This window comes from Acipenser ruthenus, chromosome 18 (assembly GCF_902713425.1).
Source record: "Acipenser ruthenus chromosome 18, fAciRut3.2 maternal haplotype, whole genome shotgun sequence".
In the NCBI taxonomy this organism is placed as follows: Eukaryota; Metazoa; Chordata; class Actinopteri; order Acipenseriformes; family Acipenseridae; genus Acipenser; species Acipenser ruthenus.
Genome location: NC_081206.1, coordinates 3182595 through 3254683, shown reverse-complemented (window position 1 = coordinate 3254683; position 72089 = coordinate 3182595). Strand labels below are relative to the sequence as shown.

The 72089-nt window shown below is 38.6% G+C and overlaps 2 long non-coding RNA genes across 2 annotated transcripts in view; one reads left to right on the top strand and one right to left on the bottom strand.

The window, feature by feature from the left end:
* The window catches only part of LOC131698580 (uncharacterized), a 3325-nt gene extending 471 nt beyond the window's left edge, over positions 1 to 2854 (bottom strand). Inside the window, exons 1-3 of the long non-coding RNA XR_009307638.1 lie at positions 2690 to 2854; positions 2212 to 2343; positions 1 to 1623 (exon numbers count right to left, since the gene is read on the bottom strand). The exon at positions 1 to 1623 is cut by the window's left edge and continues 471 nt beyond it. This is a non-coding gene — a long non-coding RNA (uncharacterized LOC131698580). The remainder of the gene's footprint in view (positions 1624 to 2211; positions 2344 to 2689) is intronic.
* Positions 2855 to 39928: 37074 nt separating this feature from the next.
* On the top strand, positions 39929 to 55459 carry LOC117418173 (uncharacterized). Its single transcript, XR_004660906.2, has 2 exons — positions 39929 to 40336; positions 54833 to 55459. It is a non-coding gene; the product is annotated as an uncharacterized LOC117418173 (long non-coding RNA).
* The last annotated feature ends 16630 nt before the right edge of the window (positions 55460 to 72089 follow it).

Here is a 72089-nt window from a genome sequence, read left to right as displayed (position 1 = left end):
CACGCATTTCAACACAGTTTAGCTATTCATTGTTCAGTCAAACATTAAATGCGTGGGCTGTGGGGTCCTAACATTAAATCTGGTCAATGTGATCCCACAAAAATATGACCTTATACAGAACAAGCATTCTAATAGACGAATTTGCTCCAATAGCACAGCGAAAAGTGCTAACTGAAGGGGTGTCTTAAAATAGATGCAGTGTTCTGAAAACTGCAGTGTGATAAGCAGCCCAGGGATGGAAGCAAACTGCAGACACAAGGCTTCTGACAGCCCATATATCAAATCTCGATTTCAAACATAAGAGTCCCACAGACACACCCTAAACAATGAAGCCCTCTCTGATTCACACAGAAGCACTTGAGGGCTGTCAGCCTGCTTCACATGCATAGCCACAGCCTTCCATTAACCCCCTCATCTCTGGAACCCTCTTTTTAAGTGCATGGGGTATGGTAAGTTTGATGCACAGGGATGGAAATAAGACTCCCGTTGCACAGCAGTTTGATCCATTCCTGGTTGTACTGTGAGTTTAATAAAACGCACCTAAGCTTGTTATCTATAGTTATCAAGCTCGTAGTAAAGCCTGCAACGGGTGAAACTGCAATGCAATTGGAGTCTTATTTCCATCCCTGATGCAGGATTCAGAAAACTGTTGTTAGACACCAATCACATGCTGTATGTCAATTTCACTCTAATGGTCTGGCTGCAACCTACTTTATAGCTGAACTCCCCTCCCTGAATGCAACAGGCCATTGTGATATTTGACTATCCCTGCAAAACAGATACACGAATTGCAGGAGCCAATTTCTACATGGGGAACATGCAAATACTTGCTTTAATGAGGAGATGTGCATATTGGTGGGGGAAATATCCTTAATTAAAGCACTTAAAAAGCAAGTCCAAACTGTATTGAGAGGGTTATTTCCCACCGGAACGCCAAGCCAAAGGAATGTAGTGATTTAATATGATGTGTCTTTGGCAGGTAGCTCCATAGAAAGGGTGCTGTCTGTAGTTAATTAAATCTCAGAAGAATAATACACACCCTAACGCCATTAATAACACAGAGGAACAATGTGAATTCTATTCATCAGGAACAATGTCATTCTAAAAAAAAAATGAAAAAACTGTGCTTGGTTGTCAAATACAAAAGTAAGTGTATATATGGCCATTTGACTTTGTTATTTTTATATCATTCATTAAAATAACCTCCTCAGTCGCTGTGTCAGTATTAAATAGATGTTGGGATTGCCATTGATGATCAAACACAGTTGAGTTTTTGAGGCTGAGTATTAGAATTGATGTATTTATTCCACCATGAGCTTTACTCCCTGAGACCGAGGCCTCGTTTACAAGGGGGTCCTGGAAAACAATAAAAAGAGTGTTACAATCAGCCACATTGCAGCCATAGTCATCCCAGGATTACCCCTAAAAAAGAAGAGGAGGATGTGCAGTGGGAACCCTATTTTTTTTTTTTTTTAAATCCCGTCACTCCCGTTCCTGTCACTTATCCTTCAGGGTGTAATGTGATGTTGGGGCAGCAGGGAGCGCTCTTTGCTCTGAATTCCACTCTGCTGCTGGAAATGCCGTCTTTTCGATGACTTGGTAAACTGAGGGCCTCGTGGTTCTCTTTAGAAGAGGAGGAAGTAAAATAGAAATATACATTTTGGTGGGAAAAACAGCTTTTTTTGTTGTTCTCTAGAGATCTTACACAGGCAATGTGCGTTTCAGCTTTTAAATCATTCACTGGTCACTTGTCAAATTATTTCGTAGTTTCCGTACTCTAAAAACAATTGTGTGGCTTATAGTTTATCTCTGATTTGAGGTACCAATAAGCAATAAACAATTACGTTATCAGCTTTAACTGCAGCAGAAACATTAGTACTTGTTGTCCTGAAATCGATTTCCACTGCTGAAAAAAGGTGCAAGTGTGATGCATCTAAAATTAGAGGTATGGGGCAGTGAGCAATTAAGAGCACGTATTTCTAATTGCTAAAAAGAAAGAACAATTATTATGGCTGAATTGATGCTCATGTGACAGTAGAACTTATTGGACTGCTTTGTGATTCGCCCTTTGCTAACAGTGCAAGGTGTAGCATGCAGTGAACTCGCTGAACCTTAGTTTACATTCCTATCAGTTGCACTTAGGAAAAATGTGACCATTTTTTCATTTTTTTTTTCAAATCAATTAAGACCATGCTTATTTAAATACATTACCCAGCAAAAGAGATCACCGTAGAGCTCAGATACATCTTCAGCTGTATCAACAGACAGAAAACGCAAGCACCATTGATTCGCCTCAGGGAATCATTCCAAAAGATCAGAAAGTGCTTGTGTGCAAAGCATTTCCTGTGGGAGGAGCGTGGCAGTATAATCAATCCATGGATGCATTGTAAAATCAATGCGCTGTATAATTAGGGCAGTCCAAGGGTAAAAAATCTAACCATGCATTTCAGCGCAGTTGCAGACTAAGGTGTTTTCTGCTTTTTTCAGTTGTCGGTTGATGCATTGTAAAAGCCTAATGAAATTACATCATATTGCAACCAAAAATGATACTATTATCATAAATCCGCATTCCCAAAAGAAAAAAAAAGCTACAGTGATAGTTTTAATTCAAAGCACATTGGCATTTATATGATAAAGAACAGCCCAGTTTTTGTATCAAATATTTTTACAAGGTTTGACGATCACTTACCATTACTATCTCCTAACACAATTAAGTCAGTTATACGTGTGTGTATAAAACAACTTAATAAGCTCAACATCATTTCCAGTGCTCAGTAGAAACGCTCGGTAAAAGGCAGAGTGCTGTGCCCACGGTGCAGTTTATAAGCAGTGAACTGCTCCACACCTCACCGTATTCTACTACTGCTTTTAATTAGAATCACTTCATCTTGTATTTGACTTTACTCTTATAGGTATCCATAGTCACGTGTTTTTGTAATGGCTCTTATTAAAATCATTCTCATTCATTCATCATACTTACTATGTGCTCATACTGGACTTTTTATATATGTAAAGTTGACTGCTCTTAGTTGAACCCGCTCTTACATGTAATTATTTACTGTATCCTCTATTATTTGCTCTGATTTGAATTTGATGGCTTGCTACTGATTTCATGGTACTTTGCAACTGCTCTTATCTGTAATGTGATATTCTGAAATGTGATACTTTACAATGTGATATTTTATAATGTGATACTTTGCACTGTGATATTTTGTAACAATTGTAAGTCGTCCTGGATAAGGGTGTCTGCTAAGAAATAATAATAATAATAATAATAATAATAATAATAAGGTTGTTCAGGGAACAGTATAGAAAATAAAATTATCGAAAATAAAATTAAATTGTGAAATTCTTAGGAAGTGACAGACGCTAACCCTGCCATATGTTTCTATGAGCTTTATCACTCCTGATGAGCTGGATTTGTGTCTGCTGTTCCTGTACCTGCCAGATGCTAATATTCTCAGACACCTGGTAATGTGCAGTGACAGCTACATAATAAGGGTCCCCACTGTGAGTCAAGAAGGACAAGTGATCACGCTTAAAAATAGTTCAGCGTTATAGAAACCATTCATATACACGGTGAGGACATTCATATACGCAGGGCAAATACATGGTGAGGAGCAGTTTAAACCTCTTGTATATCCTTAGTGGGTGCATGAGCCTTTAACTGTGAGGTGTCCAGATTCAGTGTCACTATACAGTATATATAATGAGCCTTTTTATCAGCCTCATGATAATGAAATATGCCCAATCTGTTGGGTGTGCCAGAAGGCAAAGCATGAGTCCTGAAACATACCCACGACTGCTGTTTAGCTGGATGACCATTGGTGTGTTAGGGGGCGTGTCCTGCAATATTTGGAGGGTTCGTTGAATCGCGCCATAAAACAAGTAAATAATGCGGGTCATACAGCAGCAGTATTCATTTCAACCAAGGTTGGATTTAGTGGCTCAGTAGATGGTACACAAGGTCATAGACTCAGGTTAGGAGGTCATAGACTCAGCATTCTTACGATTGGGTGTTTTATAGTTATGACTGAAGCACTCTACAGCAGCTGGTATGAGATGAATCGATTCATACGTTGTTCACAGCTAAATGTTACAATTATAACTCAGCTATTAACATTATTAATATTTTTGTTATTTGTTTTCAGAAATATATATTAAAAAACATTTTTAAAGGCAGCTTCTAAAGCACCTAGAAGAATAATTAAAAACTGCATGGAAAACCCAATACTAGCTTCCACAATGCATTCTGTTTTTTTCCATTGTCTTTGATGCTTTGTAGCAGATATCAATATTTTACTGCACAATGCCTTAACTCTCACACTGCACCTCTGTTATTAGAAGCTCCAGAGCAGCTTAGCAATTGCAGGCCACCAGCAGCAGAGGGCATCCTTGAGCAACGGCAGCATCTCTTCAGTTTGTCATTAACTTCTGAGCTCCCAGAAGAGCACTTGCAGCCAATTGTACTGGCATTAAAGTCCAAAGGGAGTTGTGATGTTTCATTAAACAGCAGAAATTAGTTGTGTCAGCATTCTGACAGCTTCGGGTAAGTCTGCTGTAATTGGAGAATGTGTTCAATTGCGGAAAGCTACCTATTCTGCAGCATTATTGATATTAGCAGCCACAGATTCATACAACTGTATCATTCCCTAATGCGAAACACTGGCTTTTGTTGAGAGGTCTGCCGAGTGACCCAGCTGTGAAGTGGAAATAGTGGATGTTGTGGGAGTTTAGTTCCTAATCGAGACCAGCAATGCGTAGGAATGGAAGACGTCCCTCTTTTTTGTTAATAGACGCAGCCAATGAGAATAAGACCCTAGTTCTCCAGAGCATTATTTTATTCTCTGTGAAGGTTCCTCACTTTGTTCACCCCAGAATGATGGAGGAGTTGGGAAAAAGCAACATCACAAATCTGGTGCCACTCATCTTAGACACATGGCAGTTAAGAGTCTGCACAATATGCTGACACAAGCCAAATCTTGCCAACATTAATAATGGCCTCCTTGTTCTGGCTTCCGATGAAGCAGAGAATTGATTGGAAAGTGTCGCTCCTGACACCGAAGTCTCTGAAGGGATTTGTAGCCTGGCTATGTTTGCGACATGGTGTTCTCATCCAATCCTCGGTACTGGCTCTGAGATTGTGAGATGCTCAAGATTAGAGGTGGTGGCAGGGTTTGCCTGTGTTTGATTCACTCAGCCTCTTCTAGATAAAAAACGTACAGGTTTGACCTGCCTTACCCGCAACCGATTGATCTCTGAGGTGCGGGTTCAGCTGTATGCGGCTGATATTGTACAATATTGAGTTCATCACAAATATAGCAGCTTTATTAAAAGAAGAAAATCAAGTTGTCCCCTATGATGGTACTCACAAACAGAGTCAATGTGTGGTGCAGCGATTGCTGTGTGGGGAGGGGAGTACTTCGGATTTCATTACTCACATCTCTGGCACCAAGGTGCAAGAGGTTGCATGCTTTAGACGAGTGGTTCTCACGCTGAACGAATGGGTGGCGCTGTATACTTTTTTCTATAGCCAATAGAAGGTAGTATAAAAAGCTGCAGTAGGAGGAATTATACTGCAAGCTCAGACTATGACAACAGCATTGAAACGTGCTGAAGCAGTTACTGTTACCAATGCAGTTTAAAGTTGATGAAGGGATTACTGAATGAGTTGCAGAGCTGTACAAAATTAACCTGGTGGCCACATTTCAGGCTGTGCATATATAATAAGAATAATGCAGAAATTAAATTATTCATTTATGAGAAACTGTTTAGCACGGCACCAGGAAAGAGAAAGAGAAAGAGAGTTTAGTATTGTTCTATAATGATTAAGGTTGATATCTATTGGAATGTACAATTTAATTATATTAGCTGGAAAGCTAGCAAACTAAAATTACCTTTATCTTTTGAATTACAGCAGCAAATAAGAAGTTAGGATCAGCTGACTTAACAGATCTTACTCAAGGTATCATTGGATTAGTCCAGGATTAGTGCTTGTCTCTAAAAAAACAGCTGAATGTGTCTTTAGTTTTAAACACTTACTGTATTAAAATTCATTCAGATATTGATACTTGTGTAACAAATATTAATTAAAATGGCACCAATGCTTGGTTTGGGATTTGACAATTGACCTGTCTGACAAGATTGCAAATGATTGCATGTCCTTGCCTATGGCTTCTCCCTGGAGGTCATGTCAGTGACAGGGTGGCAGTGGAATAATGATACGATACACGTCTGTCCTGGGTTTTTGTTTCTCCAGTTCGTAGTCATTGAGGTCAGGAAGGGCAGTGTGCTGGAATGACCACGATGCTTGCCTACGCAAGTCACTGCATCGTGTCCCTTGACTTTGTAAAGAGCTTTGAGGAGCTTCATGCATGAAACACGCCATCTACATGTAAACATGACCGTTATTATTCTCTATTTTAAAATGAAGTGGTCTTCAATTCTGATCACAAACGCAATGGCATATCTCTATAACAATTCGTAGGTTTAAAAGTTCAATGCATCTTGTATGGGTTTTCTACAGGCAATGCTAAAAGAAAAAGCTAATGGGCTTTTTCCAAATCGAAGACAGCTCAGCTCACTCATGGCAAGGCAACTGAAGCTCATGACTACTAAGAAGAAATCCCAGCCTGGGTCCTTTATGGATAGCCCAACTTGTTATTGAATTAACAAGCTTCTCCACAAGGTGACTTTATTGACTATGTAGGGAATAAACCTTTGAAAAGGCACACAGTAGAAGGGAGGTTAAGGCCATTGTCAACGATGCTCATACAGTAAATAAAAAAACCCTGGCAGTGCTTGCTAGAGGGCTGGGAACACAAGACTGAATATTTACGAAGCTCCACCTCTAACCTGCTATTCCGCTGCTGAAAAGAGACATCAATGGCTAAAAGTGAAAGGCAAGAAGCACCAGGAGGAGGATTATTCTCATGTTTTCATGGAAGCAGCTGGAGGAAGTAAGTGACCTTAAAATCCCATGTAGGACAGTCATGCACACACAAGCACACACACGCACACACATCTATATACACATTGTTGGCTCATTATCAAGAGCCTTGCTGTTAGCAATGACAGGGTGAATATGTAAGGCTCATGTTCAGATGCAGCAACACTGAGAATATCTTCACAATAAATACTGCAATGCACCTGTGTGTGTGTGTGTGTGTGTGTGTGTGTGTGTGTGTGTGTGTGTGTGTGTGTGTGTGTGTGTGTGTGTTTTTACCACCTTCAGATTTGAAGCACTGCAGCAGCAACTTCAGAACTGAATGGGTGACAAAGGCGGTGAACAGTTCAAGGTTCAAGTGTGTTCCATGGTCTCATTTATTGCCACGTTGTACCGTTTTATATCAGGTCATGATGAATTATAGCACTTTAAATGCAAATGGCTTTAGAAAAAAAAAACCTTGGTATAGGTTCTGCTCAATTTGTGTAAGCAGGCTGGCTAACAGTACCACCAGTGATCACCAGCTCTTTGATCACTCAGGGATGAACATTGACTGACCATGCTGTCCCCAGGGAAGCTCCCAGTCACCATTGAGTCTTAAGACACAAGCTTAATGAATCGTCCAATCAAAAAAATTCACAAACATTGTATTTTCACACATACTGGCCCCTACAGTAAAGCCGTGCACACACCTTATTTCATATGTGAGAAACACGATTTGCCATGGGAGTGACATATTCAAAATAAATAGAGGACACTGAAGTATCGTTCGTGGTATGCGGTTTGCATTCCTCCCAGTAAAAGGTTTATATGAGGAAATCCTCCAATATTCGGTTTATACCACAAGTATATTTTTAAAATAAAAAGCAATAAAAGGTGTCATTTTTAAAATATTAACTCAATTAATTCAGGGATATTTTACCTGACAGATCTTTACTTTAATTTTCAACAGACTGCTTCGGTTCAAATTAATTTAGAACTCTGTTTATGGCCTCTTTGCAAACCATTTTTTTTAGATAGAACCTTAGAACTGGATTGGAATGTAAGCAAAGACACATTTGAAACTAGTCCCAGTAAGGATCTTATTCCACTTGCTATTATTATTATTATTATTATTATTATTATTATTATTATTATTATTATTATTATTATTATTATTATTATTATTCATCTAATTTAAGCATCATACAAATACTCAATGTAAATAAAATAATAACCCTCCCATGATGTACTGCTATTGGTCAGGTCAAATGATTGGCAGCGGAGAGAAACATGTTGGTCCTTCGCTCTTAAAGGTGCAGATATGATATAAGGGACTTATTAAGATAGGAAAACCCATGTGAGCATTATCTCTATTATAGATAAGGACATAACTTTAAATTATACAGAATGTATACAGAAATGATACAGAATCAGTAGTCTTTATTTTAACACATGTGATGTATAAATGTAAGTGAAATAGCAAGCCCACTTAATTCCTTTTGTATAAATGCAGCACACTTTAATCTAATTAAACCAAGCGCAACCCTTCCCGTATTCATTATTCCTTGCGGTATAGTGCTAATTTGTATTTAGTTGTCTAAAACCCAGGGGGAGTAGTGATAGATCTGCTTTGCATTGACTGGGGTTCAGCAAGGCAACATCTTCCACAGCATCACCACGCAGAGTCCTCATTACTTCAGATCCATGCAGGCACAGAAAGAGGAGACAATGTTAGCAGAGAAAAAGAACATCTGTGCACAGCAAGTAATCTAACTTTCAAAAAATGAAGCAAGAAACACTGTAATTAACACACCCATCACACTGTATACATCAAGTCCAGCTACTGACCGTGTTCTAGAACAGTTCCAGAAGAGTATGAGAACAAGCTTAAGCGAGAAACAAATGCACTTAAACATTTCACACATCCTCGATTTGCCTATTAAATTTAGGGTTTTTTTTGGGGGGGGGGGGGGGGGATGAGAGATAACACTACTAAAAAGAAGAAAAAAAAATCAAAAATTCATTGAAAAAAAAGCTATACCATTACCATGAAATACCATTTGTTAGAAAATACTAAATGCATTTCAGAGGAAAGATTTAATACACATTTACAATAGCATTTTAATGACACACAACTTGTGTAAAGCTTTATGGCATTAAATAAAGATAAGGTTTGTTTTGGTTTCGTGTTCTTATAATACTGCATTGCAAGAAACATGTTATTATGTTATTATAACATCCTTTCTAACACATGTATAGATGCATACGTGTCTGTTTTAAGGGATCCCAAAGTAATTCACATTATCACCAAACAGCAGCAGCAGAGTAAATGCTTAGTGGTGCTTTAGTGAAGCTGCCCCAAGTGCTTAAAGACATTTCATAGACATTTTATTTCATGGTTAAATTGCAGAAGAAAACCCTCTTCAAACAAAACTGCTTATTCTGTCAGAATACAATAAAAAAAAAAATCCATACTGCTGTATTTTCTAACCTTGTTATGTGCACAAAAGAGGTCAAATTACAATGGTTAGCTTCAAAGATTTAGGAGGATGCTCTGTGAAAGAGCTGTTGGGTAGCCAGTGCTTTAACCCTCTGGACCGATGGAAGCTGTGATAGCATTTCAATGCTAACGCTCTTTGTTAAAAGAAGAGAGTGATGATAATGTGTCTGGCTGCGTTTTTACAATAAAGGGTGGGTCTTGTGGCCTATTGTGGAGGAAGGCTTAAATATTGCAAGTAAGTAAATCACTTTTTGTTCTGTGGTACATCTCTGCAACCTTTACCATTACTTACCCTTTATTTTCCACCACAGTATATATATATATATATATATATATATATATATATATATATATATATATATATATATATATATATATATATATTAGCTCAAATATGCAGCAGGAAAGTGAGTGTAAAGTCCACATAAGGTTCTACTACCTACTGCACTGGAAGTGAATCTACAGACAATTTTTTTTTTTTTTACTGGCAACTAGGCCAGTCAGAACCAACTTGTTCTGAAAGTGGGAGATCTTCAAAATGAATTCTAAATCCAAAAGCCTGACAGTGGTCTGAACGGTGAGCGGTGCGCTGGTCTATATATTAAGCAAGCCAGCAGGCTGGCTCCCTGACCTAAGGGGCAGAGAACTTGGAAGACTTTGCTTGGCTGCACTAAGCACAACCTTGAACGTTCAAGGAACAATAAAACCCTGATAGAAAGGAAAGCAATGCAGAACTCAGTAACACCTGTCAGTTTAAGTTTCCCTTATAGAACTCAAGCTGCCATCGCAATGCAAGCCCTTCCCTGTAAACTCAGCAAAAAAAAAAAAGTTAGTCCTTTACCTTTGAGAAGTAGCACTGGCCGAAGTAACTGGGGGTCTAACACATTATGAAATATCCCAGGATTTCTGAAAGGATGTATACCGCATTTTACTTTTTAGAAAAGTCAAATCAGAAACTGTGCTAATTACGTTTTGACAGTTTTTTGCATTTAAATCATTGCGATAAATCTTTGTAACGGTTCTTAGTTCCTTGTTATTGAGCGAAAGCAGTCGTGAGTGTAGCAGCACCATAATTAAGCCATAATGGTATTGCTGTGGCATATTATGAGGTAATAATGCGATTCATGATAAAGCCCAAGATTATTTGAAGTGCTTGATTGTTCAGGTGTGCCAGAAATGCACTAAAGGATCATAGATCCAACTGGAAGTAAAAACCTGGACTGGCATTGGCCCTGGAGCTGGGAACCGCTGTTCTAATTGGACCCAAGTGTAAGCAGATCTCTTTTTTCACTATTCTTTACTGTTTCAGCTGTGATGGCAGATTTGCTCAATGAGGCCAAATGGAGCAGTAAACTGCTGACAGCTGTGCAAATAGGACCCTGAATGAGCCACCAGCGTGGTGACAAGGGGGCCGAGCAATTGTGTCACTTCATAGGTATGTGACAGCAGCTGGGCTTGGCCGGCCGTCACCATCGCTTCCCAGCCAATCAGCCGGCTCGATAGGACCTGACTTTCATGAGTGATCTTCAGAGACACCTTTTAATGAAACTAACAGTAACACTGAGGCTGATGAAATCGGAAAGCTGGAAGTTTTTAAGATGCTGAACCACCAACAATTACATCCAGTGGATATCCAGTTAGTATTTGGTCACCTTTAGAAATTAGAAAATCTACAAGAAACAATATAATTTGTATTAGTTCCTTTGATTCCCCATTTCAGTTCAACAAAAAATATTGATAGACTCATGGGTTCTTATTTTGAAGTTAAGGTACACAAATTGGTTTGGTCAGTTGAACCCAATTGTGTTTTGTAAAGCTGACCTGGACACTATAATTGTTTTCTGCTACCAATAACCCCTAACTAAATGTGTTATTCATCACATCTTACTAATTATAATCTCAATATTCATAAAGGAATTGGGAGTGCAGAGCTGCCAGCACAGCGTTCTAAGAATTATTATGTGGACAGCATGACTCGGACAGCTTCTCTTTCGATTCAGTTCACTTTTCAGAGTTAGTTTAGTCTCCTGACTGGATTCCCTTGTTAGCCGTCAGACTGTCACACCTGAAAAATACTGCTCTAATTCCTTTTTAAAAGGTCAGAGAAACCAAGGTCTTCAGCACATTGGTGGCAAATTCATTTCCCTTGCAGGTCTTTTTCTAATTTGATTCTCATCCGCAACAAAGCTAAGGAAGGCCTGAATTAGAAAACTGATGCAGCCTCTTGTCTTGCTAATCAATCAGAGACATGACTTCCTTCTTGGGAGCATAAAGTGTGAATAGTTACAGTGAATGAAAATATCAAACTGTGTTCTCGTTTTCCAATCACGCCATGCAACATCAAGTGAAGATCGTTGTGAAAAAGGCTGCGGGGCTGCGTTCTCCTTTGTGTTGGACATTTCTGTTTGTTTTAAGTTAAATAGCCCAATTTAAGAGGAGACCTGCATTTTAGAGCTAAATGTCATCTAAGAGTAAAAACCACACGGAAGAGCTTGGTGTTATTGTTTGCATGTTAACTTACAATGATTTAGGACTTACATTAAGTCAGGATTACATCAGCCACGTCAGCTGACTTTAAGATTAACAACAGACATTGCAATTCAATGTTAAGGAAGAGCAATCTATCTTTTAAATATATAATTATTATATATTAATGTTTAATTCAAGTAGGATGCTACAGAAGGTGATAGGAAGGTGTTAGGGAAAAACCTTGATAAGGCACAGCTGTACACTATCTAAGCAATAACAATTGTAAGTCGCCCTGGATAAGGGCGTCTGCTAAGAAATGAATAATAATAATAATAATAATAATAATAATAATAATAATAATAATAATAATAATAATAATAATGCTACGCAAAACAGCACTCAATGTAGCTGTCAGGTAAATAGTTATGCCAATGGTTGCTGTGATGCACCTTCCCAGCGCGCGCAGTTACATCGAACAATTATAACCTGTCAGAAACGTATGCAAACAGTGAATCAAGCTTTCCAGATTCTGTGTTTCTGCACAGACCTCCACACAATGGGATAGACGTAGTTAAGTTTTCAGATTGTGGAACGTTGTCCGGAGACTCTCTAATGTGAACCCATCGGGATACCCAGGAATTTCTTAAGATGAGTAAACAAGAAGCCACTTTTTCAGAAACAGTGGCTTGAAACCTGGTTCCAGTAGACCTATTTTGAAGCAACTTTGCTGTATCAAACCCCAAGTCCCCCCTGGTGTGCCATGTGGTGGTCTGAAACCTCATCTCATGAAACCAAGATCCAGGCTTTGTGTTTCTTCAGCTTTAATGGTAGCGCCTTCTAAAAAAAGCAGCAAGTAAGCATTGCTTTTACTTAGTCATTATTACAGCTTCTTCTCATAAGTTAAAATACTGAAGGCAAATACTAAATACTGAAGGCGACGCTGACATTTTATTGAAGTTTAAATGTCTTTCCCCGTGAGGGGATCTACCTGCAGATCGAATAGCCTTACAAAATGCATGCGCTCATACTTTCTGAAGTTAAAGTATTGCAAATTGAAACCAAGAGAACAGCGTAAATCAGTGCAGGCTGACAGGTGCTCCCCGATATCATCCAAGCTGCAGACATGTGAACTGATCTAGGTCCAAGTATGTTGATCCAGCTTCAGCCAACTCAGCCCCCCGAGATAACTTTCAAATGGCACTCAGCTGGCTCTGTCTAAGGGAATGTCAAATGTTTTAAACAGCTTAAAGTCGCTTGAAATACCCTGTGATGTTTAGAGAGCTTAGTCAGCCTCAAACAGACCCCCAGTTTTTTTTTAATGAAATATAGAAGTAATTGCATTGGAGTGCTAAATACATGCAAATCTATTCAGAGTTTAAAATGCCATAACAAATCAAAGCTATCTGATGCCTTCTCAGGTCAGTTTTTCATAGATGTTGCATGTGGGGAATGTGCTTTTTAAGTCTTTCAGAGATCAGACTGGATGAAAGCATAAACTATGTTTAAAAAATTTGAAAATTATTATTTTGAGTACTAATAGAAACACCAATTGCAATTTAAAATGTGAAAAATGAAATGTAATAGAATAAAGCAACTATTTCCTAGTAAAGGCCTGTCTTGAACACTTAGCAATGTTTTATAGGCTAGGTTGAAATTAGTATCCTCTAATACAGTCACTGGTGTTTGAGACTGGCTTATTGGATATATGGATGCCATAAAACAGTGTGTAGCAGCTTTTCCACATGTGAGCCATATGCTACTGTGGTAGGGCACATGGTTATTAATCATGATAAACAGGTCTGATGATGTCATTGCCCTGCAAACAAAGGGCATTCAGCTGGTGTGAGAACTCTTTTCAAGAGAATCGTTGTGTTAATGTTTTAGATAAAAACCTCTCTGGAGCAGATTATTTAAATCGGAATAATATGTAACTTCGAAAAATGGAATTGAGCATGACAATAACGCTGAGGTCTTTGGTCCATAGGCAATGCTCATTAATAGCAACCCACAGGAGTTAGCGTGAGCTCTGGAATCTGGATCCCAGCTCTACGGCATTGACATGGCAGGACCTGCTTCCAGTGAAAAGACTGACACCTGTTTGTCTGTGGGTATTTATTTATATATATAGAAACATTTGGGTACACTACAGCAGCATTAAATGACCCTTTTTTCCTAGCTTACCATGGCAGAACTAAGCACACTGTAAATCTAGACGTTAATAAAAGAGATTTAGCCATATCAAATGAGCATTCACTTCCAGGCTTTTACTTTATTCTGCCCATTGTCTGAAATCATTTTAAGATTAAAACATTTTATGAACGCACAACTGGACATGAAACACTGCATAATACTCTGTATTCACAGTGTCCTCCAACATGAACAGGGATAAAAGCAGTATTTTTTATTTTGCCTGAAGCTCTTATTGTTTTTCCACATTTTCGAACCTGAAACACACTGTGTAACACGTTCTCATTTTCCTTTGCATTTTAACAGAACAGATTTAATCTGATATTGAACATCCCGCAAGGAATACAAAATAATGAAAATAGAAAGGGAAGAAGCAAAAAAAAAACATCACATAAGAGATAAACCTTATTATTTTGAATATGTATCTACCATATATATATATTTTGAAAAAGGAAAACTGCTGTGCACCAAAAGGTGGAAAATCAAAAAGAAAAAGGTAATGTAGGTACATAGGGCTGTCATAGCATTGCTGAGCTTGGCTGGAGGCCCACATTGGTCTTTGAGGAATCCAAGTTTAGATGGATAGATAGATAAATAGATAGATAGAGAGATAGATATGATGTTTCATGTTTGCAAGCAGCCATGTATGTTTCACTGGCAATTATAATAAGCAGAAGCATGGTTTGAGCTGACAGGAGAAATTGCATTATCTGGAATTAATCGTATCAGTGTTCTTACTTAGAAGGTTGTACTGTAATTAAAGGAGCTCTCCTGAGATTAAACAAAGGACTGACTAGAAGTATTCCATCACATCTACAAAATGCATATTTAACAAGGGCAATTTTTTGTTTTCGTTCGAAAGCTACTTCATACTTAAGTTATCAAGGCTGTAAAGGGAGTTCACTGACTTCATCAACCGCGCCACCGAAAGCCACAGTGAAACATTTCACACGTACGTTATTTAAAGAAGCAATTTAAATAACATTATTTTTCATTAATAAAATAAAGCTTCCAGCATTGAATGACTATTGGTTTTCAAAGCTTTACCAGATCTTTTTTTTGGAATCTATGTCAGATTCATTCAAGTCCAATGACAGAATAATTGGGTGAATAGTGTTGTTTAAATAGCACTGTATTGCTACTCAGAAGTAATTTAGTTGTTCAACGGATGGTTTAAACATAATGGGCAAGATTCTCAAAACCACGTACTCCAAATTGTCATTCGCACAGTTAAAACCACGTACTCCAAATTGTCATTCGCACAGTTAAAACCACTTACTCCAAATTGTCATTACGCACAGTTAAAACCATGTACTCCAAATTGTCATTCGCACAGTTAAAACCACGTACTCCAAATTGTCATTACGCACAGTTAAAACCACGTACTCCGAATTGTCATTCGCACAGTTAAAACCATGTACTCCAAATTGTCATTCACACAGTTAAAACCACGTACTCCAAATTGTCATTCGCACAGTTAAAACCATGTACTCCGAATTGTCATTCGCACAGTTAAAACCATGTACTCCAAATTGTCATTCGCACAGTTTTGTCAGATAGTAGAAATGCACTCAATACAGTTACCAAGCCAGAAATTAAACCATTCCAAAAACAATGTGCATCTGGATTCAGTTCTTCTTCTTTATAAGTCTTCCCCCAGTTTTCAACTCTGCTCTGGATCCCATTTATCCAAATCATTGGGGAAGGGAATTCTTTCACGGCAATAGAATGCACTGAACACCTCCGGGACAATTATCTTTACAACCATTCCCGCCACCCTTACCCAGGCAGTTTTTCCTTTTGTTGAGCAGTTAGCTTGCATAGACACAGTTAATCCCTTATCTTATGTTTTAATGTGCAGTAATACAGCGAAACTTTCAATGTGAACTAATTCAATGTATGGCATAATTACCAGTACAAATTAAAGGCATGCATTATAATGATAGCTCCTGTCTACTGCACAGAGGACTGGAAATGTAATCTCCAAATGTTTGTATAATTGCAGCAAAATGTATTAACAATAATATATCAATTGTTCAGCTATTTAATAGTAGCAGATTGATCTCATCTAACGTTTATTACAGCACCGCAGCCTGGTGCATACACATAATGTATATAAAAGCCTCTTTAGTTCTAATGCAAGTGTCTTTTACTGTGTCTTGACCTTATACAATTCATTTCAAACCCAATCACAAGCAGATGAATGCGACATCAATGTGCCCTACAGCAAGTGTTGCAAAGCAAAAATACATCTTTTGTTCTTTTTGTTCTTTTCTGTCTTGACAGCTGTTATATTAAAAATGTGTCCGACATCTGTTAGATCTCTAGAGCCGATTAAATAGTTACCAGTTGACTGAGATGTCTTAAGACAGTAACATTTCTTTGCCAGAAGAGTCGCCTCAGTGAAAACGAGTCCTCTTCAGCTTTGGATAGGCTGCCCAATTAATCTGTCTCACCTGGGCTTCTCTGTCCATTCACATATACAGAACATCAGACCGACCGAAGACGAATGAGCCGATTTGTTTACTATAACTAGCTGGTGCACGGGCATGGTTAAATAATAGCAAAGTGTATTAAAGGATGGCAAAAGCTATGGATAAGCTTTTGATAACTATTGTTAAGCATGGTAAAGAATTGTAAAAGCAAGCATCTGTAATCTCTGTAATCTAAGAGTGGGAATAATCAATGTAAACTGCTAAATTATCATGCATCGATTACCAAAGCTTTAAGAGGTTTGACCCTGAGCTGGGAGTCCTATGATATGATCTCTGATCTGAGCTTGTCATCTCCTTGTCACTCACTAGAGGGAACTGTGGTCTATCTTGACCAGATTTCAGCAACTGGCAATTCTACCAATCCAGTGGTTGCTGATCATTGGCTAAAGAATCCTACTATATTAAAGGTAAATACCACAATGATGATGACATATGGTCCTGCAAGGTGCTCGGCGCATTACACCAACTTTAAATAATATATATATTTTCCAACCTCCTGCTGGACAATAGAAACATTACATGCCAAGAGCCAATTAGTCAAATAAACTTTGTCATTGCAATAGCTTCTGTCTCACTTTCATTACAATTCTAATACTGCTCCTGGCTAAGTGTTGTTTTGTTTTTTGTAATATTAGTCCCTCTGCAATTCCTCCTGCAAGTCTCAGTCAGTCATAGCTAATGTATAAACCTGGACTATAGCCCTGTATTTTCATAACAGAATTGCTTGTGGAAGCACAGCAAAGTGCAGCGAGAAAGAAAAAAAAAGACCACGCACAGCTGGGACTAGCATCTCTTTGGCAGAGGCTGCACTGTCAGACCAGAATGGATGTCTCTTCAAATAAAGGGGGCTGTGGAGAGAAAGGAGAGGATTGCAACTTTTACCGCAGACATGAAGCCAAAACCAGAGCCTGCAGAGAACGTCCCTGACCATGAAGGTCAATCTAAGGTCAAATAGCAGCCAGGAGCTTGTGGGATACGCAGTCCTCCGGCAGGCCCTCCTATGGCAAGGTGCTCTAAAAATGTTGGACAGTTCAGGCGAAATGCAGAACAGCTGATAGGGGGGTCATTAATCACGTCCCTTGGAATTAGTTTAGAAATCCTTCCCATCAGTTCAAACCATGTGTAAAGAATGCTTAGCATCACAGTGCGTTATCAGTGCCTTCCCTTTACTGCATGCCACAATAGAAATCCAACTTCTACTATTTTTTGCATGGTAATTTCCATATGAAAAATGGCTCACAAGTAAGTCCTTATCGCATATACTGTTAAACAAAATAATAATTGGAACACTTTTTGTTGAGCCTTAAAGATACAGTACAGTTTTGAAACACTTTTCAAAACGAAACCAGAGTAAAAAACAAAAGTATTTATTTTATGTCTGTTATACGATCCACAAAATATTAATACATACAAGCGTTAAACTAAATGCAAACAGGATTGCTTGAAAGTCTTGGTGCTGAACTATACCATTGACAACTCCATCAGCAAGCAATATGCTTTCTTTTGCAAGCTGTAAAAGGCAGTCTATATGAAATAAGCACACTATAACCAGCAACATAACCAACACAGACACTGTACTTGTTATATAACTATTGCATGCTAAAAAAAAAGTTGAATGCAGTTATAGTTTGCATTCTATTTCTATTCTATTTTAGTTGGTAACAAAATAATTATAATAATGCATATGCATAGATACGTATATACCAGTACACACATACAGGCATACATAAAAAAAAAGTGTGACATTGAACTCCTCTGAACTCGTCATTCTTGATCATTTGATCACTACAGGATGCAAAGACCAAACGTCAAGTGACTGTCTTGACCACAGCACTGTAACTAACTAACAAACTGTTCTGGCAATAAGAAAATTAAACAGCGTAGGAATTGAGGTCCTGTATGTGATGATATTGGGCCCCTGCCACTTGTAATTGATAGTTTGTGCTGCAGTTGAGATGGTTTTTAACAGAGGGGGTGGGAATTTCACAGCTCAGGCCCAGCTTTGCTGGGGGGGAGCGGGGAGGGGGGAGCTCGCTCAGCTCCGGGGCAGCTGACATATCAATGTCTCCATCTGTCAGGTCAGCTAAAAGCAGCCAGGGATCACAGAGTTCAACATAGGCCATCAGCGAGCACGTTCGGACAGGGCCGCACACTGGCGACACTGAAGGAATTCAATAAGGACTGTGTGTGCTCAGAGAGCACAATCCATACCAAGGCCTGACTCAGTAGAATCCAATACAGGAGGCCCAGATTAGTTCTCATCAAAAGCACACCATGGCTGCTCCTGCTGTATTAGGGGTGAGGAGGGGGATGGTTATTATAGCTGTGTGATTCAGCCCCAGAGAGAAGCATGATTCGTTAATAAATCGCACCTGATAGTATCTGTTGCGTGACTGCTGAATAACCATGTGCCATGAAAAGCTTGATTTCAAAGTGTAAGTCTATAAGCCCCCTAAAGTGACTCTTATTGAGGAGCTCTGCTGCACTACCTCAATGTTCTATTGCTACACAGTCTGTGGATTAATTATGTTTCGGACTGTGTACATTTGAATATGTTTTTTATTGATATATTTATAATAATTATAGCAATCGTAACAACACAAATGCAAAATCTATTAAGTCCTAATGTATATATCTCTATATCTATACACTGTGCTATTTTTTATTTACTTTGAAGAATTTCTGTTGAAATTATATGTATATAGTTTTCCCTTCTCTCACAAACACAATTCCACCAAGCAAAAGTGTTTCTCTAACCCTTTAGCTTTAGCTGTTATATCTATATATTTCAGATGTGCTCCCTATGGTAAATCTTTATTTTGTAATAAACAGTAATCTTATGTTTGGTGCCTGTGCGCATCAGAGTGGGTTTGTCTAGTGGTGCTTTGTATCTGTGATTATACAGCAGTGGTGTTTTGTATCGGTGATTATACAGCAATGGTGTTTTGTATCGGTGATTATACAGCAGTGGTGTTTTGTATCGGTGATTATACAGCAGTGGTGTTTTGTATCGGTGATTATACAGCAGTGGTGTTTTGTATCAGTGATTATACAGCAGTGGTGTTTTGTATCGGTGATTATACAGCAGTGGTGTTTTGTATCGGTGATTATACAGCAGTGGTGTTTTGTATCTGTGATTATACAGCAGTGGTATTTTGTATCTGTGATTATACAGCAGTGGTGTTTTGTATCTGTCATTATACAGCAGTGGTGTTTTGTATCTGTCATTATACAGCAGTGGTGTTTTGTATCTGTGATTATACAGCAGTGGTGTTTTGTATCTGTGATTATTATTATTATTATTATTTATTTCTTAGGAGACGCCCTTATCCAGGGCGACTTACAATTGTTACAAGATATCACATTATACATTATTTCACATTATACAGATATCACATTATATTTTTTTTACATACAATTACCCATTTATACAGTTGGGTTTTTATTGGAGCAATCTAGGTAAAGTACCTTGCTCAAGGGTACAACAGCAGTGTCTCCCACTGGGGATTGAACCCACAACCCTCCGGTCAAGAATCCAGTGCCCTAACCACTACTCCACACTGCTGATTATACAGCAGTGGTGTTTTGTATCAGTGATTATACAGCAGTGGTGTTTTGTATCAGTGATTATACAGCAGTGGTGTTTTGTATCAGTGATTATACAGCAGTGGTGTTTTGTATCTGTGATTATACAGCAGTGGTGTTTTGTATCTGCGGTTATACAGCAGTGGTGTTTTGTATCTGTGATTATACAGCAGTGGTGTTTTGTATCAGTGATTATACAGCAGTGGTGTTTTGTATCAGTGATTATACAGCAGTGGTGTTTTGTATCTGTCATTATACAGCAGTGGTGTTTTGTATCAGTGATTATACAGCAGTGGTGTTTTGTATCTGTGATTATACAGCAGTGGTGTTTTGTATCTGTGATTATACAGCAGTGGTGTTTTGTATCTGTCATTATACAGCAGTGGTGTTTTGTATCTGTGATTATACAGCAGTGGTGTTTTGTATCTGTCATTATACAGCAGTGGTGTTTTGTATCTGTCATTATACAGCAGTGGTGTTTTGTATCTGTGATTATACAGCAGTGGTGTTTTGTATCTGTCATTATACAGCAGTGGTGTTTTGTATCTGTCATTATACAGTAGTGGTGTTTTGTATCTGTGATTATACAGCAGTGGTGTTTTGTATCTGTCATTATACAGCAGTGGTGTTTTGTATCAGTGATTATACAGCAGTGGTGTTTTGTATCTGTCATTATACAGCAGTGGTGTTTTGTATCTGTCATTATACAGCAGTGGTGTTTTGTATCTGTCATTATACAGCAGTGGTGTTTTGTATCAGTGATTATACAGCAGTGGTGTTTTGTATCAGTGATTATACAGCAGTGGTGTTTTGTATCTGTCATTATACAGCAGTGGTGTTTTGTATCTGTGATTATACAGCAGTGGTGTTTTGTATCTGTGATTATACAGCAGTGGTGTTTTGTATCTGTCATTATACAGCAGTGGTGTTTTGTATCTGTCATTATACAGCAGTGGTGTTTTGTATCAGTGATTATACAGCAGTGGTGTTTTGTATCAGTGATTATACAGCAGTGGTGTTTTGTATCTGTCATTATACAGCAGTGGTGTTTTGTATCTGTCATTATACAGCAGTGGTGTTTTGTATCTGTCATTATACAGCAGTGGTGTTTTGTATCAGTGATTATACAGCAGTGGTGTTTTGTATCTGTGATTATACAGCAGTGGTGTTTTGTATCTGTGATTATACAGCAGTGGTGTTTTGTATCTGTGATTATACAAGCCCAGTTCAATGACTCTCATTACCCATGAAGAAATAGCAAAGAACCTGAGTTCTTTTTTAAGACTCTGGAGCAAACGAGCGGCTGACATTAACATTCAAAGCTGTGACGATCAAAGACGGTCTGGTATTAGTCAAACTCCCCCTTTCATGCTTGAGCGCTCTCCTGGGATTGAGCTCAATTGGGACCTGATGTAAAATACAATGGAAGATGCACATCACTGACACTGTCACTAACACAGGGGAAAAAAAGTCAATTTAATAGCAATCAGTTTCCAAATCACACAGCCCTGTAACCTGTCATTTTCCCAATGACTTTATTATAGTCCTTTTTTTTTTATTCTCGGTTCCAGTGTTTCTCTGAATTAGGATCATGAGTATTTTACTAATGCACTTCCATAATTCAGCTCCTGGTTCAGTTCACAGCTCCACTCCCCTTTGGGGGTTAAAGCGAGGAAGGCAAAGGAATTTCTGAAGTTTTAATCTAGATAATGCTCCTCAGCACCAGCAGATACTCTGCCGTTCCTCTTCTGCTAAAACATTACTGTCTTTCCCTCTGCAGTGAAACAGCAAAGATCAAAGTGTGCTAGTGTTTCTCACTGCTTTAGAATAAAACTGTTTTGATTTTTAAAAATTACATTTTTAAAAGCAAGAGTTTGCATGGTTTTAAAAGGCTATAGCGCATTGTAAATGGACAAAACTAATATATTCATTTTTTAAATTTCCACAAAGACAACGGTTTATTTGTAATAATGCATGTCGAGTGTATAACATATGCATAACCAGGGAAAATGTAACATTTGAGACAACACAGCAAAGTATTAAATATTTTGAACTATATCCTTTATCTCTGAAAAACGTTATGTTTTTAATCTGAGAAACTAATTTTAACAACCAAGCTTTTTCAACAAAGAGCTGGAGAATATATTATTGAGATAGAATAACCACTAGCACTATAGTTAGACCATATAAATGATTACTTTTCATTTATTTTAACTATATCTATCTATGTATCTAGCTAAAATTCCTTCACAGAAATCATGTACATCTCCCAAAGGGTTAATGTGAACTATTTTTAGCACTGAAAGTTTTGTAAACTTTTGTAAACCCAGCCTGTCCATAGACCTCATCCCATGGCCTAAATCCCACAGTTTTTGGACGTACTCGTACATTACGATTACAGACCTTGAGAAGGTCTCTTTCCATTTATAGAAACCCCACTGGTCACCAGCCCACAGCAGGGATAGCGGGCAGCCACCGTCACACAAGAGCTGTGTTGTGGTGCTAGCTGACATGTAACTTGTACTGCACTATCTGATTAAAAGCAGGTCTATTAGCAAGTTGAACCAATGGTATTCAACCCAAAGTGTGCCAGTGCGGAGACTGGAGCTGAGCCCAGGGCTCGTCTGTATTCCTGGTTTCATCCGTAAAGGAAGTGTATCACACAAGACTGCCCCTTACATAAGCTTAACCCTAACTCTAATACCCACCCTAACGCTAGCCCCAACTCCAAACCCAACCCTAGCCCTGACCCTAATCCTACACCAATCAAAGCCCCCAAGGTTTTCAGTGGTCCATAAGGAAGACTCTGAAAGACGTTCTTATAAACAGAAGATCAAAACGAGACACGCAGTTCTTTACCTGACCTTTATGGCCGACCTTTACATTCTTATATTTAGTTACTGTTTGATAAAGTAACTAGCTGTATACAGCTAGTGTATACAGCTACTGTTTGGTGATACTGCTTCACCAAACAGTAGCTGTATACACTAGCTGTATATTTTGTGTTTTGCTCGATTTCTCCAAATGATCAAATCAAATAAATCAAATCTAAAACAGAACTCACATATGGATAAACATTCCGCTCAGCCCAAATGATAAATCTCACGCCAGAAACTTAAGTGAAATGATGCCAATGCTGTTAAAAAAATGAATTTCAGTTGAAAGACAATTACTTTCAGTGATACTTGTTGAGAAACCAAGGTCGGAATATGTGATGACGCGGGTGTCACTGTAATAAGGGTCATTTTTCAATTTCAATACACCGTTTCTCTGGACCTGATGTCAAGCAAACATTTTGTTCTGCTTTATTCTGAATATATATATATATATATATATATATATATATATATATATATATATATATATATATATATAGGGGTGACTAGGGGTGAATCTCATATGGTTCTATATTGACAAATGACTCTTTCCTTTTACCTCTGAACATCCTGTCATTCATCTGTATAATTATATTACATGAAATCACTTATAAAAAATATGCATTATTGCTATCAGTAAAAGTATCATCCTCTCCATAACCTCTATGTAAGAAAGGCATATTAAATGCGTACAGCAACTAGCACGTGAAAAAATGTCAGCTTTCATTTCTGAAGGTGATAAAATATGATATCCAATATTTTACTGTTACGGCAGGTGCACGTTTTCTATTTATTCAGCAGTTTATTTTTACAGGGAGATGATCAAAATTGCTTGATTAAAATTTTACAACAACATAGAAATATGTGGTAACATTTAAATCAAGTGCCAGTTCAAGATGAATTAATGTTGATCAAGGGAATAAATCATTATCAGTAAAAACAAAGCTCATTTAAAAATTACACTGAGTAAGACACACAGTCATGCACACGTTTGTCTGATTGTAGAGCTTCTTTATCGCTGGATATGATGCTACATTTTATTAAATTATTCAAGGAAGTCTGTTGAATATGAATGCATAATTTTAAACAAACAAAACAGTACACACTTACAATTACATTATGTTAACATTTTTTTCTGAATGGAAGAGATTGAAATAATCTGTTGTAACAAAAAAAAAGTATTACTCTTTTATCCCATCAAACTATTTCACTTTCTTCCAAATGCTAACCCTATAAATTTTTAATACTAAACTCTTTAAGAAGACACACATAGAGGAATGCCACAATACGGCTGTGGTGTATTGTGCTGTAAAATGCCTTTATTTAGATCTATTCACAATGCTCAATGATGTGGTCTAGAGATCCGTTTCGAAGTCGACTTATTTTACATCACTGATATTTGCTGATCCAAGGGAAACTGCGTCCTAACACTTATCTAATATTCAAGGAGACTGGCTTTCTCCCATTCCAAATCTGGGACAACTAAGAAGAATGTGCTCTATATTTAGATGCTTTAGGTAGTAAGTGAAATGAGGCTAACCTACCCCTCTCATGAACCCTGAAGTAGGTCGCTTGCTATCGAAACTCTTCCCGAATGCGTCGTTATGATAGATTTCTTCGGGGGTTCTTGTTTGAGATTAAATGGAAAGTTCAGGCCCTCACTTAGGTGATGAATCCAAGAGGGTTGTAGCTTGTCCTTCAAAAGAGATATCCTTTTGATTCCCAAAGCGCTCCATCGCAATTAGGCATGCCGGCAGTGGAGATGCTAATCCTATATTCCCAGCACACACTTACTCAGGTTATCAATAAGGAATGTTTTCCTGGCACAGTATATTTGTTAAGGCCATAATGGAATTACGGTGCTGTTATGCCAGCGAGTCCAGATGCTGAACTTTCATTGCACATGACCATTTTTTTTTTTTGGTTTCATTTAAAGATTAAAGGTTTTGCATTAAAGAATCAAAGCCAGTTGGAATTATCCCTTTCCCACAACATCCTACTTTATTATATGTCAGCAGATCTTTTACTTAAGTAAGTAATTCACTATTTACTATTCTGGGTCAGCTTGTTAACAGGGCTGGGAGTTCATGCACCATTGAGTCATCTCAGCTTCATACCAAATACTAATGAAGGCTTCTCGGTATATGTGCAGGCTATCCATGCAATGCATCTTAGTGGATCAGTCCTGATTCAATATCATCCACGTGCTGTACATATCAGCAGCTGAGTTAACACTATATGGTAGCACCAGAACAATGTCCCTAACTAAACATCCTTAAACCCCATTTGGAAGTTCAACCCCTACTTTCTGGCAGTGATTTCATAATCCTCAGGACTTTGAGCCCTTAGGAGAACATTCATAGAATATAGATTGTTCAGACAGTTTTTAGAAGCATTTTTTTTTTGGGCTAGAATTTTTTTGGGCTAGAATTAACCACTTTCTCTAGGACTTTGAGCTAAAAGAAGAAAAAAAAAAATGAGCCAAGCAAAATGAGAGAATCTTTGGTCTGTCGACTGTCTCTAATTTGAAGAATGAAAGTGAACCAACAGCCTAGAGGTTAAGTGCTTCATATGCAATGCATCCTCTGGGCCGTCTGCCCCTCACTTCCATATGTCAGAGATCAAGTACACCACCGGATAAGCATGCATTTGCTATTTGTGAAAGCTGTGGAGACACTAAACAGCACCAAACAAAGCCTATCGTTATATATTCTGCTCAGGAAAACTTTTTCAAATACCACCAGTAATCATTAAAAAAAAAAAAGTTCAAATGCAAATCCATTTTCTCGGCTGTATTTAAAGCTTGCAGTTTGACAGAGCTAGACAGAGAGAAAACGCCTGCCAAAGTTCGGTCAAGACAAAATTGCTAAAAATAATTATTTACGTTGAGCACTTTCATTAAACCTTGATGTATTCTGTATGTGATATACTGTACTTATCGGTAATTTATATGTGCAAAGCCTTACTATAGCTGTCAGTGCAACCACAAAATAAAACACAACCTTTTAAGAGAGAACCTGTCTATGAAATGTTTCCACAATACTGATAAACTAGACTGAAATGCAGAATTTTAGTACTCAAGGTTTGTAGTCTACACCTTTGCCTACTGGTATATAGTCTGAGCTAAAATACCTTAAAAGGCTGTCTTACATTGGAATCCTGGTCAAACTGTTATTTAATCCTATTTAATGAATGCACTTAAAGAAATATAAAAGGACCTTTAACCATTGAACATGTGACATTACTGTCCATGCTGGAGTCATTCTTCTTTTTTTCTATTTAAAGATAGATTCCTTTATAAATGATCTTATTTTTGGAATAAAATATACTACTTTTTTATTGTACAGTACCTTTCTTATAGTTTCCAATATAATTTATTCCAACGTGGAATATGTGAGAAACATGTGGAGTGATGGATCCGTCTTCTTTATCTTTTAACTACTCACTCGTAAATCCTATACAGTTTATTTTGGCAATATAATGAAATAATCTACAGCGCAATCCATGACCCAGGAGCAAAGGGCAATGGCAAAGATCTGTTGCCCTCAACCAACAACGAAAAATGTATTTAGAGAATAAAAATGGTGGAATTGTGAAGCCGTTTTCAACCAGGAAGTCCATACGTGTAAAATCTTTAGTAGAAATGAGTTCAGCTTTGGATATGACATGAACGCCTGGAAACAGGGAAGTCATTTGCACCCTGGAGAGCCAGACTGAATCCGAGACCTGGAGCTGAATAATTCTTTAATCCTTGAACAGGTTCCGTGAACACATAGGCTCTTATGGAATTCTGGGAGTCATGTCACTCAGAGTCAGGTTCAAGGATTTTCAAGGCTCTCAAACTCCATTAACAGCTGAAGTCATTTTTCTTGGAGGGGGAAGGGGGTTATAACACCATTTGCTTCCAACTCCCTGATGTTTTAGCTGCAGTATGGTAACTTACCTCTTTGACCAATACCGCTCCGCAGGTTATTGATTCGTCCAGTGATAAAATCCCAGATCTAGACATTTCAAGATTCAGGTTGTAACTCTCTGGACAGCACAGGAGGTATCGTTTGGAGATTCCACTGCGTTGATCAGGGTTTGTGTCTGGGGTGGAGATTCTTTTATTATTTATTATATTTATTATTCTCAAAATTCTTTTTTAATTTGAATTCCTTTTTTAAGCAGGTATTAGCATCGGGGTTGATGGCATTTAAATATTGATATGTCATTGGTAGAGGGAAATGGGTTATTATATTAACAATTCATAAGAATATTGAAAAGCACGATATCCCAGCAGCAGCCTCAGGATAGAGTTGTTGCTATTGGAGCCGGCATGGCGTGATGGATGTATGTGTAAAGCGGCTATAGATGATCCCAGAGAAGGTAGTTCAAATACGAGTTCAGTTTGTACTGTAGAGGTACACCAGAGGAATTGACAAACAGCGCATCAGCATGGCGATGGCCATTGTTAATTAGGAATTTTCTCAATTTTTTTTAACCCTACGCACTTCAGTAAGGACCTGTGAAGATGCGCTAGTTTTCTTTTTCAACTCAGACAGTATTGATCATTTTATTCAGCGGCTGCAACCTTGAGATGTAAAAAAATGAGAGAGACTGCTGGTAAATGTTTCAAGCTCAACAAATCAGGAAGTCTCTTGCAATGGATTGTGACAAGCAGAACAGTTAAAGTTGCACATAAATAGCTATCCCTCTGGCATCCGCAAGGCTGAACGATGGAGCTGCCGTCAAGCTTCTGGACTGGCGAATTTTGAAGATGGACAACTCAACATAGGACAAGTGGCTCTCAATAACCAGTCTGTCAGCAGCGGTGAACAGGGTGATGAAAGAATCTCTGAAAAATGGAATGACTGAATTATAATGATTTGAAGGATTTCAGCAGGGTCTCTGACAAAATCTGTCCTATAAATTTAACAGTCACCTTCTATATTTGCATCACGACTCACCGATAATATGATTTTAAATTTCACAATACTCACTCGCTGATTATGCAGAAATAAATAGTTTCAGATTATCCAGTTCTCTGTTGCCAGAATTAATCACAACCATAGTTCAATTAGCTCAAGTGTAGAAGTCTATATTTATTATATTATATAATGCACAAAGAAACCAATTTAATTGCTTAAATAAAGCACAATCATTATAGTTGTAGGCAACCAAACTCACAGCTGAAATACAGCACTGATTTTAATTGCTATTTATATATTATTCATGCACGTTTCAGTTGTGAATTTCCATAGCAAAACATTTCTGACACCGATTTCAGCATGTTATTCTTTCACTCTGTGTGTGTTGTTTAAGATTTCTGGAAGAGTTTCTTCACTATTTATATGTTATGAATCCTTCTGGCTGAAAATCATCTATCTGAAATAGCTTTTAAATACTGCATGTCAGCCACTCAACAGTCTTCAGTTACAGTGGCACCAGAAAGTATGCATATACTTTCAGTGCTAGTCACACAAACCCTGTTTGAGGAGGGATGCTCCACTCCCCAAGAGAGCAACCCAAGTGGGATGAGCATTTCTTTTTATGGTTAGCACATGAAATCAGGTTAGTGGTTTAGGTACATTTTAATGAAACATTCATAAATATGAAGGTGTGCATTTTAAAGGCACTGCTAAGGTGAGGTGAGGCCGAAGCCAAAACCTACAGAAATGTGGGTTTAAAAGACTATTAAATGATTTGTTTTACTGCAACCCTTGCTGAATACTTAGATAAATACAATGAATATATTGAACCTGCTACCTTTAATTCTTACGGCTCTGGCTAAATGAACACTTACTGCTTACTAAGCTCGGTAGATAATTATCACTTAAACCTAACCCTGTTCAAATGATCATGAAAATCAGAGTAGCATTGCAGTCTCTCCAAGACTCATTTCACACAATATATATGCACAATATGTTTTATATATATATATATATATATATATATAGAATAGAACACAAGATGAAAAAAGAGATTAAAAGATAGAGGTCATCCCAGCCCCTTCCCTCTTTATTAATGTATAGTCCCTTCACATTCACACACACAAGGCACTGCAGAGTAATTATGCCCCTCTCTCCCACATGCACAATATTACAATAAATACCTTGCTTTTAATTAGTTAGCTTAAACCCTGTCCACAGCATCTGCAGTCGATTCTATTTTGGTGAACCAATCCTGACATCAAGTCCTTTGGATTATGACAGGATATATTTCGTCTTTGCCCATTGCCTCTAATAACCTGACAATGAAAAATGAACACTTTAGCATCAGGGGAGTCATTTGTTACCTCTGCACTTCCTCCTAATTAATGAAAGCATGGAGTGCTTGAAACACAAACTGGGCTTCAAGTCGCAGAGCTGGCTTTTGATGATTGAGCAAAACCTTTAAGGGGAGAAAGAAAAACTAACCAACTAGGTTTTTATATTGTTTGTCAGTTTTGCTTTTTGATTTTACTGTATCTTTGAGCACTCACGAAATTACTTAAATTAGCACCCCATCTAAAGGAAAATACACAGATTGTGATATATCTCTCTGACGAAGAACAGTCCGTGTTACATTTAATACAAACGTGTAGCCCCTAATCAAACAATCTGTGTTAATTAGCTCAAGAGTTTATAACTCTTCAGTTATAACGCTCATATTGTGTGTACCCCGAGACCGGCGTTATAGTGAGGTAGCACTGTATGTATAAACACCATTTTGACTGTACAGTAGTTATTTTCTAGGAGATATATTGGAAGAATAACTGTAATTTTAGTTTTTTTGTATTAAATGTTCCTGCCAGTGTAAAATATCTATCTATGAGTACACGTAGATCGATAGTATAAAACTAAATGGAAATAAATAAAACCAAGTGATTGTTCGTATAAAGAAAAGGAGTTAGGAAACAGTTTAGTTTGTAATAATAAATCACAATGTTCCATTCTATGTTCCTGGTGCGTTTTGCCATTTTTCTCCCAGGAGTCTGCCCAAAACATGGAGCAGAAATCAATAGCCCACACCCTTGTGTCATCCATCTACCTGCAGAGGAAAGAGAAGAGGGGCCCAGGAGTAATACCCCTCTCGCTCTTGTTCATATATCGTATCTCACTGATGATTGCTGCTTGTGTGTCTTTAACTGAAAGACAGAGTCCCCTTACTGAGCTGGTCTGTATATAGATTAAACATAACCAGTAGCATTACTTCCCAATGTCTGGTAGCCAAGAAATTAAAGACAATGAAGCAGTGATGGCATTAATGTAGGGTTAGAACAGTGTCCTTCATATCTTTGGTAACACTTTTCTTATACAATTGTGTACTTACATATATGCTGCAAAATTATTTACACATTAAGGAAATTGTAACTATGCATACTAACATTGTACACATGTATTTACTAAGTAACTGCTATGTAAATACATGGTAATTAGAGACACAATATAAATTGTAACCATATATATGTATATTTAAATTCCAACACACAGGTTGGTTCGGTTGTTGTTAGTTTTTCAATTTCTCAAATGCTTGCTCTCCAATGATCACTACAAATCAAGGGTTTCAACGAGTAGTCCCACCTTTACTGATAATATAATATCTGTAAAACACAGATATCCAATTAATATCATCTTTCTCTATAAATTCTGCAAATAGCACAACTCTCCCATAAATAGCCAAACCTTTTTGGCAGGGACCTATAGGGTCTGCAAGTCTGCTTCAATGTGTTCACATCTTCCTGTTCAAGTAGCCCTGTATTTCACTAATTTCACAACCTTGAATAAAATATTAGTTATAAATCACACCAGTCAGTGGCAAAATACACACTGATCCATCACGGGATTAGTTTTACACCTTGTTCTTTCCCTTTTAACCCGTTCGAAGCCTTCTCAAATCGTCCTTTTTTCAACCTTGACTAGGCTTGCACAGTTTGTCCTTCAAGCACAAGCCTACCGTCCAGCATGAACCATTAACTCTCAAGTCACAGTGAGCAGAACATAGCAACCGGAAGGCATTATCTGATGTCTTTCACAGTCTTTAATGTACATTTGTATAAGTGTCTTAAAAGGTCTCCTAGTCCATTTATATATTTCAAAATGTGATACCCAGAAGAGGCCCTTTTGAGGCACCTTCTTGTTCCCAGTGACACACACATTTACAACCTCAGCGTTTGCTAATTGCTGCAATGTGTCTTGAAATAAAAACACAGTGGGGTCATGAATATTGCATCACTTTACTTCTTTTTCCAAGTAATCCTTAGCATATTTGTGTTTCAGCAAAAAAAAATCATAAAACCACAAAAGAAAAACAAGACCAAGATAGAGTGGACTTGAATTAAATCATGACATGGCTAGAGCAATAGCAACTCTATAGGAAAGTGCCATTAAATAGCATGCTAGTGTATCGAGAGTCTCTGTAAGTTAGAACCGCATCAGTTTACAGCTATGGACAAAAGTTTTGCATCACCCTATAGAATTAACAAATGTTGCTTGATAAAGTCGAATGAAACCTGCTGAATAATGTTACATTAACATTTGGAATTACATAACACTTTGTAGTTTTCCATATACTTAACAGAAAAACTGACACAAATTTAAAATGTGAAATATCATTTTGTAGTTTCCTTGATTACATGATGTTAAATAAAAGATCTGAATTATGTTCATATAGTTTTTATTATTATTATTATTATTATTATTATTATTATTATTATTATTATTATTATTATTATTATTATTATTATTAATTATGTCTCAATACTGAAATTCTAGGTGATGCTAAACTTTTGACCAGAGCTGTAGACTTCAACATGATTAAAATACACAGTTACAGGGTGTGATAGCTCTTTAGAAGTCAGACCATGAATAGTCTTATAATTACAGTGTAATAACATAGTAAGTACAGCATGTTTCTGCTAATACTGTTTAATTACACAGAAATTGCTGTGTGAATAACATTGATATAATTACATGGCAACAGAATGGCAGAATACTAGCAGAATAAATAACAATAGGGGGAGCCTTCAAAAAGTCTACAATAGTACATCAGTGAAAAGATTTTTACCTCCTCTGTACTGAGTTTACACACTAATGTCACCTGAAGATGGATGTTATAAAATCATGAGTGAGTTATGGAAGATGCATGATGGGTTGAGTGAGATACCACGCTGATCCCTTGGGTGAACAAGACCTCATAACTCTTGAGTTTTCATTCCCATAACAGCAAGAGAACGACAGCAGAGGAGTATGTGGAAGCTGCATTTTATATATATATATATATATATATATAACCCTAATCCTAACCCATTAAGACCAGATCACCATTAAGTCCACTCTCTCTCAGTCCCTTTCCTTGTAAACAGTCTGCAGGTCTCACTCTATTAGGACCGTCTCTGTGTTGAGACCTTTTATTCTCTTTAGTGGTCATAATAGATTCCCCTGCAATAGAGTATTGCACAATAAGGACTCGACAGAAAAGACTAATAGTTTTTTTTTTTACTTTGGCAGTTTACAGTACAATGCCATACTTACAAATCAAAAGAGACCTCTTCACGTCAAATCTTAGAAAAATACTTGCCAAGATTGCAAGGCAACTTCTTGCCCTGCGCCTCAAATAACTTTGCAGGCTGGCACCTAGACATCCACCGCTGCCTCATGGATAATAGAGTAGAGAGGGTAACACGCGTGGTATTAGAATGTAATTTAAGAAGAGAAATGCTTGTGACTGCCTCAAGGCCAGGGCAAGCTGTGCAGTATTTAATATGCTGTCTGCAGTCACAGCTGTCAAACAGCGAAGGGAACGTTGTGATGACTGTTTCGCTCCGCGTTGAAACTTTTTCATAGTTCAGTGCTTACCAGGCGAATACCTGCTGTGATTTCTTCAAAGGGGTTTCATGACTGTGTTTTTTTTTGTTTTCAACTGCATGTCCCCTTTCCTGTGACTGGTGTTTTGAGGTCTGTTTGCTTAAAATAAATTAAAAAAAAAAAAAAAACATTATAAGGGGACAGTCTCTAACTGAGCTCCGCCATTGCTCTGGCTCGTGAAACTTTGCAAGTGCTCAGGTCATTGGAGTGTGGGTGGGCTTTGGCCTGTCTGAATATTTTTCATGGGAGGCCTTTGTTGCACACATAGCTTCTAACTTCCATGTGTGAACACTAAGTTAGCAATCTACGGGGTCTGTCTACATGAACTACTAACTCTGTATCTTCCTATACATTCCTTGAGATCAGAAAATGCAGAACTTAGTTGTTCCAAAAAAAAGCTCTGGACCCACAGCTTTTTGCTGTTGTGCTCCTCGTTTGTGGAACTCTATTTTCCGGTTGACATTAGGCAGGTTGAAATATTGGATATATATATATATATATATATATATATATATATATATATATATATATATATATATATATATATATGCAGACGTGCTCAAATTTGTTGGTACCCTTACAGCTCATTGAAATAATGCTTCATTCCTCCTGAAAAGTGATGAAATTAAAAGCTATTTTATCATGTACACTTGCATGCCTTTGGTATGTCATAGAATAAAGCAAAGAAGCTGTGAAAAGAGATTAATTATTGTTTATTCTACAAAGATATTCTAAAATGGCCTGGACACATTTGTTGGTACCCCTTAGAAAAGATAATAAATAATTGGATTATAGTAATATTTCAAACTAATTAGTTTCTTTAATTAGTATCACACATGTCTCCAATCTTGTAATCAGTCATTCAGCCTATTTAAATGGAGAAAAGTAGTCACTGTGCTGTTTGGCATCATTGTGTGCACCACACTGAACATGGACCAGAGAAAGCAAAGGAGAGAGTTGTCTGAGGAGATCAGAAAGAAAATAATAGACAAGCATGGTAAAGGTAAAGGCTACAAGACCATCTCCAAGCAGCTTGATGTTCCTGTGACAACAGTTGCAAATATTATTAAGAAGTTCAAGGTCCATGGAACTGTAGCCAACCTCCCTGGGCGCGGCCGCAAGAGGAAAATTGACCCCAGATTGAACAGAAGGATAGTGCGAATGGTAGAAAAAGAACCAAGGATAACTGCCAAAGAGATACAAGCTGAACTCCGAGGTGAAGGTACGTCAGTTTCTGATCGCACCATCCGTCGCTTTTTGAGCGAAAGTGGGCTCCATGGAAGAAGACCCAGGAGGACTCCACTTTTGACAGAAAAACATAAAAAAGCCAGACTGGAATTTAATAAAATGCATATTGACAAGCCACAATCCTTCTGGGAGAATGTCCTTTGGACAGATGAGTCAAAACTGGAGCTTTTTGGCAAGTCACTCAGCTCTATGTTCACAGACGAAAAAATGAAGCTTTCAAAGAAAAGAACACCATACCTACAGTGAAACATGGAGGAGGCTCGGTTATGTTTTGGGGCTGCTTTGCTGCGCCTGGCACAGGGTGCCTTGAATCTGTGCAGGGCACAATGAAATCAGAAGACTATCAAGGCATTCTGGAGCGAAACGTACTGCCCAGTGTCAGAAAGCTCTGTCTCAGTAGCAGGTCATGGGTCCTCCAACAGGATAATGACCCAAAACACACAGCTAAAAGCACCCAAGAATGGATAAGAACAAAACATTGGACTATTCTGAAGTGGCCTTCTATGAGTCCTGATCTGAATCCTATCGAACATAGGAAAGAGCTGAAAACTAGCTGAAGCTGAAAGAGCTATGGAAAGAGCTGAAACTTGCAGTCTGGAGAAGGCACCCATCAAACCTGAGACAGCTGGAGCAGTTTGCTCAGGAAGAGTGGGCCAAACTACCTGTTAACAGGTGCAGAAGTCTCATTGAGAGCTACAGAAAACATTTGATTGCAGTGATTGCCTCTAAAGGTTGTGCAACAAAATATTAGGTTAGCGGTCCCATCATTTTTGTCCATGCCATTTTCATTTGTTTTATTATTTACAATATTATGTTGAATAAAAAATCAAAAGCAAAGTCTGATTTCTATTAAATATGGACTAAACAATGGTGGATGCCAATTACTTTTGTCAGTTTCAAGTTATTTCAGAGAAAATTGTGTATTCTTTATTTTTTGTGGAGGGGTACCAACAAATTTGAGCACGTCTGTATATATATATATATATATATATATATATATATGGAGTGGAGAGGAGGGTGATAGTGGAAAATGGGACGCATCATATCATGTAGGCAGCCTGGCCACACTACCATTGGGATTAATGTGACCAAACCCAACAGTTTAGCTTGTTCTCAAAGTCTGGGCGCTATCAGATTCTTGAAAGTATCTGGAAGCAGTCATCATCTCTTCCTGCGGATCTCGAGTAATGAATGACTGCGGTGCCTCCAATGCACAGCAAGCTAATTTACAGCCAGTCCCAGTGTCAGATGACAGCCTCTCAGATGCCTTTAGAAGTCTGACTATATAGAGCTGCTGATCTTCATATACACTTGGCTCAAACTCAGACCATGGCTTAGCTGTTTTTTTAGATGAATATTTGGATTCTTTCCAAGGCGTGTCAGTGATTTGGCTGTACTTCTCAGGTCGTCTCCTAGGAAGTTTATTTTAAATGTGTCTCAGCCTTGGGGGTTGCGCCAGTCTCGATTTATTTGGTCCTAGTTTGTTAGGAGAACACATCACAACCAGTGCTTCAGAAATCGACGCTGAGTTTATTTGTGCTTAGTCATTAATCTTGGCCCCAGTTCAATTAGTTTTTTTTTTTTTTTAGTGGGGAACAAAATCTTTCTGGGGGAAATATAAATGCATGCAATAAAAGGAGTGAAGGTTGGTCGATATTTATTTGGACTCAATTAAAACATTTTCACTCCTGCGCTATTTATTGCATGAAATTTATATTTCGCCCAAATGATTTTTTCTCACTTTGAAAAGTTAACTCTGTGTGTATATGATATGACTTGGAGGCGGAGGTCAGGGCTGTTTGAGCTGTTTGAAGAGTGCAAATACCCCTTTAGATTGAAATATTGCTTGATTGATACAGCATTGGAAGTCCAGTAATTATCCAAGAGTGGTCATGCTGGGCCTCCGAGCCTGTTTTTTGTCTATCTGAATTGGTTAATTCAATTTGTGTGGGATCAGCCTGGTTTAATTTGATGTACTGTAGCAATTGAAGACAGGTGTAATTGTATCACTGTTACAGTCCACTTAGATACATTCTTGCTGTTTTGTTAGATTTCCAAGGGACCATTATTAGTTATACCAGTGGATGTATTCTGTGTTATTATTGTTATTGTTATTATCTTCAGTAATTAAGACACACCCATTGTGTCTAGATCTTATCTGTGGGTTAGGATCTACTGCATTGGAGAAGGTCAGTCTGATTATACCCAGTCAGAGGGGCTGAAACACAGTAGATTAAAACAAGTGGAACCTAACAGAAGGGAAATGCAGGCGACTACTGAAGATAAGAAACACTGATTCCATTGTCAAACAAAAGAAACCAGCCAGTATTAACACAGATGCTTTTAGGATGAACCTTAGCGTTTACCATTGCAGTGGAATGTTTTCAATTTACATTGAATCAATAAAACTGTATTTATTTATTCATTTATTTATTTATTATGTGTGAGCACAAAAAAAAACAATGTGCAATAATCAGCAATACTGTATTCCACTTTGCTGGGGCAAAACCAAAAGAAGCATGAATAAAGAAATAACCAAATTGCTACAGTACGTGAACAATTGATTTTTGAATTTCAGGTCCGCCGCCAGGGGAATACAACTTTGAGGCTGGTGCATTTGTTCATTTGTAGACTTGTTTTACAGACTAGCTTGGTTCTGCGTGTTACTCAAGTAACAGTTCACAAAAGGGCTTACTTCATCCTTCAGAGAAACAGTTCCCGGTACGTTTTCTACATGCCCCACATCTCAGTGCTGCATTAAAGTGACTGCAGCAGGAAAGCTGAAGCACATGTTCTTTCAGAGAAGCTTGTTTGTAAAAGGCTGCCCCTGGGAACAGGGCTGTTGCCTTTGTAGACAGGTGGAGGCTGTTATACCCAGCTGCTTTCATGCAAATTCCTCCAATGAACAAAGAATGAACCACATGCAAACCTGTCAGGACTACTGACCCCACCAGAGTTAATTCAGGTCCCTGTCGTCCTGGTGACGTGGACAGGGAGCGTCGCTTATATGAATTGGGAAGACAGAGACCCACAGCTGGCATCTCAATTCGCTATATGTTGATTTAGCCTACAGTTTTCTTTACCCTTTTAATCCCAGAGACCCCAGAGGCTGTAGTAGGTATTATAACCGGATGTTGTCTCTTCATTCAAAGCTAAATGCTGCAGGATAAAGCGACACTTCCAGGAGCATCTACACATAAACCCGATGCTAACCTTAAAGTCACTATCAGAGAACAAATGCACCCCAGGCAGTTATCTTAATCATAACCTTCATATTGATTTCAGATTTCAGATTACAAAATTGCTAATCAGTCCCCCAGCAGGACGGTTGCAATAATATTCTCCTTACAGCAGATGCTATTCAAATTGTGGGTGCTCCTGTATCATTTGAAAGTGGGCAAATAAGCAAACTGCAATGCAACCAGGGTAAGGCTATGTCCAAACAATCCTGTTTGCTTCAAAATGTATAATGCCAAATACACCTACAGGTGTATCCTGGATAAAAAGGGGTATGTTACTTTAATTACACACTAATAACACTATAATTGATTAATTTGAAATGACTTAACTATGGGCCAGACTCACTGAGCGTTTACTTAAGTGCACAATTTCCACTATTGTTTTCTAATGACATTTTTTTTCATTATTATTACATTTTGCAACATCACCAGTATGTTTTTTCATTTAGAAAACAAATGGGTGCAAAGGAAGCGCTGGAGTTATTGCTAAGTGAATTTGCATCCTTTGTGTAATAACAGTGTCCAAATATAATGTCAACTTCCAAACATTACATTTAGTAATTACATTGTAGTTGCATGATTACTGTGTAATTACAGTGCAGTGTAATTAACTCAACTTAATTTCATAATTTTTTCAGTATAGGATAGCAGGGATCACACAGGATGGTAATTAACAAACACTGCTACTACAGGTTCCAGCAGGGTACTTTTTAATTAATTCATGTATTTATTTACCTCTCTGTACCTTGTTCTCAGAGTGCGCCTGGAAGAGAGACCATGGGACATGAACATTGTCTTCTGTAAACTCTTCCTTGTAATACACAACAGGCTGCTGTGTTCTTAATAAATCAATGCTCTTGTTGCCTCATTGCTGCTGAGAAGATTTCTCACTGACTTTTAAAAAAAGAAGAAAACAAACAAGTTGTCTCCCTCAGGCCTTTCTGAAATACTCAGTTTAAAAGGAGCCATCTTTATTTATTTATTTATTTTAGAAAAAAAAAAAAGCTCTCTGTCGTTGGTCAGCTATCAGCTCTGACCTCGCCTGCTTTTTCTCTCTCTCTCCATCCCCTGAGATTTACAGTTTCACTGCGATAGGAAGTCCTTTCAGTAGATTAGTGCTCAATGGAGCAGTGCTGAGGAACCCAAGGGGAGCATTCAATACAGGCTATCTCAACCCATCTCACTGACACAGCATTGCAATTGACCACAAGGATAACAAGTGCTTCACTTAGTGTTTATCATTGAAGCCTGGGATATGATTAGGTGCTATAGTACAGTCACAGCATAGCACTGAGAAGGACAAGGGCAGCTCTACCCTCACTTGTCGTTATCTGTCTGTTAAGACACACTGGTGTCATATTTTTCAAATCGTTTACTCCACTCTGTTATCAACTGCTGTCTCTCTTTTTTTTTTTTAAAGAAGAAAACTCTTATGCATTAACATCACGATATGAGAAACAAACCATTTGAGAGTGCTTGAGAGGTTTTTAATTCTGTAACTTCATTGTTTGGTTCTGTAGTTTAATTAACAGATGTTTTCCTTTAAAAAAAATGAAAGACTGGAGTCAACACTTTTAAAAGCTGATTTAAAAGCAGTTTGAATAAAACTGTTAATGTGGATTCAATTTAAAACAACATGGCGTGTTGTCTGGAGACATGCATCCAGAGCGGCCGGCGATATGTTCTTTTTATTTGACAAATACTGAATCAGGAAGATATCATTTTGTCCGCTTCTAGTACTTCTGACGCAGCAGAAAATGATGAGTGCAGCACGGTAATGTGCTGGTATGTTGTAAAAAGAAAGTTATGCTGCACATTACTACAACAGCCTCTAGCGTGCGCGAAGCTCTTCAGACAAGGAGATTGCCTCCTTAAGGTAAAAATCAATATTTTTTTTCCAACCCCCCCTTCCCCACTTTCTCTTTCAAGATATGTTTCCTCTGCAAAAAGGCTTCTTTGGGATCTGTGCAGACACTGCTGCCTGCTTCGCTACAGCCAACCTACCCTTACCATACATAGCCGGGGCCCTTGTGATAGTGTAATTCCAGCACAGTGGCAGGGTGGTAAGATGGGACACCTCTTTATTTGGATTGTCTAATAATAGCGGGGGTTGCTGGCTACTGCTGGGGGGTGTCTGAGGGTCACAGTCAGAACCATGCAGGACCGAGCAGTCAATGGGCAGAGAGAGGGGGTTTAAACTGTATATACTCCCTGCTCGGCAATCTACAGTTGACAGGCTATTTTTTGCCTCGGTTGACTAAATATGGTCAGGGAGGGATCAGCATGGAAGGGGGGCTATTGAGAGGGGGGGGGGGAGGTGTAGGCTTGCTATCATTGGAGTGCATGCTTCACATGCTTGGCTGGGTATATAAGCACTGGAAATGTGGCCCTGTTTCCTAATTATAGTAAAAAGTTATTTTTTTTTTAATGCTGAAAAAAGATATCTGTGTCCGCCGGCCCCTCGCTGCACCTTTTTTTGTCTGCGGTTGACCTTTATCTCGATCTGACCTCGGAGTGAGGGGGATGTCTGTGTTCGGGGGTGGGGTGGGGGGTTGTGAATGGAGATTCTGCAGAGCAGAGGCAGTCTTGATGCATCAAGGTGTGTGGGGCGAATAAAAGAAAGGTGGCGTCTCCTTTAAGCTTTGTCCTTCAACACTCCATACCTTTTACCTCTCGCAATGTCTTTCTCTTTTTTTATTTTTTAACCCTTAAGCACTACCTGCCAGCGACGCCTTGTTTTTATAATAACGTCCTTCCGCTTCCAAGGGCCTTTCCTCCTTTTTTTTTCTCCCCTCTTTCTGACTCCTGCATAAGAGAGTCACAGCAGATGCCTGCCGGCTGCAGCATGAAGTGCGTTACTACCTTGTGATTCCGTGACCCTCCTCTTTGCATCCCTAACTCTCAAAAGCTGATTCAGCTTTCAGCTAGTGCTCCGGTCGGTGACTGTACTACTGCTGCTGCAACTGGAATCTCTCACAGCTGGTATGTCTTCCTCCTCCTGTTTCTCTCTCTGTCTCTCTCTCTCATGCGCTTTCTTTTTTAATGTTCTTTCTTTGTGGAACTTTACAAGGCGAGTTGTTAGGGAAGGGGTCTAAGCCAGCCGCCGTGCCTGACAAACTTGCTATAAGGAAATGTGGGTTAGTTGACTATGCTGTACTTGTATTTGTAGCATGGGTAGCATGCATGTGGATTTGTGTGTATGGGTGCATGCCTGGGTGTGATGTGCGTGTGCTGTTTAGTACGTGTATGGTATGCAAGAGGTTGTTGTTCTTTTCTGGCACACTCTGCATTTAAAAGAAAAAAAAACTGCAGAGCGTGCAGTCCACTGGAATGATCTACATTGAAACGTTAGACCTTTGACATGCTCTCACTCTGCAAGGTTAAACAGCCCTTTAATGCCTCGTGCTGATGCTACCAGTAGCTTAATGGCTGCTGACTAAATAATAAGCTAACCCAAACCTGTAGACCTCGTTAGTGTATTAAAAGACACATTTTTGGCAGAAGTCTTCAAGCAAAAGCGTGTTTAACCTTTCGCAGCCTGCGTCAGCGCTTTGGAGTTTGTTGGGTTTGTCTGATTATCCAACAAATGTTTAAAAAAAAATTACATTTTAAAACAAGACATTTTTTTTTTGTTTAATTATTATTATTGTTTCTGAATATATAAATAAATTTAAAAAATGATCTACTGATCTGCAATGTAAATATTTGTGTCCTTGTCAAGCATATAACCTTTGGCATGTTTTAACTGGAATAGCTCAAAATAGATAGCATATTCCCTCAGTTCAAGTTGAAGAATCAAAACTAGCCAGAAAGCTTCAAATAAGGACAGTGCAAGAGTTTGTTCTTCAAATGTCCCTTATAATGTGCACCTGGCATGTTTAAACTATGAATAGTGGCATTTGTGGCTGTTAACTACACCGCCTAATCCAAAGAGCAATGTCTATCTATAGGTATCTGAAATTTAATGCAAAGGCATATTTTTAGTTGGGGGGGGGGGATGGAGTTAGAGACTGCTTGCTGTTAGCATATGCCATCCTCTGTCATTTCATTTGCAGAACAGGTACGTTAAGCGAGATCAACTCAACCTGTCTCCATCTTTCTCACTCATGCCAGTTTAAAAACAAGGGTTAATCCTCACCACTGTTAACCTGGATTACAGGTTCGTAGATGAGAGAGGAAAGGCTGTTCATTAATTATTGTAACATCAGGGACTGGAAGTTGTAAAATGCACGCATGCATGTGTGTGAGTGTGCTTAGAAAGGTATGCCCTCTTTATCTTTGAGTAATGGAAATGATGAATAGCTTCAAAATGTTAGCTGGGAGTGAAGTCTCTTAATTCGTTTCATGTGCTTGTTGAGTCATATACAGATAATAATGATCACAACAACAATAATAATAATTGTAACGATTAATCTAAACTGTCTGTTCTTTGTGTAGGCTTTTTATTAAGAGGACAAGATATTAGTTAGATTTATGAGCAAGACTTTTAGTTTCATTACTGGCAGCTGCACGGTTCTATCCTGTGTAAATACGCATCGCACGCAACATTCAAACACTTCATTCGCTGACTTAATCACTGTGCTGCAATAATTTAATATGTCAAGGAAAATGTGTATCTTTTATAAACACATCTCTGTATTTTAGACAACGTTTCACAGAAGGAGACTGACGTCGATACAGACAGAGAAATGTTGTGCACTTTTTTAAAATCATTAGTCACAGACGATACAGCTAAAAGTATTGCCTGACAGGAACATAAAATGATTTAGCATATATTTAATTGTATGTAAAGAAGCGTGTCTCTCATTCCCAACCTGGTGTACATTTCTAGATGTTGACACATTATTATTATTATTATTACAAGTTATTTTCTAAGTAAAAACCTTATTGCAGGCCATCCACAAACAAGATCAAATAAAAAATGATATTATTTTTAAAGTATGGTAAACTGAAATATATATATATATATATATATCTATAGTAGAAAAATGAGTAGTAATGAGATAAAAGCATGCCTGGAATTATTCCACTTGTTAAGTTTACTTAAAATCCTTTCCAAGTATTCATTAAAGGAATGCAAGAAACGGCAAAATTCATTAACACCAATGGCAGCCATTCCGCATTTGCCTGTAAATTGGTATTGATCCATCAGGAGGGGGTGGGGGTGTGGGGGTGGCTTGGAAAGCAGGGGGAGGGGGCAGTGAAATGGGTGTGCAGGTGAATGGACAAGTGAAGCATACCATTACAGCAGTGCTGAATGAGCAGAGTGTGCCCTGTGTGACCCTGTGCTTGTGCCTGGTGCCTAAATCCTGCCCATAATAGCCTCCCATTCAGGGCAAGCATCAGTTTCTGCAGTGCAGCCCAGACCACATTGTTGCAAGAGCTTTAAAAGCTCAGAGAGAGAGAGAGAGAGAGAGAGAGAGAGAGAGAGAGAGAGAGAGAGAGAGAGAGAGAGAGAGAGAGAGAGAGAAAGTAAGTGACAGAAGCAGAGCAAGAGACAGAGAGAGACGGGAGGGGAGAGAGAGAGAGATAGAGGGGAGGGAGACTGGTTGGAGCATATGATCTAGGTTCTAGCATCCCGGCCTAATCAGTCTCTCAGTGGCAACCTTCAAATTTCTCTCGAAGCCTGCAGATGTCTCTGGTAGATGGAATGAAGTGGAGGCATCTGATTTTTTGGACTACATCCGCCTCCAAAGTTTTTGGAGAAAAAAGGGCTGAAGAGATGACTGATTACTGAAACAGAGAAATGGTTTGCAGTTTAGATTTTTGTTGGGGGGCGGGGTGGGGGGGGGGGGGGGTGAGTCAACTTGTCAGCTTTGGAATCACTAGAGTAATAGGTAAGCATTATTTTATTTCTTTTTAGAGTCTTGCATTTTTTGTTGCACTAAAGGTTGAAGTATATTATGTTTGTAGTGCTTGAAATGTGTTCATTGTATCACAAACAGAAAAAAATGAATCTGTAGACTGTAATGACCTTTGACAGCGATTAAAAAAGCAACTACTACAGGTTTGGATCCCTACAAAAGAGCTACATAGGTGAGGTTTAAAACTAGGGCCTGTGTTCTGACAGATAGAATCGTACATGGAGGAAATAGTCAAAAGCGTTTTTTTTTAATTTTAAAAACATTTGATAACAGTTGTATTTAGTTTGGGCTTACGAGCTTAGATTTTTCAAGTGCATGGTCTAAATTATGACCTCACTTTCCTTAATTGAATAAATTGAAGATTTTTGTTTAAAAATTGCTTTTGGTCCTTAAACATAGACGATACACTTAAACGTACATAAATTGCATTTATTTTGAAGTCATTTGGCATTATCTGGAACATCATAGGCAATTTTCTAATGTAGTGCGTTTGGTATTTATATTGTGCGTTTTTTATTTAATTGAAAGCACCAATAATTAAGCAAAGGCTCTCAAGTAATTGATGAAAAATTATATATAAATTAATCATTAATGTACTGTATATATAGGAGGTTGGGGGTTGCAGGTTTCGACAGATCTTTGACAAACACTCTGGAGGCTGAAAGCCTGAATCAGCACTTATTATTTCCCAGCATAATCGTATGTGCATATTGAAACTACCTGCTTGGGAGACATACTACTTTATATGCCCATATGAACATGTCTAGCTATGGAATGTAAAGAAGTATGTATCTTAGGTAGGGGATCTCTCTCAGCGCAGAGCAGAAGACAGGCAAACAGGACATTCAAATGTATTCATTAAATACTCTACTCATTAAAATGAAAAACAGGAACATACATCACTTACTTTTTCCTTGTCCCTAGATTTTTTTTCATGAGCAAATGCGTCATTCTCTTATCGACCCCGACATTACTAACTTTTCATTCGTCTGTTTCTCTTTATTTATTTTTTTTAACGCCATAGTACATGACAATTAAAAACATTGCATTGAATAGGAATGAGAATATGGCTATAAAGATCAGTTACAATGTACATGCATTTTTTTTTTTTTTTTTTTTTTTTTTTATAATTTAGTTAGTTATAATTTAGTCACCAATGGTTTTTTACCCTGGTTTTCGCCCCAATTTGGAATGCCCAATTATTATTTGTATCCTGGTTCACCACTGCAACCCCCTGGCGACTCGGGAAAAGGAGGCTGGAACACGCGTCCTCCGAAACGTGTTCCTGCCAACCTGTCATTTTTTGCACTGCGGATCCACAGCGAGGCCACCAGACCTATAGTGCCGAAGGACACAGATCTGAATTGCTCCACTGCAGACCCGCAAGTGCCCTATCAGCCACAGGGGTCACTGACGGGTGGTGAACCATGGATTCCCCTGCCGACCGAAGCCCTCCCTACCCAGGCGGTGCTCGTCCAATTGTGCATCGCCTCCTAGGAAACCTCGGTTACGGTCTGCAATGACATAGCCTGGATTCGAACCTGCGATCTCCAGGCTATAGGGCGCATCCTGCACTCCACACGGAGTGCCTTTACTGGATGCGCCACTCAGGAGACCCCAATGTACATGCATTTAATAACATGAAATCTGAAACAACCCGCATGGGCGTTGAGCAAAATCATCTGTTTTCCGTCAGATACATTTGTTGACTTATATCAAACCTGGATTACTTGAGGTGGCTGTTTATTTTCAGGCAATCAAGCACATTTTGTGTCAATAATTTCCAAAGCTGACACAATTCTATTTTGACCGACTGTATATAAACCGCAGTGTCACTTGAAGCTCAGCCTGGTGCATTTCCTTTCTCCCAGTTTCCCAGTGGATTGAGGATCGTGACGCAGTGCTTGTATTGTTCTGTCACTTTGCCTGTGTCAGCAGGTGGAAGTGCTCATCAGGACATTAAATATTCAATCATATTGACGACGGCAGAGCCTTTGAAAGGCAGTGCCACAAGACCAGACCTTGCTGGGTCCATTTTGTGCTTGGCATATGGCATGTGTTATTAGTCGTGGTTTTTGGTAACGTGGGGTCAGGCAGTGTAGGAAAGTTTCCAGTAAAGACGGCGTTACACCAGTGCTGGAGCAGCAAGAGATAAAACCAGGTGTCAAGGGCCGGCCCTCAGGAGCCATTGACAAGCCAATTCCAACTAGGCCTTAAATATGAAGTATGATGGGAAATACATTTGTCACAATTACCCTGAAATACTGTACTGTACAAAATATCAGATATTTAAAAAGTATACATGAGAAGAGACTCACACCTCTTCAGTTTAATTCAATGGCAGTGCTGCCTGACACTCCCTGCCTTTTACTAGTGCCTGTGTTCTGTGGTGTGTGTTCTGGGGTCATGCCAGGCTTTAGAACACAGTAGCAAAAAATGCATTCCGGAACCAGGATATTACAATTATGTTTTGTAATATTCTGTATTGGAAACAAAAAGCTATGGGGTTTATTTTTGTGATCTTAGCAGCGATTGATCTTAATACTGCCGGCTTAAAAACGGTGACCAGAGGTCCTGGTTTGACTGGGATGGTCCCCTTTTCCAGTCAAATGTCTTGCTGTCCCAACATTTTTCTCCAAAACTTAAAACATAAAACAGCGCCAGATAGCAATGCTTTCATGAAACCGTCGGCAATCATATTAAAATATGTTTCCAGGATAATATCTTGATATAGGTTACTATACTAAATTAAAAGTATGCCAAATGTTAGAAATGAAGGGTCAAAATAGCAACACGTATGGTTAGAACATGTAGTAGTTAAACATGGCCCCGGATTGGAAAGAGAAGGTACAGTGGTTGTGTACCAGTCACAGGTTTTTGCTACAAGTTTAATGTGATAACAGTAATGGTGATATAAGCACTGTAGTCAAATCAGAAGTATTTTTACTCTATGTGTTCCAGTTCTGAGCTTAGGAAATCTAGTCAATCTCAAAACATTGTAAACGTGTTTTCTAATGCTAACCTGTAACAGTTCAATAAAGCACCGGCTGAACTAATATAGAGTAAAGGGTGTCAGGTCATTTAAACAGAGCCCCTTTAGAGTGTTAAAACAGCCCCTGAACAATGGAATGGAAACCCCTATGAAAACAACAGTGTGTCTGATAGAATGGTACAGGGCCTGCTTTAAACATACACTACATCAGTGTAGCTGCAGTGAGACTGGGGACATGGCAATTTCTGAGCTGGCCTACTCATTTCACTCCTAGGATCCCAGCTACTGAAGCTAATGTTTTTACCAGTTTAGGGTTGCATGTTTTTAGTCTACTAAAACAACCAGATCTGAAAGCTTTTCAATCATTCACAATTCAGCGTGTGCAGTAGATCGTTGGTGGTGTTTTTTGTTTGTTTGTTTGTTTGTTTTGGTCTATTTGAAAGTATTTTCATTTACATTTCCTTTTGAATTAACTACATCGTTATGACGAAGTTTAATGGAGATAATTAAAACCGTGGTGGGATGTAGGTATGAGGTATAAGGGAAGGAAATAGTGATACAGAGACCTATTTTTTATTTTAATACCTAATAGCAGCAGTGGAAAAGATCTGCAATCTGTACCAGCCTGTTTATATTCATGTGTCAGCATTTACATGTTTGTTTGTTTTTTAAGTCAAGTTTCAATTGTAGCATAAAAAACCTGAAACATTGAAAATTGCATTGAAAAGATATATTTCTGTCGTGATATATTTCTACCCTGTGGAAACTGGAGCAAAGGTGTTAAAAGATAGCCAAGCAGTAAAAGTATGAGGAAAACAGAGTGGAGTGGAGATACTGCATGAAACCCCAGAAGAGGATGCAGCACCGGAATTATGTTCACTCCTGAAAAGTGAACTTACTGTACAACTTAAAATGGATGTACTGCTAAAATTAATACGTTGAGTAATTAAAATTCAGTGAAGCCATAAACCAGCGGAACATAATTAAAATAACAAGGGCGTTCAGATGTCAACACTTTTAGCCAACATTTGCTATATAGATATAATGTAATACAATTAAAACTGATATATATATATATATATATATATATATATATATATATATATATATATATATATATATATACACACACACTGTACACTGTAGCTTGTTATAGTATGAGATACAGCAAAGGGACTGGACAACTCAGAATTCCTAAAACATGATTGAAATCGAATGGCTGATAGAGCACTACAGTATAATATGTACACAGTTGCAAGTCAACTTAAACATGTAAAAATATTCAGCATCAGTCAATGGGCTTCACTAAAGTGGATTCTCATCAATGTCAGCCCCTTGAGGTCTGGATCAATCGATCTTTTCTACTGTATTAGAGATTCCTGAGATAGACATTGCACTGACTGAGGTACAGAGTTCTTTTCTGATTTTTTTCAGCTGTTAGATAAATAATTGGCTAATAACTTAGCACCTTATTAGTACAGCTATTGCTATTTTATAAGGCCATTTGCACTTATCAGTAATTAGTTAAAGTAAGTAGTATAAAAATGTGGTCTGTAAGTAGTTTTGGGCAGTGTAAAAAGGTGATCTGTAAGCTGTGTAAAAAGGCCCAAGGCAGGACGTTTGTGTTGAGCAGACACCTGCCACATGCTTGAGCAGCCAGGCTTGCAGGGAGACACCCAGGCGAGGGGGTTTGAAACTGGGTCTGATGGAGGAATGTGCAGTCGGGGACAGGGTCTGTCTGATGCATTGCTGCGGGTTTGCTATACTGTGAGAAATGCTTGTAGCAGCAATGCAGGAGTGTTTTTTTTTTAATTTTTATTTGCATACCTGATGTGTTGGCGGTCTAGGTTTTAAATTTGTTAATGATTCCCTAAAAAGAAAAAAAAAGAGTGTCTTTATGTTTAAGGGTTTTTTTTGTTTTGTTTTTTTCAATGAATTTGGGTCTTGCAATTTAGGTGCCATACCACCGAATTTAATTTCTTCAGTATCTTCTTCAGTATTTCACTGCAACAATTAATAGCTTATTATTATTATTTGTATCTTTAAGTGCAGTATAGCAAACACATTCATTAATCTAAATGCTTTTTAATCTAATATAGATATAAAGTCCTGAACATTTTAATTTTGAAAAAACCTTTTCATACACACACACACATACATATATATATATATATATATATATATATATATATATATATATATATATATATATATATATATATATACTACGTTTATTTAGAAATGTACATTTTTCAAGAGGAATTCCAATTTCAAATTCTGGGCAATATACTTTTTTAGAAACTTTTATCTTATTTTATAAATAATCCAAGGCAATTGGATTCATGGTGTTTCAAGATGAATATTTCACATACATCTCATAAAGCTCATGTTGCAAAGCTATCAAAAAGGGTTGATTGTGCTTGTTTGTGTAATCAAGATCTCCTCTTAGCACAGCTCTTCCTATAGAGACTCTGACTGCTATCGTGTAAATCAATACTTTACAAACTCACTGTTGAGTTGTTATTTTTTAAACAATCCTCTATTCCTGTACCGCACCAAAAGAATAATATAAATCTTCTTAAAATAAGTCTGTTTCAATTCTCTTTAAAAATGTATATAATTAGCATTAATCACACTGTACATTTTTATTAAAAAGCACGAAAAGTCTTTTGTTTTATTAGAAGGTTTTAGGTGAATGTAATACCGGGCAATGCATTTCATTTACACTTATTCTTAACACTTAAAAATGTTATATGCCTTTAACTTGACTCTTTGGCGCTACACGTTTTAAATAAAAACTGAGATTACTGTACCTTCCTCACTAAAGGTAATGGATTTCTTTTGATTCTATTCATACTGCATTGCAATATGGTTTGTGTGTAACCCTAACAGCCAGGGCAGAGGTGTAGAGAATATTGCAGCGAGGTGTAAAATTGGAACTACCATTAGCAATCAGGAAATTTGAGAATCGTTACTATAAATCGTTTGCCGTCTGAGAACAATAAAATATGTGTGTTGAAGGGTGACTAATTTCTCAGAGATATACACACGAAGCGCAGAAGTGATTAAAGTTACACTGTTTAATGTTAGTCTTTCTTTCCTGAAAGTCTTTCACTCTGTCATGCAGTCAGTACCTGTTCTCTTATGTGAAAAACATTACTATATGTCTAGTCTACTGATGGCTAAGCAGCCCAGTAAATTGGAGTGTCTGCAAAGAAACCAGCAGGGAGGGTTAGCAATCTAAATGCAGTAGTGCTCTCAGAAGAAGCTGTAAAGCTTTTTATTGCACAAGTATTTAAAAGCCAAGGCTGGCCCCAGTAAAAACAATAGTGAAGGGGGCGCATCAGCAATCTCATTTGAAACTGTCGTCCCAGCAAGAAAAATGTTCTGTTGAAGAGGAAACCGCCATTAAGCATGATTAGATTGGCCCGTAGGACAGATATTTTAGCTGCAGCAGTAGCCCTGGTCGATCAAAAGCTCCCATTTTGCTTCGGTGGTAAATCTTGTATATATGATTAGCTAAATGAAGAAGAGTGTTGGTAGAGGAGGGGAAAAAAGCAGGAGACTAGACATTTTTTAAAATAAGATTAAACATTTTGAGAGCGAGTCGAGCTTCTTCTTTGATTGGATGTGGTGGTGTTTCACTGAAGAGATCATAGAGCGAAAATCTTGTTATGTTTGGGAGCTTTTAGTTGAAAGTATGTTACCCGGATCAACCAATCAGAAAAGGAATTGTGCTGACTCAGGCTCCGGGGCTGTGCACGTCCGCTTGCAGGAGAAAAAACACAACACTGCACTGCAGTATCTCCTCCTGCCTTGACGCTGGTCTGGTCTGGGGCAGGGATGGAGATCTGATTCCCAGGACTGGAGATGAAGTCCCAGAGGCTTCCCTTACTCTTCTGTCCCCTCCCGAGTCTTTCACCCTGGTTAGCAGAGTGACTTAAAGGCACTCTGAGCTCCGCAGTGTAACCTTGTTAAATTTGATGGTGGGCTCAAAGGTCAGCCATTCATTTTGCGCAGGTTAAAATAATCTAATTAGCAAACTAATTAAAATTTATAGATAGGAGTACTTTACTGGTGCGCGCGTGTGTGTGTGCGCATGTGTGTGTGTGTGTGTGAGTCACTGTGTAACAGCTGAGTCAAGTTAACAATTATGAGGGCTTTCAGAACACATATCATCCTGTTTATAAATATTGCATTTTGTAATTGCATTTGTAATGTTTTGTATTTATTTTATTTGCATTACGAGCATGTACAGCATACTAATCAAAATATAAAACCACTTACACTTTGGGCACTTAAAAAAAAAAAAAAAGCAAATTACACCAAACACAAAATACAGCAAAACACTTAACAAGTATACCGTAATTAAAATATGTTGAGCAATACAGCCCAAAGTTCATCTCTTTACTTAATAAACCTGAGTGATAAACTCAGAGTTGCATCAGAGAGGCCAGCTATGTCCAGTTTTACAGCTCTGTAATGAGGGGGGAAGGGGGGCCTTGTGGTTCAGTGTGGCTTTCTATGCCCAGATAAGGCAAGTACCTCAAAGTGTCCTGCTTGCTAAAAAAGCAACCAGCATGGGACGATAAAGAAGGTGTCTGCCTGACAAGTCAAATCTCTCCAGAACAGCTGCTATAAATAGATGCCATTCCCAGCTGCCACTGAAACCCAGGACATGAAGTGACAACTTTTACTTTATCGTGCACAGTGAGTCTTCTCCTTGAAACCCAATGCAGCAGCTCTAGTGTAAGGTGGCCACTGACTAGCTGTCCAAGATTTACATATAGAGACAGCAGTAAAGATTTTATAAAGACTGTGACCAGCAAAGGTCCAAAAATAATGGACGCTATCCAGACAGCGTAAAACTAGTCAGCAATGAGTTTGAATTACAAAAAGAAAGAGTGTTTGTATTATTAGTAACAGTAGCATCTTGTAATAGTTGTGAATTCAGTTTGATTCTTTTTGATATGTTTGTCAAGCATTTTCTGTCAGGATCACGCTAATGCGTTCCAAAAATGTGAAGTATTAAGAAGGCAATCGTTTGCTTTTGATGTAAAGAACACAAGAAAAATAAAGACATCTCCCCCTCCTGGTGGGCAAATTTTACAGCAGATATAAAAAAAAAAGCATTAGCCCAGAAAGAAATTAAGGAGGAGGGTTGTGTTCTGGTTTGCATGTGTGTATAACCAAAGCGATCATTCATCATACCTCTCATTAGATTAAGGACAATGTATTCACTTTCCTTATCAGGGCATGTAAGAACCCCAAGGAAATGAAATCGAGCGTATAGGACCTCTAACCTCTGCAATAATACAACCTGGGGTTTCTGTGCCAATGCTTTTATCTGCTTTTTATAATGTAACTTTAACTCTATAATTAAACTTTGTTTTTTTTGTGTTACCGCCAAGGCTTGTCTGCTCCGTAATAAGACACAAAAATCTATTTTGCTGTTTTGCAAAGGGCAGCAAAAACAGGCCTGCTTGCTTCTGTGTTCCCCTCTGCGTTCATTTAGTCAGCTCGAAATTGAATTTATGTCTGGGGAAGGCCCTCATCAATTTATTATGCTCTTTTGAAGTTTATTAAAACCTTAAGCAAAAAAACAAAAAATCAGTACTAATGCTTTATCAGTTGATGAAATGTGGACCCCTTTTTGGCTGTTGTTGCGTTTTCTATTCTATTTTTTTAATAGAATTAGGCTTTGCGCACCTTCAGATTTGCACCTACAGATTGGGTTGGATTTCTTCTGAGGACTAAACGTTAAAAGTTTGCTTTCAAACTGAACTGACATTATTTTAAAATATAAAACGTATGCATTGTTTCATATTCTTTGAGTTTAAACTGTTGTATTGCCTGACTATTATTATTAGGAAACTTCCCAGTAGTTATGAAATAAATTAATAGAAATATGTTCGCTGACATTCAAATTGTGCTGCAAAGATCTAGCTTCTATTTGCAATAACCCAAAATGGAAATCGCTGTCTTTTCAGACAAATAGACGTTTCCCAAGGTGACTCGGTCATGGAGACTAACGGGCAGAAGGTCGGTTGTGTCAATCTCCAGTTTCAATTTAATCAAATAAGTATTCAAACTATTCTTTGTGTTTTCACCAGACCTTTATTTTAGATTGCGTTTACAATTAGCAACACCTGTCTGCTGGTAATTTCTGTTTTGTAACATCAGTGAATTGATACTTGAGACAGAGACCATTATTTTAACTAGGACTAGTTCTTCGTTTCTATTTTAATGATCCATATTGCCACTCTTTTACTCTATATCAATTCTGCTTGGGTTTCCCCCCCATAGGTGATTTATTGATTATTAATAACATGACTACATGCAATAAAAATACAGTGAAATAAGGACAGCAGATAATCAGGGTTATATAGTATTGAGATTCACCACTGAAGTAGAAGTAGCACCAATTTGCAAAGAAAGGAATATTTTGATGTTATATTTATTTTGAAAAGCAAAAACGAAGTGGTACTGCTGATCCAATCTGCAATATAGCAATCTCCAATGCAAACCTTGAACTTAATGTGAACTAATGATATATTATCATTCTGCAGTCATTCTAAATGCTTCTTGAATGTAAAACACTGAGTGCCTTGGTCTGCAGTTAAATGAGCACCTCTCATCATGACTGCAGTAGGTTTGGTTCATACAAAACAACGTGGAAATGAATTTATAAGATAACAAGCTAGCGTGACCAAATGCCATAACAACCGTTTTTTTGTTTTTTTTTAACTGTGCATTAAATTTAAAAGCACCTATATTGGAATCACATTTGCAAAAAAAAAAAAAAAAAAAAGTTCCTTGGTAATTACCATGGCAAATGTTCACTTCATTACGATAATGGCAGAGGAAAATCCATGCTCTCTATTGTTGTTTTTTCTTCCACACTAGTTTTTTCAAATGACAAATTACCCATGCAGTTAATCTGGAAATGATTTGTTTAAATAAATGAGAATGGATTGGGTTGTCGTGCCTGGGGATAGGATCCCAAATAATACACCTATCGGCTATGGTTGGGGTCTATATTATTCCAGCTGATTATTATTATTATTTTATATTAGAAGATAGAGAGAGAGAGAGAGAGAGAGAGAGAGAGAGAGAGAGAGAGAGAGAGAGAGAGAGAGAGAGCGAGAGAGAGAGAGACAGAGAGAGAGAAAGAGAGAGAGAGAGAGAGAGAGAGAGAGAGAGAGAGAGAGAGCGAGAGAGAGAGAGAGAGAGAGGTCAATGTAAGCTCATTTTTGCTGTGTGTTGGATCTTACTGCTTCATTAGCAATATTGACAAGCCTGTGATAAATTCTTTGTTTTTAGAAGCCTGTCTTCAGATCATTTATTAAAAGAGCCTATTAGCAGTTAGGAACCCCTGCAGTATAATTCATTGAGATAAAGTTTAAAGAGAACCGTGCAGTGGCGGCTGGTTCCTGGCTCTTGGCAGATCCACATCTCTGCACCCTTGAGCTCCTTGTACGACAGAAGTTAAGTGCCCATATGTCTGCCCATAGAGCAGTAAGGTTACCAGTGACTGCATGACTGTAAAAACTTGCAGGTAATATCAATCTTAACCTGTGGAACCACCGCCACTAATACAGAGATGCTGGCAGTTATAACATTCTACAGCTTTTGTGATGTCATAATGAAATGCTTGAATCGTGCAATGAAGAAACCCATGTGGGTTCCACTATAATATATAATGTTATATCATTGTTCTGCAGGTGTAGTAGCAGTGGATATACCCCAGTGTATGGACCTAAAGGTGCTCTCTTAGGACCTTAATGGTTGATTTGTGCTAAATATTGTATACGGTTTTTCATTGCAACGATTCACTGTATGTATTGCTTTTAGTGTTTCAGTGATCAATACTAACACATGAGCAATTATTATACAAGCAAAGGGCCACTTCTGTTTTGTAAGCAGTTTAACTTAGTGCCGTTAAAGATTACTGTATGGTCACTCACAGTCTGGGAATATAAGACTGCATCCTGAATCTAGTGCAGCCTTAGCTTTCAGTATACCGATTGTAACCTGGGATGTAAGTCAATCGTATTCTCTGATGATGTGAATTAAGTTTTCCTCTACTTTGCTGCTTACTTCCTGAAGCTTAAGTAGTACTCTTACAAAAAATCTATATATACTGGAAGATATTGTCAAATATACTGGAATAAATTGATATGTATTGGCATATATTTTAAAACACCCACTTCAAAATATATTTTACACATGGCTATATATATATATATATATATATATATATATATATATATATATATATATATATATATGTGTGTGTGTGTGTGTGTGTGTGTGTGTGTGCGTGTGTGTGTGTGTTTTGACATTTTATAAGATATTTAACTAGAATAGAATATCATAACATATTGTTTACCATTCCATCCCTGGACAGCCAATTTATAGCCAATAATAATTGAATGAACCCCAACTGTTACACTTTCTTGTGTTTCTTTCTTTCTTTGTGTGTGCGTGTCCGTGTGTGTGCGTGCTCGTGTGCTTGTGCGCGTGCATGTGCGCGTGTGTGTGCATGTGTGCGTGTGCGCGTGTGTGTGCATGTGTGTGTGTGTAAACGAAAGCCTGTTAAAGATGTAACTCATTCTTCAGGTCCTGTGCCTCTGTGTACAGCTCTGCCTTGCAGTCCTGCTGTCCGTGAGCCCCAGAATGCTTTGCTAAAGCTGGTAAAATGGAACCAAATCAACTGTTCAATGGATTTGGTCCCCTTCAACCAGCTGTAGCTGTGCATTGATCGCCCTGCTCTCTGACGCCAGGAGGGTCTGGAGGGTAGAGCACCACAAGCCTGGAGGCTGAAGACAAACAGCCTGCAAGACGTTGTCGATAAGGACATTATGATGGCTGGCATCTTCACATCCATCATCGCTGGTCTCAACTGGTGGGCTGAGCCCAGGTTGTTATGTGGTCCCGGTCAATGCTGTGTAACTGATAGTATTAATCTTGACCTCACTGCCTTATTGATCTGGAGTGTAATTTACCGTTCTGTATCCCAACAGGAGATGGCTTGAATGGGTATGTGCATGTGAACTAAATGTTTCAATTGGGCACTTCTCACGCCCCTTTTTTTCTTTTTCAATGCAGGTAGGTGGGGTTTTCTTTTTAGTTTTGTTTGTTTTTTGGTTTTTTTAAAACGTACGCTTTAAATAAATAAATTGCATTCCTTTTTATGAATTTTAAGTTTGTGTCAAATCAATAAATATGAATTGAGTTCATAAACTATTGAAGTCTGTTGAGTATTTATTTATGCTGTGTTTTATGACTCTTTGCATAAAAGCGAATTCCCCCACTGTGATGTCCTTTCTGTCATCGATTAATAAAAAATAAAAAAAAATCCAACAATGCATTTGCACAACAACTGCCCAGAAATGTAATGGGGAATTCTTCAGGATGAAATCATTCGGAATCAATGACAATTATATTTATGCTTGCTAATTAGCAAAATACGTCATTCAAAGAAGATTGTGGCCACGAATATCTAAAACAAACAAAAAGAAAGCGAGATTGTGATGAAATAGGATCCTCAGATTGAGGAAGGTGGTTCCTCATTTACAGTGGGGTATTATGGGGTTATTGTGGGGGCGGATTGACCCAACACAACCCCACAGTGCACAGCACTTTGCATTGAATTAATACTTAACGGAATATTACCTTAATATGACTAATTTTATATTAATATGACTAATTTTTTTGCTGGAACAAGTATCCTCCAGACGATCCCAAATTGGCAGGACATGCTTTGGCTTAACTAGGAATTGTAGTGCTATACCCCACTCTATACCCCACTCTATACCCCACTCTATACCCCACTCTATACCCCCCCTCATCCATCCTCTTGGTTTAAGACAGATCAACATGTCGGCCCAGTGGCCCAGTGGCTAATACTATTTCCATGTGAAGTTTGGTAATGAGAATTGATGCAATGGTAATGAGCTAAGGTAAATCGCTGGCTTTCTCATGTGATAATGATCGGTGTAAAACTAACCTCAGTGTCATCCTCCCCGAACTTCACAGCAGCCCTGAAGATATGCAACACCTACAGTACCAGCATAAACCCATGGAAAACATTGCTTTTATGATTGCATTTCTAATCGAAAAACACAGTAACGGTAACCTACAGGTCAGTTTTTAATTAAAAGTCATGTGTATGGCAGTGTAGGGGGACCCTATAAAAAAACAACAAATAAAGGGTTCAATTGTCTGTGCAGGACCTCAGCTTCCCTGAATGAGAATGCTAGCAATGTGAGGGAAGCTGAGGTCTGGGATTGGACAGGCAGTTGTTGGTGAGATCTACATGCCTGGCCAGACCAGTAGATGAAAGACCAGGACTCCTCTTCAGTCAGGGAGAGTAGGAGGGCGTAGCAGTACCTGTGATCAAGAAATACGTTTTTGTTTTTTGAGACTGGGGTTGGTTAAACTATAAAAGCACATTTGGTCTCCTCACAAAAAAAAAACAACTATTTTATATCAGGATGATATGTCGTTCAATCTTTGCACTATGTTTAAAAAGGTTGGATTTAAGATACGTCATTAATTCATTTTTAGATGTGCTGTTACTATCAGCTGATCTGTGCAAATGCATGCGAGCCTGACGTGTGTATTGAATGGGAGTTCTGGATGGACTGAGGCCAATATAACAAGAGTTTAAAATACAAGAAAAATCTGCATTTTATCAAACCATCTGCTTCATTTTGATCAATGCAAATCAAAACACAGAACAGAACAACACTTCTTTCCCTTAGTGGAAAGCAGATAAAAGTCTTCAAGATGTCTTTAATGTGTCTTTGAAGACAACATCAAACCATTCTGAACTGTACAGCGTATTTTAAAGACCTAATGGTGTACCTAATTAACACATGTCAGCCGTGAATTCGGCCATTAACGAAGTCTTTAATTATTAAAGACCATTGGAATATTTTTGACACGATCCATTCTGTTTCTGTGAGGGTCATTGACCCTACGCTGTACAGCCACACTGCATGCAGCACTAGCACGCTCCCTCTAGACTTTCCAACACAAGCATCAAGCGTCAAGAAGGAAATAAACTACAAAAATGACAGTTGAATAGTTAAGCTAATTAGCTGTTATTCAGAGGTGTTTGAAGCAGACCAGCTGTTTTACAAACACTGGGTAAGGATTTACCAGCTGAAAAATGATCTTTTCAAGCAGTGTTGGCCTGGTTGTTCTCTCACACTAACTACACTGTTTCCACTCGGTTGGTAGAAAAAAACATTACCTGAGGATTTAGTGTAATTTAATGCAGCAAAAGAGGTGGAAAACGTAATTACTTGACATAAAGGTCTCCTATAATTAAATAAATCAATTAGTTACCACCTCCAGCAGCACCAATGTTTTATTATCAAACTGCCTAATGGCACTACATAAACTAATTGATTCCTCACCAGTCCAGCTTTAGCACAACCAAAGACACAGTTACTAAACAGTAGACATTTCATTCTGTCATAAAAAATGCTACCGTTTTGTCCGTGATAAGGAACACACAGTAAGCTTTTTTTAAGTAGTAGTTATCCCAATGCAGCAGGCATTACTTGCACGATGGTGTGGTGTATTATTGCTATTATGGACCATGTGTACATGAAGAAAATTGAATGAAGTTTTTTGAAGGGGGAATAAATATCGTATGTGAGTTGTGTTGTGTGGAAAATCGCTTGCATTTGAGCTCCCTATGAATGGTTTGCAGTTCTGTTTCAGGTGAGCACAGCGTGTCCTTTCTGGTGTGCTTTGCAGGCCAGCACTGTAAATACAATTATAAAAAATGTGCTGGTCACTCGTGTGGAACAAGAGCAGGAAATTCATCTTCATCACAGCCCCCCCCCCCCCCCCCCCCCCAGCGGGTCCAGTGAACCCCTGGTGGCTACAGGATTGCAGAACCTCCATTTCCACCACTCTATTAATATGTTTAAAGATATATGAAAGCATATGGAACACATAATCCTCTTTCTTATTGGGTTTCCCTGACAGGTCTCTGATAAAAATTACCAATAAATATAATAAGCTGCCTGCATCTTTCTTTCTCAGTGAAATATGGCACCCGCGAGGATATTTGTCATTGAGCCCAATGGTTGGGCCGATCACACAAGTTATCTGCTTTGTGCTCTTCCCAGCAGGCTCTCTCTCTCTCTCTCTCTCTCTCTCTCTCTCTCTCTCTCTCTCTCTCTCTCTCTCTCTCTCTCTCTCTCTCTCTCTCTACCTCCCCCCCTCTCTCTCTACCTCCCCCCCTCTCTCTCTGTCTCTCTTGGTCGCTCTTTTGTCTCAGCATCAGCAGCATTAGCAAGGCCCTGTCTTTGACACCATTCAACTAACTACTCCACTTAGAACATGGTCATAAATCTGGCTGCCTTCATCTGTGAACTAGCATGCTGAGAATCCCAAAGCAGGAAAGAATGTCCATACTGTACACTGTCAAAAAAAGAAACAACTGCCCCAGCACTGTCGATAAGGGGGCAGGCCACCCAGGACGGCAATGAATTCAGCCTGCAAAATAATCACGTCTATCCCATCAGAGGAGTCTTTTCTGTGGTTTGGATTTGAATACAGAAGTGCCTGCTATCATCTCTCTAGCTAAGCCTGCCTTGCACATTGTGACTAAAACTATTTACTTATGACATTAAACAGGGATGTGAAGGGCAGCCAATTTACACAAAAGTACGTGCAGGGGTGTCCAACTAGATAGATATATAGATACTGTGCAGCTGTATAAATAATCCCTTATGCACTCATATATATATATATATATATATATATATATATATATATATATATATATATATATATATATATATATATATATACAGTATATGTACTCTCCCTTTTCTGTCCTTGTCTTTCTTACTGGCATGTTGTTACTGGCATGTTGTTGCATGGAATACATGCATCTGTAAATACAATGAATTTTTCCAACTTCTAACCTTCTCTAAAATAGTCGGAAAAGGTTTTGTGAATAGCAGTTTTTTTGAATCAATAGAAACCCATGCTTGAAAATACCAATACACAAACAATACAATTAATAAAAAAACAAAGGCTACACATCCACCGTTAAAGAACCCCAAGTATATATTTGAAGTGCCCACAATGAAGAGGTGTGCAGTACGTATTATTATAATAATAGGTAGTTAGAGTGTGACATGCAGTTGAGAGTACACCAGGAGAGGATCTTTCCAGTGACAACAAGTGGGAGAGAAGATTGAGACGTGGTACAGATTGAAGTGTGAAGAACACATTGAAAGGGTGAGAGTGTGGAAGTAGGTCATCCAGACTAGGCCAGTATCCAGGGAAGGTTTCCTTTGCTGAGTGCAAAGGAGAGGTAATCGAGCAGGAAGGTCAATTGCAAAGTTAAGTTCTGGACCCAGGACGATGCCAGAAGTGTCTTCTCAGAGACGTGAGCTGCAGATAGCGCCCGGCCCAGCGCTAACGACGCAAGTTATAAAGAAGTGCTAGCAGTGAGGGGGGAGCCAAACCAAACGTTCTTGTGTTTTACTGGGACAGATCTTGATTGCACTGTAAGAACTCTTGTGCAGTTTTGAATGTTTTGGGAATAACGCCCTGCATACCTACCTAATCTAATTTATGAAATGCTGGAATTCTACAATACAATATACAGTCTGACTTCCAGTTTTTATTAATAATATACATTATTTCCCATAAAGCTATATATTTATACAGTATGGTTTCCAGCAACCTCACTGACAAACGGCTAGACTCTTCGAGCGATTTACTGTAAATCATAATTAGCGAGGTGGGGTGGGTCTTTATGTTTTTGTACCCAGTGAAGTTCCCATACCACAACTAAACAACCCTATTAATGATTTGGAGTAAAACGCTTTGGGAATGTAGCCCAGTGACACTTCATGTCAAAGTGTTTGTCTGATTGAATTACAGTTTCTTTTTGGTTTCACTGAATACCTCATTGATTGAGTGTTTAAAGTTATGGGTAAGCAGTGTCTGTATGCATTCCTCCTTTTGCTAAACCAACCAGACACTGTTTATTTATTTATACAGCATCTAGTATATTATTTAGTAAGAGTTTGATTTGTTTTGCCCTAATGGTTTTTTCCTAAATAGCCTGTGAAGAACATTGCATGCTTTTATACAAGAAAAAAGTATTCAGGTAGCAGAAAAAGAGAGTACTGAAAAAGACTGAATTCACATGAACAGTACCCTTAAAGAACATTCCAATCTTTTTTTTTTATTTTTTACATTTTATTTAATGTCTCATTAATTAATAATTAACCGCAATTACAGCTTTATAACATGGAACTGCGTGATTGCAAAATGGACTTACCGCAACACTGCAGTCTTATGTCTGTCGGTAATTGAATGTTAATTTGAGTTCATAATAATTCATTAATCATCTAAAAATAATTGGAAGATAGCATACAGTACCACATAATTTAATCAAGTAAATGTTGTTGTGTTTGTTTTTTTAATAGGGAAGCAAATCTTTAAATGAAATCAATCTACTATCCTATTATTATTATTATTATTATTATTATTATTATTATTATTATTATTATTATTATTATTATTATTGTAAATAGTTTATTTTATATGTTATTGTTACTATTATTGTTATTATTTCATCATTTAAAGGTCATTATTTTCTTATATATTATATTAAAACGTTTACTCTATAAACAGGATCATCTCTTTTTGCTTGAATACTTCCTGTGTCAAGTTGTGAAGAGTAAATAAAGATTGTGGACATTCAAAATGAACTGTAAATGCGCACTACAAACAAAGCGAATGATTCTAGTGAAGTGTTTGGAAAGCACTGTGCTGGTAACATTGCCAGCGTTGACATTCTGAAGCCAGCGTGCTATTCCTATGATCGGATCTCAGAAGGCACTCCTCCTGGGACTGTAGGAAGTGTGCAGGATTGTCAGTCTCCAGGAGGATTTGAATCCACGATTAGCTTAAAGTGGGGAAAAAATTACAAGCTGGATAATATCAATGAAATAATTCAAGTTGCAGAATCGAGGATTAGGCTAAGTGCTTGTCTGTTAAAAGGGATGTGATTGAGTCTACAGCTTGCAAATGCCTCATGGTTAAAATCCTTCTCCCCCAAGCCTGATCCACTGCTGGACATTTGCTGTCTGATACTTAACCAGTTCAAGACCATTCTGAAGTTTATGAGTGGACCGTGTGCTTGTACTTGACTTGGTGCATGCTAATCTTTATCATTTGGGTTTCAATGTACAGCACACACAATCTGAACTCTTTGTATGTTGTTAAATCAATTTACCTAATAGTGACGCCATCAAACATAAAATAAAACGTGACTTGTACAGCAATATATAACCCTACAGGCTTTATTAGTCAAATAAAGTAATTCATATTTATAAACAAACATATTTTTTCTTGCTAAATATAAACATATTCTCAAAGGGCTGGGTTAGTTACTCATGTTTCAAATGTCCAACTAGTCCCACTTGGCTTCAGCTAATAAATGACTGTACCCAACAAAATGTTTAAAAGAAGAATCTTGCAAAACCTCTTGTGTGTTAGATTGCTATAAACAACATAGCCATGAATTACAATGACTTTGCAATGCACAAACTATAATTCCTCTAGCGGAGGTGTGCACAGAGCCAAACCTCAAATCAAAACACATTTGCTGGCCTTTTTTGGTTGGTTCAGGTGCTTGCAAATTATATGGTTCTGACTGGCTCTGTCGTGCTGATTGAGAACTCCCTGCTTGAAGAATTACATTTAGAACATGGGTCAGGGTGCAAGGGTAGATCCAGCCTGGGAAAATGCCCACACAGTAACGTTTAAATTAGCTAACAGTACTGGCTCAAAGGCACTGATTGGTTCACTTTCTTTAAGGCAGCAACCTACAATGACATACACAGCACATAATATAAGGACATGTGCATTTAGAAAATTAACCACAGCAGCCTTTTAAAAATGACCAAAGTCCTCTGGGCTCTGAAAGTCAGGTTACAGGTCATTTCAATTGATGCCTTCTGCTGAGTAAGCAAAAAAAAAAAAAGGATTTACCAATTGCTGAATTAATGAGATCTGACACACAGGGGGCAGTAAGTCCCTCAGCCCTCTTAATAAGGATTTTAAACCTGCTAACACCATGGAACAGAGGCCAGGAGACCACTGGAGCAGGAGGAATCACAGAGCATCCCATTTCTCTGGAGGTCACCTAACACCTAACATGGAGCAGAGAGGTGGAGAGGGCTGGCTGGATGCCTCTTCCGGATGTATTATGCCCGGTTGTGAGTTGCAGGTAGCAGACACAAAGCTACTGATTGAAGGGAGAAGGTACAGGATAAATTCACTGAACGCTTTTAATTCATAGGCAAACGTTTCGACTTCAAGTCTTTGTGAATGTCTTCAATGTTGGCCAAGGATGTAGCCAAACCTTTTGACTTGTACTGGAACCCAGTTAGGACACATACATACACATAAGCATATATGCAGTATATATAATACATCATGTATGTAACTTGTTTCACACAGGATCCCTAGATAAACTCTAATGATTCATGAATTCTTCCTGTCTAAAAGGCCAACAAATCTCCAGCCATCTCACACAGATACACACAGGCTGTGCTTAGACCACGTTGTGTGTTTGCTTGTCCTTGAGCTGATCGAGGTAACCTCTCTACAGAGAAATGTGACCGGGAATGATATGAATAGCACAAAGGGAAAAGCTTTCACAGATTCCATATTCCATTGTGATGACCTACAGAGCCACGATTAAAATTAGACCTCACCCTTACATGTCGAGGGGACTAATACAAAAAATAAGAGGGGGGCTTTTATTAAAATATCCATTTCTATTCTATAGCGTTTTACAGATAATAACAGTTTGTTAATGTATATTGCAGGAACTTGTTTCTTTGATAAAAACAAATGGCTGAAAGTAATAGCCTGCCAAGGTAAAAAAAAGGTCAGCGTTAAAATGCTCCTAACCAAATTTCATCATTCAGCTTGTCACCGGTGTCAGATCGAGCCTTTTTAATTCCCAGATGAATCTTAAAATATAATGAGTAAAGATTTGAACAAAGATGAAGGACTTTGCCGACCTCCAGGGAAAGGACAAAGCTAGAATTCTCAAGCCTTAACCCCTTCAGAAAGGCTCACATCAATCAAACCATAACCCCTTCGGAAAGACTCACATCAATCAAACCTTAACCCCTTCGGAAAGGCTCACATCAATCAAACCTTAACCCCTTCGGAAAGGCTCACATCAATCAAACCTTAACCCCTTCGGAAAGGCTCACATCAATCAAACCTTAACCCCTTCGGAAAGGTTCACATCAATCAAACCTTAACCCCTTCGGAAAGGCTTACATCAATCAAACCTTAACCCCTTCGGAAAGGCTCACATCAATCAAACCTTAACCCCTTCGGAAAGGCTCACATCAATCAAACCTTAACCCCTTCGGAGAGGATCACATCAATCAAACCTTAACCCCTTCGGAAAGGCTCACATCAATCAAACCTTAACCCCTTCGGAAAGGCTCACATCAATCAAACCTTAACCCCTTCGGAAAGGCTCACATCAATCAAACCTTAACCACTTCGGAAAGGCTCACATCAATCAAATCTTAACCCCTTCGGAAAGGCTCACATCAATCAAACCTTAACCCCTTCGGAGAGGATCACATCAATCAAACCTTAACCCCTTCGGAGAGGATCACATCAATCAAACCTTAACCCCTTCGGAAAGGCTCACATCAATCAAACCTTAACCCCTTCGGAAAGGCTCACATCAATCAAACCTTAACCCCTTCGGAAAGGCTCACATCAATCAAACCTTAACCCCTTCGGAAAGACTCACATCAATCAAACCTTAACCACTTCGGAAAGGCTCACATCAATCAAACCTTAACCCCTTCGGAAAGGCTCACATCAATCAAACCTTAACCCCTTCGGAGAGGATCACATCAATCAAACCTTAACCCCTTCGGAAAGGCTCACATCAATCAAACCTTAACCACTTCGGAAAGGCTCACATCAATCAAACCTTAACCCCTTCGGAGAGGATCACATCAATCAAACCTTAACCCCTTCGGAGAGGATCACATCAATCAAACCTTAACCCCTTCGGAGAGGATCACATCAATCAAACCTTAACCCCTTCGGAAAGGCTCACATCAATCAAACCTTAACCCCTTCGGAAAGGTTCACATCAATCAAACCTTAACCCCTTCGGAAAGGCTTACATCAATCAAACCTTAACCCCTTCGGAAAGGCTCACATCAATCAAACCTTAACCCCTTCGGAAAGGCTCACATCAATCAAACCTTAACCCCTTCGGAAAGGATCACATCAATCAAACCTTAACCCCTTCGGAAAGGCTCACATCAATCAAACCTTAACCCCTTCGGAAAGGCTCACATCAATCAAACCTTAACCCCTTCGGAAAGGCTCACATCAATCAAACCTTAACCACTTCGGAAAGGCTCACATCAATCAAATCTTAACCCCTTCGGAAAGGCTCACATCAATCAAACCTTAACCCCTTCGGAGAGGATCACATCAATCAAACCTTAACCCCTTCGGAGAGGATCACATCAATCAAACCTTAACCCCTTCGGAAAGGCTCACATCAATCAAACCTTAACCCCTTCGGAAAGGCTCACATCAATCAAACCTTAACCCCTTCGGAAAGGCTCACATCAATCAAACCTTAACCCCTTCAGAAAGACTCACATCAATCAAACCTTAACCACTTCGGAAAGGCTCACATCAATCAAACCTTAACCCCTTCGGAAAGGCTCACATCAATCAAACCTTAACCCCTTCGGAGAGGATCACATCAATCAAACCTTAACCCCTTCGGAAAGGCTCACATCAATCAAACCTTAACCACTTCGGAAAGGCTCACATCAATCAAACCTTAACCCCTTCGGAGAGGATCACATCAATCAAACCTTAACCCCTTCGGAGAGGATCACATCAATCAAACCTTAACCCCTTCGGAGAGGATCACATCAATCAAACCTTAACCCCTTCGGAAAGGCTCACATCAATCAAACCTTAACCCCTTCGGAAAGGCTCACATCAATCAAACCTCAACCCCTTCGGAAAGGCTCAATTCAATCAAACCTTAACCCCTTCGGAAAGGTTCACATCAATCAAACCTTAACCCCTTCGGAAAGGCTTACATCAATCAAACCATAACCCCTTCGGAAAGGCTCACATCAATCAAACCTTAACCCCTTCGGAAAGGCTCACATCAATCAAACCTTAACCTCTTCGGAAAGGCTCACATCAATCAAACCTTAACCCCTTCGGAAAGGCTCACATCAATCAAACCTTAACCACTTCGGAAAGGCTCACATCAATCAAACCTTAACCCCTTCGGAAAGGCTCACATCAAGGGCTTTAGCCTGGGAGAGGATTCCCGTCCCAGGAAGATGAGGTGGGCAAGCTGGGTCAAAGTCTATTGACAATGCATTAAGTCTTGGGTCTGGAAGCTACTAGTACAATTACTATTATGGGTGTTAATAATAATAATAATAATAATAATAATAATAATAATATATGCAGAAAATGGTAAAGCATATACTGATCAATCCTCGATTATCAGTTTTTTCCACCTTGACCCTGCTATTATTCCTCAGACAGCCACCATGACACTTGCCACCTAAAGTAGTTATTCTAGAAAAGCTGCCTTTTTATAGTCTTTGCCTTTCACATTGATTCTCTGCCTTTCAATGAAAGTTAAGGGTCTGTTTCTGAGCATCGTACACTACATTATGATTTACTTCATGCTCATTCAATAGAGAATCAAGTCACTATTGTAAAAAGCTCAGAAATGTTTCTGTTAAACGAACATTGAATACATTTCGGTTTTTGTTTTACAATTATGAAAATAATAAATACATCAAGACTTCAAGTAGACTGAACAGGTGGTGTCTGGTACTTGACATCAAAAGGCAGGGGTCCAAAGGCTTTGCCCTACTGTGTGCATGTAAAACACATCAGCCTTTCTTTGTCATCCTTTCAGGCTTGTCCTCAGCCGTCCTTTGACATGGTGCACCTGTACTGCATTGTACTCCTGCCAGGGTGGTTCCACAGGAGGGCTCGCAGCTGCACTAGCCTCACCTCCAGCACCAAAGACACGGCCGCGAGTGCAGCAGGAGCAGCATGCATCGCAGCAGACAGAGCCTCAGCTACCTCCCAGCAACAGCGCAAGGTCGAAACCCACTCCCAGCATTAAAGTGCTTGTGCCTTCGGGGAGTGCTGAGCCTAACGAAGTGTGAAATTCACACTCCTGAAAACAAGGTTCTTCTTCACACGTGAAGTGCTTATACACCAGGACATGAGATACTGTGGCAATCATTCCTGTCTGAAGAGGAAAGCGCAGTACCTGTGCTGTGCAATCAAAAGAAGAGAAGTGTGCTGTGCGGGTGCTTAGGTAGGGGAGTGCAATACATGCACACCCTCAGGGAGCTTCACTATAGCCATAATGTCTATCGCTACAACTAGACACTAAAGGATACATTCTCAAAGCTATTTTCTCCAAATCGGCATTAGCACAATTTTTTTTTCTGAATGGGAAAAAAACATAAATTAAACTTCTAAAACGAATAAGAAATGACTTCATACTTCAGTCAAACCCTTGAATTAAAAGTCTTAGTTGTTTATATCTGGTTTGGTAACTTGATGGGTGTGTTTCTCCTTTCTGAAAAGGAAAAAGAAATTGTGCTATTGAAGAATTTGAGTAAATACCTTTGAGAATTTAGCCCTAAGTAGATAGGAACTGGAGTACTCTGAACCTTTGAGACTTCAGGTATGGTAAGTGTGGTGGAAAGAATGCGAACTAATGCAAATGTCAAGTACATGCATGACTGACAATTAAGCAAATCTGCCAAACCAAATACCTAGCAATCCTGAATGGAGGGTACCGTAGGAATAGACTAGCTAACTGCATAATGTGAAAAATATATATATATATTAATCCAACTCAGTCTCTCCTCTGCTGTTTCACATTCAATATCCCCACTCAGCTTCTGTAGCTGTATAGTGTCATTAAACTAGAGAACAACTAGGATCAATACCACACTGCCAGTAACTTCAAAATGAAGTAAAGCTTTCTAATACTAAACCTCTGTGCTTTAAAAATGGATTTCATTAGCAGAACAATGTTATTTCGAGACGATTTCTTGTAAAGAAGAACTCTGTATGATTATTGCACAGTGCATTGTAATGGGAAACAGACTCCAATAATCCTTGTTCATCAAGATAACTCCTCACCAGGCTTTGAATTGTATTCATCATGGTTTTGAACTTTGGTAAGAAGCATGCACTGGGTTTGCATGTGGAGCACTGCCTGTGGATCGGTCTTGCAAAAGCTGCTCCTTGGAGAAAGAGCAAGGAGGAGGAGGAGGAGGAGGAGGAGGAGGAGGGGGTAATCAATCGATCAGCAGTCTGTTTTTTCTGAAGAAACCGTTTTGAAAGATGCACTGGTAACAGGGTCAAAACGAGTCAGCTTTAATGAGGCAGTGTACAAAGGTTCAGAGCAAAGTTAAAACAAGAGGCTGGACTCTGCAGAACTTAAAAAGAATGGATGATGTCGGATACAAAAAATGACTTATTATAATGCAGGTACTGTGTAACCACAATGGACAATAAAAATCAGAAACATCTGATGCCTGAGAGGATTTTGTTATTGGTCATGTTCTTGTTTGAAAAAAAAAAAGCTGTATGCAAAATAAAATTAAAAAATGCAGTATAAGTACCTGTCATAGATTTAAAATGTTACAATTACATTTCCAATATTGCACATGCTTTTCAGACACACCAGATATACTGTAGTTTGATTTTCACAAACTACAATTTAATCCTGGCAGGTAAACTATCAGAAAGTATTGTCAAAGACTTGAATAGTCCAGTTAATATATAAGTACCCAGGGGCTAAGGAGAGTGTAAAACCCTGCCTTTATTTTTTAACATTGTCTCCTAAGAACAGGAAAAAAAAAAGATTTGTTAGGGAGATAATGATCCTTTTAGCTACGGGAGGATAATGTACCTTCAAATTGACAATCTTCACTGCAGAAGAAATCATGCAACCCTTTTATGCCAAAATGGAAAAAAGGCGGCTCATTGTCATGTCCCGACTTAAAGTGAATTCTTCCAATAAAATACATAAACCACAGCCATCCTTCATGACCGCCATTTCAGTCCCTGAGATAAGCTTAATAGGAAGGAGGTATCTCCATAAATGACTCCCTTTGGTTAGACTGCCACCGACTGCGACGTTGACAATTAAAGCTGTAAATAAACTTAATGTACACGTCTAGTATCTTTATAGAGGTTGTGTAATTACGGTATTGTTCCATATAGCTATTCCCAGTAAAGGAGCAGATAAGATGTTGTCTGGCTCTAATGATCATTGAGGTTTCTGTAATGCTTTGCCCCGGCTGTCTTGGAATGATGGAATATTCATTTAGCTATTAACCTGGATCTGCTACGGACATATAGCAGAAATACAAAAATATGTTTCAAATTACTGAAAACTCTTAAGAAAAATCAATAAGTTATTTAAGGATGCAAAAAAAATGGATCTTGCAATTCCCAAACTACCGTCTTGACATTCGTACAAAAGGATCAGACACAGCTGAACAAGCAGTGATTGAAATGCTTATTGCCTCCTCTCAGCAGTAAGCTTCTGCAGTAATAGAAGTTTCTCCTTTCCCTAAACCAAACTAATGCCGCGTTTCTATCTATACAGTGAAACCAGTGTGTAAAACTCATCGTCACCCCGTTCCAATACCAAACTGGGTCTTCCACCAGTTCAATCTTGACCAGGGGTCACAAATGGAAATTAGATAAAGGGGCATTCAGAACAGAAAATAGGAGGCACTTTTTTACACAGAGAATTGTGAGGGTCTGGAACCAACTCCGCAGTAATGTTGTTGAAGCTGACACCCTGGGATCCTTTAAGAAGCTGCTTGATGAGATTCTGAGATCAATAAGCTACTAACAACCAAACAAGCAAGATGGGCTGAATGGCCTACTCTCGTTTGTAAACGTTCTTATGTTCTTATGTTCTTAATCTGCAGAGTGCAATCAAACATTACAAAGTCCAAAGCTTGACTGTTTCACCTCTTAGTATAGTTGCCCTTTATACATGAATTCACCTACCTACAATATTTCGCCTGAGAAGATGATTGATTCACTTTTTTCTGGAGTCCTAGGTTTTAAAAAACGCCTTTGGTTCCCTGCCCACTGGATGCTCTTTAGGTATCTTCTTCCATCAGTGTGGCTGAGGGGGATAGAGTTCTAGCAGCACTCCTAACAGGGAATGACTACAATACAATGGAAACCAGTTTGATCTGATACTTAGAGTAACAAGGGGGGGTTGATATCAAGCTGCTTTCAAGACTCTCCCAGTGGCAGAGGGAAGCACTTTGTATTTTTAGCTTAGGGGTTATAGGTGAGCCTGGGTCAGCCAACATTCAGCCTTGACCCTGAATAGAGGGACAATATCCTACTCGTGCAGAACAGTGAAGTATACTCCGGGAAAAGCTGCCCTAGAGAAAGCAAACAGGAGAAAAATCAATAAAGAGCTAAAGTGAAAAATCACTGCACATTTTGCCTTTTCGCTTTCAATTCCTGGCTATCTGTAGAGCTCATAAGTCTGCAGTTACTGCACACTGTTTCCAGTCCATTGGAAGCACGACAGGTTTAAGTAATTCTGTGTGTCGCACAATCAAACTCCTTGTCAATCTTTTCATAAATACAATAAACCATTTTATCGCAGTCCCTAGAAACTTGCAATTTTCCCACTAAACTGTCCCTCTGGCAAGAAAAAAAACCAGCACAATAAATGAGTCCGGGATCGCAGGCCTGTTTTACACAGCGGAGAATCAGATGTCCAATTTGACCTTGATAGAGTAAAATCATTATTCGCTCCCTCTGGGCTTCCCTTCTAGGAAGTAGTGGGTGATGGGCCTTGAATCTATTATACCTTCTGTTGTCTGGTGCTCGGAGTGTGCCTGCCTGCAGCGCCATACCTGCACACTCAGGTGGCTCATTTTTATCAGGAGATAACTGAGATGCAGCACTGGATATCGATCTGGTTTTCAGCATGAACGTTTTGGTTTTGTTCACAAGTGTGAAAGTGGAAAAAGAATGGTGGTGTCGTCACACAACTGTATGATGACTACAAATACAAAGACGGCTGTATGATGCTTACAAATATGATGATTACAAATACAAAGCGATGATAAACAAGAAGAAGAACACATTAGCTAAGATAGCTGCGATATCTCAGACCCCTTCCAAATTGCTCTAATTACCATCAAATGCAATATTTGTTTCCGCACATTTGCCATAATTTCATACCAAGGCACAGTATGACAGTACAACAGCAACATTGCGCTTGTCAGCCAAACATCTGATTAAAAAGAAAACCTTTACTTTGCCCAAGGATGTTGACTCACCCGGGAGCGTAGACAGCACTGGAGCATACCATTGTATGATGGGACTGCAAAAATAAAACGCTGTGGACACATATGATGTGGAAAGTGAGCAGCTCTACCAAACTTCCTTGCGAAGAAATAAAACACCCACATACTGTACGTTATCAAGTTTGAAACAATTACACACTAGATAGAGTTAATTCTGAAAGGGTTGTCACTTTCTGACCATTACAGGAGCAGTTTAGGCTCCCTACAGCCTGACAATTATGTTTAATATTAGTTGTGTCACATCATGTTCTGTAAATCAGGCTTACAGCCTGTTCTAGAGCTATCCGAACAGCAGATGCTAAGGATCTCGTCTGAGTGATTTTTAAAGGTTTAGCATTTTCAGAAAAGTTTAAAAAGACTTTAACTGATCAAATAAAACGCACAATGTTCCCTGATTAACTTGTACGAAATCCAAGTCTTTTATGGTATAATCGTCGGGTATAACTATAAATTAAAAATGCACTAATAAAAACGTATAATTCCCAGATGGACAATAATGACGACACTTCAGAGGAAATAATCAAGAAGTTATGTGCTAAGCAATTTTTTCCCTTGAACACCTGCTATGAGCGATAAATCATCCTACAGTGTATGGAGGAGCGGAGCTTATCCAGTTGAGGAGCATTCGGCCATTTCAACTTTCAGCTTAAACGCTGAGGTCTGAGCCAGCTACAGACTGTATGAGACGGAGCCCCCTCACATGGGATGATTCCCTTAGTTTAATGTCACCTCTCCACCTCTACCAAACCAACAGGTTGGTTCAACAAGCTAAACTAAAAACATAAAACCAAGCAAGTTAACTTTTATGGAAGTGAGGTGGAAAGCACATCCTAAATGCACAAAAAAACAGCCGACAATTAATTAAGCTTTTAAAAATGATACCAGCTCATGCAGTTAGCAGAGGGAAAGTGCAGATATTTATTTTGATTCCGTTAACACAATACTTGTGATATATTACCTTTGTCATAGATTTGGATGTAGTTGTCTACCCAATGAGGTTGAGTGGTTGATCTCGGTACTGTACTGGACATGGAGAGAACATGCATGCCTAGAGTTAGGGTTCGGATTGAGCACTTTTATTTAGGTTTAGATCTTCCTGCCAACAAAACGCTTGCATTTACATTATTTAACACCCAAACCACAAGGATCACAGCGCTGGAATGTCAAGCCCTTGGGGTTCAGGCAGTCTGTAAGGAACTGTATCAGAGCTCAGGTTTTACACCACGTTTAACAGCATTACACATTTAAATATACATGCTGCAGATGCTGGATTTGAGGGATAAAGCTGGAGGCGCATTACTCGAATCAGTGGTGTTGCAAGGATATTGTCGTCCCCAACTCTTTAAGTGCTGCCTAATAAATGCATTAATAATAAATCATTGAGCAGCTTA